Genomic DNA, 67,522 nt, shown 5'->3' on the forward strand with positions numbered 1-67,522 from the left:
GTTTTCTGCTCTGCTTGTCTGCATCAGCGAATGCGCTGATCCTGCTGCTGTTTCCTGCTCTGCTCGTCGCCGTCGGCGACTGCACTGGTCCTGCTGTTGTTTTCTGCTCTGATCGTCGCCGTCGGCGACTGCGCATCTCCTGCTGTTGTTTTCGCCTCTGCTCGTCGGCGACTGCGCTGGTCCTGCTGTTGTTTTCGCCTCTGCTCGTTGGCGTCTGCAACTGCGCTGGTCCTGCTGCTGTTTTCTGCTCTGCTCGTCGGCGACTGTGCTGATCCTGCTGCTGTTTTCTGCTCTGCTCGTAGGCGTCGGCGACTGCGCTGGTCCTGCTGCTGTTTTCTGCACTGCTCATCGGCGTCTGCGACTGCGCTGGTCCTGCTGCTGTTTTCTGCTCTGCTCGTCGGCGACTGCGCTGGTCCTGTTGCTGTTTTCTGCACTGCTCATCGTCGTCGGCGACTACGTTGATCCTGCTGCTGTTTTCTGCTCTGCTCGTCGGCGTCAGCGACTGCGCTGGTCCTGCTGCTGTTTTCTGCTCTGCTCGTCGGCATCAGCGACTGCGCTGATGCTGTTTTCTGCTCTGCTCGTCCAGGTCAGCAACTGCGCTGATCCTGCTGCTGTTTTCTGTTCTGCTCGTCGGCGTCAGCAACTGCGCTGATCCTGCTGCTGTTTTCTGCTCTGTTCGTCGCCATCGGCTACTGCGCTCGTCCTGCTGTTGTTTTCTGCTCTGATCGTCGGCGACTGCGCTGGTCCTGCTGCTGTTTTCTGCTCTGCTCATCGGCGTCGGCTACTGTGCTGATCCTGCTGCTATTTTCTGCTCTGCTCATCGGCGTCAGCGAATGCGCTGATCCTGCTGCTGTTTTCTGCTCTGCTCGTCGCCGTCAGCGCTGATCCTGCTGCTGTTTCCTGGTCTGCTCGTCGCCGTCAGCGACTGTGCTGGTCCTGCTGTTTTTTTCTTCTCTGCTCGTCGGCGTCTGCTCTGCTCGTCGGCGTCTTCTCTGCTAGTCGGCGTCTGCGACTACGCTGGTCCTGCTGCTGTTTTCTGCTCTGCTCATCGGCGTCGGCTACTGTGTTGATCCTGCTGCTGTTTTCTGCTCTGCTTGTCTGCGTCAGCGAATGCGATGATCCTGCTGCTGTTTTCTGCTCTGCTCGTCGGCGTCTGCGACTGCGCATCTCCTGCTGTTGTTTTTTGCTCTGCTCGTCGGCGACTGTGCTGGTCCTGCTGCTGTTTTCTGCTCTGCTCATCGGCGTTGGCTACTGCGCTGATCCTGCTGCTGTATTCTGGTCTGCTTGTCTGCGTCAGCGAATGCGCTGATCCTGTTTCTGTATCCTTCTCTGCTCGTTGCCATCGGCTACTGCGCTGGTCTTGCTGTTGTTTTCTGCTGTGATCGTCGGGGTCGGCAACTGCGCTGGTCCTGCTGCTGTTTTCTTCTCTGCTCGTCGGTGTCTGCTCTGCTCGTCGGCGTCTGCGACTGCGCTGGTCCTGCTGCTGTTTGCTGCTCTGCTCATCGGGCGGCTGCACTGGTCCTGCTGGTGTTTTCTGAACTGCTCATCGGCGTCGGCGACTGCACTGGTCCTGCTGTTTTTTTCGCCTCTGCTCGTCGGTGTCTGCGACTGCGCTGGTCCTGCTGCTGTTTTCTGCTCTGCTCGTCGGCGACTGTGCTGATCCTGCTGCTGTTTTCTGCTCTGCTCATAGGCGTCGGCAACTGTGCTGGTCCTGCTGCTGTTTTCTGCACTGCTCATCGGCGTCTGCAACTGCGCTGGTCCTGCTGCTGTTTTCTGCTCTGCTCGTCGGCGACTGCGCTGGTCCTGCTGATGTTTTCTGCACTGCTCATCGGCGTCGGCGACTACGTTGATCCTGCTGCTGTTTTCTGCTCTGCTCATTAGCGTCTGCGACTGCGCATCTCCTGCTGCTTTTTTCTGCTCTGCTCGTCGGCGTCAGCGACTGCGCTGACCCTGCTGCTGTTTTCTGCTCTGATCGTCTGCGACTGCACATCTCCTGCTGCTGTTTTTTGCTCTGCTCGTCGGCGTCAGCGACTGCGCTGATCCTGCTGCTGTTTTCTGCTCTGCTCATCGGCGTCTGCGCATCTCTTGCTGCTGTTTTTAGCTCTGCTCGTCGGCGACTGCGCTGGTCCTGCTGCTGTTTTCTGCTCTGCTCATCGCCGTCGGCTACTGCGCTGATCCTGCTGCTGTTTTCTGCTCTGCTTGTCTGCGTCAGCGAATGCGCTGATCCTGCTGCTGATTCCTGCTCTGCTCGTCGCCGTCGGCGACTGCACTGGTCCTGCTGTTGTTCTCTGCTCTGATCGTCGCCGTCGGCGACTGCGTTGGTCCTGCTGCTGTATTCTTCTCTGCTCGTCGGCGTCTGCTCTGCTCGTCGGCGTCTGCGACTGCGCTGGTCCTGCTGCTGTTTTCTGCGCTGCTCATCGGCGACTGCGCTGGTACTGCTGGTGTTTTCTGCACTGCTCATTGGCATCGGCGACTGCGCTGGTCCTGCTGTTGTTGTCGCCTCTGCTCGTCGGCGTCTGTGACTGCGCTGATCCTGCTGCTGTTTTCTGCTCTGCTTGTCTGCATCAGCGAATGCGCTGATCCTGCTGCTGTTTCCTGCTCTGCTCGTCGCCGTCGGCGACTGCACTGGTCCTGCTGTTGTTTTCTGCTCTGATCGTCGCCGTCGGCGACTGCGCATCTCCTGCTGTTGTTTTCGCCTCTGCTCGTCGGCGACTGCGCTGGTCCTGCTGTTGTTTTCGCCTCTGCTCGTTGGCGTCTGCAACTGCGCTGGTCCTGCTGCTGTTTTCTGCTCTGCTCGTCGGCGACTGTGCTGATCCTGCTGCTGTTTTCTGCTCTGCTCGTAGGCGTCGGCGACTGCGCTGGTCCTGCTGCTGTTTTCTGCACTGCTCATCGGCGTCTGCGACTGCGCTGGTCCTGCTGCTGTTTTCTGCTCTGCTCGTCGGCGACTGCGCTGGTCCTGTTGCTGTTTTCTGCACTGCTCATCGTCGTCGGCGACTACGTTGATCCTGCTGCTGTTTTCTGCTCTGCTCGTCGGCGTCAGCGACTGCGCTGGTCCTGCTGCTGTTTTCTGCTCTGCTCGTCGGCATCAGCGACTGCGCTGATGCTGTTTTCTGCTCTGCTCGTCCAGGTCAGCAACTGCGCTGATCCTGCTGCTGTTTTCTGTTCTGCTCGTCGGCGTCAGCAACTGCGCTGATCCTGCTGCTGTTTTCTGCTCTGTTCGTCGCCATCGGCTACTGCGCTCGTCCTGCTGTTGTTTTCTGCTCTGATCGTCGGCGTCGGCGACTGCGCTGGTCCTGCTGCTGTTTTCTGCTCTGCTCATCGGCGTCGGCTACTGTGCTGATCCTGCTGCTATTTTCTGCTCTGCTCATCGGCGTCAGCGAATGCGCTGATCCTGCTGCTGTTTTCTGCTCTGCTCGTCGCCGTCAGCGCTGATCCTGCTGCTGTTTCCTGGTCTGCTCGTCGCCGTCAGCGACTGTGCTGGTCCTGCTGTTTTTTTCTTCTCTGCTCGTCGGCGTCTGCTCTGCTCGTCGGCGTCTTCTCTGCTAGTCGGCGTCTGCGACTACGCTGGTCCTGCTGCTGTTTTCTGCTCTGCTCGTCGGTGACTGCGCTGGTCCTGCTGCTGTTTTCTGCACTGCTCATCGGCGTCGGCGACTGCGCTGGTCCTGCTGCTGTTTTCTGCACTGCTAATTGGCATCGGCGACTGCGCTGATCCTGCTGTTGTTTTCTTCTCTGCTCGTCGGCGTCTGCTCTGCTCGTTGGCGTCTGCTCTGCTCGTAGGCGTCTGCGACTACGCTGGTCCTGCTGCTGTTTTCTGCTCTGCTCGTCGGTGACTGCGCTGGTCCTGCTGCTGTTTTCTGCACTGCTCATCGGCGTCGGTGACTGCGCTGGTCCTGCAGTTGTTTTCGCCTCTGCTCGTCGGCGTCTGCGACTGCGCAGGTCCTGCTGCTGTTTTCTGCTCTGCTTGTCGGCGAATGCGCTGGTCCTGCTGCTGTTTTCTGTACTGCTCATCGGCGTCGGCAACCGCGTTGATCCTTCTGCTGTTTTCTGCTCTGCTCATTGGCGTCTGCGACTGCGCATCTCCTGCTGCTTTTTTCTGCTCTGCTCGTCTGCGTCAGCGAATGCGCTGATCCTGCTGCTGTTTTCTTCTCTGCTCGTCAGCGTCTGCTCTGCTCGTCGGCGTCTGTGACTGCGCTGGTCCTGTTGCTGTTTTCTGCTCTGCTCGTCGGTGACTGCGCTGGTCCTGCTAGTGTTTTCTGCACTGCTCATCGGCGTCGGCGACTGCGCTGATCCTGCTGCTGTTTTCTGCTCTGCTCATCGGCGTCAGCGACTGGGCTGATCCTGCTGCTGTTATCTGCTCTGCTCCTCTGCGTCAGCGAATGCGCTGATCCTGCTGCTGTTTCCTGCTCTGCTCGTTGCCGTCGGCGACCTCGCTGGTCCTGCTGTTGTTTTCTGCTCTGATCGCCGGCGTCGGCGACTGCGCTGGTCCTGCTGCTGTTTTATTCTCTGCTCGTCGGCGTCTGCTCTGCTCGTCGGCGTCTGCGCTGGTCCTGCTGCTGTTTTCTGCTCTGCTTGTCGGCGACTGCGCTGGTCCTGCTGTTTTTTTTGCCTCTGCTCATCAGCGGCCTCTCTGCTCATCGGCGTCTGCGACTACGCATCTCCTGCTGCTTTTTTCTGCTCTGATCATCGGCGTCAGCGACTGCGCTGACCCTGCTGCTGTTTTCTGCTCTGATCGTCTGCGACTGCGCATCTCCTGCTGCTGTTTTCTGCTCTGCTCGTCTGCGTCTGTGACTGCGCATCTCCTGCTGCCATTTTTTTGCTCTGCTCGTCGGCGATTGCGCTTGTCCTGCTGCTGTTTTCTGCTCTGCTCATCGGCGTCGGCTACTGCGCTGATCCTGCTGCTGTTTTCTGCTCTGCTCGTCTGCGTCAGCGAATGTGCTGATCCTGCTGCTGTTTCCTGCGCTGCTCGTCCCCGTCGTCGACTGCGCTGGTCCTGCTGTTGTTTTCTGCTCTGATCGTCGGCGTCGGCGACTGCGCTGGTCCTGCTGCTGTTTTCTTCTCTGCTCGTCGGCGTCTGCTCTGCTCGTCGGCGTCTGCGACTGCGCTGGTCCTGCTGCTGTTTTCTGCTCTGCTCGTCGGCGACTGCGCTGGTCCTGCTGGTGTTTTCTGCACTGCTCATCGGTGTCGGCGACTGCGCTGGTCCTGCTGTTGTTTTCGCCTCTGCTCGTCAGCGTCTGAGACTGCGCTGGTCCTGCTGCTGTTTTCTGCACTGCTCATCGGCGTCGGCGACTGTGCTGATCCTGCTGCTGTTTTCTGCTCTGCTCGTAGGCGTCGGCGACTGCGCTGGTCCTGCTGCTGTTTTCTGCACTGCTCATCGGCGTCGGCGACTGCGCTGATCCTGCTGCTGTTTTCTGCTCTGCTCGTCGGCGACTGCGCTGGTCCTGCTGCTGTTTTCTGCACTGCTCATCGGCGTCGGCGACTGCGTTGATCCTGCTGCTGTTTTCTGCTCTACTCGTTGGCGTCTGCGACTGCGCATGTCCTGCTGCTGTTTTTTGCTCTGCTCGTCGTGCTCGGCGACTGCACTGATCCTGCTGCTGTTTTCTGCTCTGCTCATCGGCGTCAGCGACTGGGCTGATCCTGCTGCTGTTTTCTGCTCTGCTCGTCTGTGTCAGCAAATGCGCTGATCCTGCTGCTGTTTCCTGCTCTGCTCGTCGCCGTCGGCGACTTCGCTGGTCCTGCTGTTGTTTTCTGCTCTGATCGCCGGCGTCGGTGTCTGCGCTGGTCCTGCTGCTGTTTTCTGCTCTGCTCGTCGGCGACTGCGCTAGTCCTGCTGTTGTTTTTGCCTCTGCTCGTCGGCGTCTGCTCTGCTCATCGGCGTCTGTGACTGCGCTGGTCCTGCTGCTGTTTTCTGCTCTGCTCGTTGCCGACTGTGCTGGTCCTGCTGCTGTTTTCTGCACTGCTCATCGGCGTCGGCGAATGCGCTGATCCTGCTGCAGTTTTCTGCTCTGCTCGTAGGAGTTGGTGACTGCGCTGGTCCTGCTGCTGTTTTCTGCACTGCTCATCGGCGTTGGCGACTGCGCTGATCCTGCTGCTGTTTTCTGCTCTGCTCGTCGGCGTCTGCGACTGCGCTGGTCCTGCTGCTGTTTTCTGCTCTGCTCGTCGGCGACTGTGCTGATCCTGCTGCTGTTTTCTGCTCGGCTCGTAGGTGTCGGCGACTGCGCTGGTCCTGCTGCTGTTTTCTGCACTGCTCATCGGCGTCGGCGACTGCGCTGATCCTGCTGCTGTTTTCTGCTTTGTTCGTAGGCGTCGCCGACTGCGCTGATCCTGCTGCTGTTTTCTGCTCTGCTCGTCGGCGACTGCGCTGATCCTGCTGCTGTTTTCTGCTCTGCTCATAGGCGTTGGCGACTGCGCTGGTCCTGCTGCTGTTTTCTGCACTGCTCATCAGCGTCGGCGACTGCGCTGATCCTGCTGCTGTTTTCTGCTCTGCTCGTCGGCGTCTACGACTGCTCTGGTCCTGCTGCTGTTTTCTGCTCTGCTCGTCGGCGACTGCGCTGATCCTGCTGCTGTTTTCTGTTCTGCTCGTAGGTGTCGGCGACTGCGGTGGTCCTGCTGCTGCTGCTGTGTTCTGCTCTGCTCGTTGTCGTCTGCGACTGCGCATCTCCTGCCGCTTTTTTCTGCTCTGCTCGTCGGCGTCAGCGACTGCGCTGATCCTGCTGCTGTTTTCTGCTCTGCTCGTCGGCGACTGCGCTGATCCTGCTGCTGTTTTCTGCTCTGCTCGTCGGCGTCTACGACTGCGCTGGTCCTGCTGCTGTTTTCTGCTCTGCTCGTCGGCGACTGCGCTGATACTGCTGCTGTTTTCTGTTCTGCTCGTAGGTGTCGGCAACTGCGCTGGTCCTGCTGCTTTTTTCTGCACTGCTCATCGGCGTCGGTGACTGTGCTGATCCTGCTGCTGTTTTCTGCTCTGCTCGTTGGCGTCTGCGACTGCGCATCTCCTGCCGCTTTTTTCTGCTCTGCTCGTCTGCGTCAGCGACTGCGCTGATCCTGCTGCTGTTTTCTGCTCTGCTCGTCGGCGTCTGCGACTGCGCATGTCCTGCTGCTGTTTTTTGCTCTGCTCGTCGGCGTCGGCGACTGCGCTGATCCTGCTGCTGTTTTCTGCTCTGCTCATCGGCGTCAGCGACTGGGCTGATCCTGCTGCTGTTTTCTGCACTGCTCTTCTGTGTCAGTGAATGCGGTGATCCTGCTGCTGTTTCCTGCTCTGCTCGTCGCCGTCGGCGACTTCGCTGGTCCTGCTGTTGTTTTCTGCTCTGATCGCCGGCGTCGGTGTCTGCGCTGGTCCTGCTTCTGTTTTCTGCTCTGCTCGTCGGCGACTGCGCTGGTCCTGCTGTTGTTTTCGCCTCTGCTCGTCGGCGTCTGCTCTGCTCATCGGCGTCTGTGACTGCGCTGGTCTTGCTGCTGTTTTCTGCTCTGCTCGTTGGCAACTGCGCTGGTCCTGCTGCTGTTTTCTGCACTGCTCATCGGCGTCGGCGACTGCGCTGATCCTGCTGCTGTTTTCTGCTTTGCTCGTATGTGTCGGCGACTGCGCTGGTCCTGCTGCTGTTTTCTGCACTGCTCATCGGCGTCGGTGACTGCGCTGATCCTGCTGCTGTTTTCTGCTCTGCTCGTTGGCGTCTGCGACTGCGCATCTCCTGCCGCTTTTTTCTGCTCTGCTCGTCGGCGTCAGCGACTGCGCTGATCCTGCTGCTGTTTTCTGCTCTGCTCGTCGGCGTCTGCGACTGCGCATCTCCTGCTGCTGCTTATTGCTCTGCTCGTTGGCGTCGACGACTGCGCTGATCCTGCTGCTGTTTTCTGCTCTGCTCATCGGCGTCAGCGACTGGGCTGATCCTGCTGCTGTTTTCTGCTCTGCTCGTCTGCATCAGCGAATGCCCTGATCCTGCTGCTGTTTCCTGCTCTGCTCATCGCCGTCGGTGACTTCGCTGGTCCTGCTGTTGTTTTCTGCTCTGATCGCCGGCGTCGGCGACTGCGCTGGTCCTGCTGCTGTTTTCTTCTCTGCTCGTCGGCGTCTGCTCTGCTAGTCGGAGTCTGCGCTGGTCCTGCTGCTGTTTTCTGCTCTGCTCGTTGGCGACTGCGCTTGTCCTGCTGTTGTTTTTGCCTCTGCTCGTCGGCGTCCTCTCTGCTCATCGGCGTCTGCGACTGCGCTGGTCCTGCTGCTGTTTTCTGCTCTGCTCTTTGGCGTCTGCGACTGCGCATCTCCTGCTGCTTTTTTCTGCTCTGATCGTCGGCGTCAGCGACTGCGCTGACCCTGCTGCTGTTTTCTGCTCTGATCGTCTGCGACTGCGCATCTCCTGCTGCTGTTTTCTGCTCTGCTCGTCTGCGTCTGTGACTGCGCTGATCCTGCGGCTGTTTTCTGCTCTGCTCATCGGCGTAGGCTACTGCGCTGATCCTGCTGCTGTTTTCTGCTCTGCTCGTCTGCGTTAGCGAATGCACTGATCCTGCTTCTGTTTCCTGCTCTGCTCGTCCCCGTCTTCGACTGCGCTGGTCCTGCTGTTGTTTTCTGCTCTGCTCGTCGGCGTCTGCTCTGCTCGTCGGCGTCTGCGACTGTGCTGGTCCTGCTGCTGTTTTCTGCTCTGCTCGTCGGCGACTGCGTTGGTCCTGCTGGTGTTTTCTGCACTGCTCATCGGCGTCGGCAACTGCGCTGGCCCTGCTGTTGTTTTCGCCTCTGCTCGTCGGCGTCTGCGACTGCGCTGGTCCTGCTGCTGTTTTCTGCACTGCTCATCGGCGTCGGCGACTGTGCTGATCCTGCTGCTGTTTTCTGCTCTGCTCGTAGGCGTCGGCGACTGCGCTGGTCCTGCTGCTGTTTTCTGCACTGCTCATCGGCGTCAGCGACTGCGCTGATCCTGCTGCTGTTTTCTGCTCTGCTCGTCGGCGACTGCGCTGGTGCTGCTGCTGTTTTCTGCACTGCTCATTGGCGTCGGCGACTGCGTTGATCCTGCTGCTGTTTTCTGCTCTGATCGTCTGCGACTGCGCATCTCCTGCTGCTGTTTTTTGCTCTGCTCGTCGGCGTCAGCGACTGCGCATCTCCTGCTGCTGTTTTTTGCTCTGCTCGTTGGCGACTGCACTGGTCCTGCTGCTGTTTTCTGCTCTGCTCATCGGCGTCGGCTACTGTGTTGATCCTGCTGCTGTTTTCTGCATTGCTTGTCTGCGTCAGCGAATGCGATGATCCTGCTGCTGTTTTCTGCTCTGCTCGTCGGCGTCTGCGACTGCGCATCTCCTGCTGTTGTTTTTTGCTCTGCTCGTCGGCGACTGCGCTGGTCCTGCTGCTGTTTTCTGCTCTGCTCATCGGCGTTGGCTACTGCGCTGATCCTGCTGCTGTATTCTGGTCTGCTTGTCTGCGTCAGCGAATGCGCTGATCCTGTTTCTGTATCCTTCTCTGCTCGTTGCCATCGGCTACTGCGCTGGTCTTGCTGTTGTTTTCTGCTGTGATCGTCGGGGTCGGCAACTCCGCTGGTCCTGCTGCTGTTTTCTTCTCTGCTCGTCAGTGTCTGCTCTGCTCGTCGGCGTCTGCGACTGCGCTGGTCCTGCTGCTGTTTGCTGCTCTGCTCATCGGGCGGCTGCACTGGTCCTGCTGGTGTTTTCTGAACTGCTCATCGGCGTCGGCGACTGCACTGGTCCTGCTGTTGTTTTCGCCTCTGCTCGTCGGTGTCTGCGACTGCGCTGGTCCTGCTGCTGTTTTCTGCTCTGCTCGTCGGCGACTGTGCTGATCCTGCTGCTGTTTTCTGCTCTGCTCATAGGCGTCGGCAACTGTGCTGGTCCTGCTGCTGTTTTCTGCACTGCTCATCGGCGTCTGCAACTGCGCTGGTCCTGCTGCTGTTTTCTGCTCTGCTCGTCGGCGACTGCGCTGGTCCTGCTGATGTTTTCTGCACTGCTCATCGGCGTCGGCGACTACGTTGATCCTGCTGCTGTTTTCTGCTCTGCTCATTAGCGTCTGCGACTGCGCATCTCCTGCTGCTTTTTTCTGCTCTGCTCGTCGGCGTCAGCGACTGCGCTGACCCTGCTGCTGTTTTCTGCTCTGATCGTCTGCGACTGCACATCTCCTGCTGCTGTTTTTTGCTCTGCTCGTCGGCGTCAGCGACTGCGCTGATCCTGCTGCTGTTTTCTGCTCTGCTCATCGGCGTCTGCGCATCTCTTGCTGCTGTTTTTAGCTCTGCTCGTCGGCGACTGCGCTGGTCCTGCTGCTGTTTTCTGCTCTGCTCATCGCCGTCGGCTACTGCGCTGATCCTGCTGCTGTTTTCTGCTTTGCTTGTCTGCGTCAGCGAATGCGCTGATCCTGCTGCTGATTCCTGCTCTGCTCGTCGCCGTCGGCGACTGCACTGGTCCTGCTGTTGTTCTCTGCTCTGATCGTCGCCGTCGGCGACTGCGTTGGTCCTGCTGCTGTATTCTTCTCTGCTCGTCGGCGTCTGCTCTGCTCGTCGGCGTCTGCGACTGCGCTGGTCCTGCTGCTGTTTTCTGCGCTGCTCATCGGCGACTGCGCTGGTACTGCTGGTGTTTTCTGCACTGCTCATTGGCATCGGCGACTGCGCTGGTCCTGCTGTTGTTGTCGCCTCTGCTCGTCGGCGTCTGCGACTGCGCTGATCCTGCTGCTGTTTTCTGCTCTGCTTGTCTGCATCAGCGAATGCGCTGATCCTGCTGCTGTTTCCTGCTCTGCTCGTCGCCGTCGGCGACTGCACTGGTCCTGCTGTTGTTTTCTGCTCTGATCGTCGCCGTCGGCGACTGCGCATCTCCTGCTGTTGTTTTCGCCTCTGCTCGTCGGCGACTGCGCTGGTCCTGCTGTTGTTTTCGCCTCTGCTCGTTGGCGTCTGCAACTGCGCTGGTCCTGCTGCTGTTTTCTGCTCTGCTCGTCGGCGACTGTGCTGATCCTGCTGCTGTTTTCTGCTCTGCTCGTAGGCGTCGGCGACTGCGCTGGTCCTGCTGCTGTTTTCTGCACTGCTCATTGGCGTCTGCGACTGCGCTGGTCCTGCTGCTGTTTTCTGCTCTGCTCGTCGGCGACTGCGCTGGTCCTGTTGCTGTTTTCTGCACTGCTCATCGTCGTCGGCGACTACGTTGATCCTGCTGCTGTTTTCTGCTCTGCTCATTGGCGTCTGCGACTGCGCATCTCCTGCTGCTTTTCTCTGCTCTGCTCTTCAGCGTCAGCGACTGCACTGACCCTGCTGCTGTTTTCTGCTCTGATCGTCTGCGACTGCGCATCTCCTGCTGCTGTTTTTTGCTCTGCTCGTCGGCGTCAGCGACTGCGCTGATCCTGCTGCTGTTTTCTGCTCTGCTCATCGGCGTCTGCGACTGCGCATCTCCTGCTGCTGTTTTTTGCTCTGCTCTTTGGCGACTGCACTGGTCCTGCTGCTGTTTTCTGCTCTGCTCATCGGCGTCGGCTACTGCGCTGATCTTGCTGCTGTTTTCTGCTCTGCTTGTCTGCGTCAGCGAATGCGATGATCCTGCTGCTGTTTTCTGCCCTTCTCGTCGGCGTCTGCGACTGCGCATCTCCTGCTGTTGTTCTTTGCTCTGCTCGTCGGCGACTGCGCTGGTCCTGCTGTTGTTTTCTGCACTACTCATCGGCGTCGGCGACTGTGCTGGTCCTGCTGTTGTTTTCGCCTCTGCTCGTCGGCGTCTGCGACTGCGCTGGTCCTGCTGCTGTTTTCTGCTCTGCTCGTCGGCGACTCTGCTGATCCTGCTGCTGTTTTCTGCTCTGCTCGTAGGCGTCGGCGACTGCGCTGGTCCTGCTGCTGTTTTCTGCACTGCTCATCGGCGTCTGCGACTGTGCTGGTCCTGCTGCTGTTTTCTGCTCTGCTCGTCGGCGACTGCGCTGGTCCTGCTGCTGTTTCCTGCACTGCTCATCGTCGTCAGCGACTACGTTGATCCTGCTGCTGTTTTCTGCTCTGCTCATTGGCGTCTGCGACTGCGCATCTCCTGCTGCTTTTTTCTGCTCTGCTCGTCGGCGTCAGTGACTGCGCTGACCCTGCTGCTGTTTTTTGCTCTGCTCGTCGGCGTCAGCGACTGCGCTTATCCTGCTGCTGTTTTCTGCTCTGCTCATCGGCGTCTGCGACTGCGCATGTCCTGCTGCTGTTTTTTGCCCTGCTCGTTGGCGACTGCACTGGTCCTGCTGCTGTTTTCTGCTCTGTTCATCGGCGTCGGCTACTGCGTTGATCCTGCTGCTGTTTTCTGCTCTGCTTGTCTGCGTCAGCGAATGCGATGATCCTGCTGATGTTTTCTGGTCTGCTCGTCGGCGTCTGCGACTGCGCATCTCCTGCTGTTGTTTTTTGCCCGGCTCGTCGGCGACTGCGCTGGTCCTGCTGCTGTTTTCTGCTCTGCTCATTGGCGTTGGCTACTGCGCTGATCCTGCTGCTGTTTTCTGCTCTGCTTGTCTGCGTCAGCGAATGCGCTGATCCTGCTGCTGTTTCCTGCTCTGCTCGTTGCCGTCGGCTACTGCACTGGTCCTGCTGTTGTTTTCTGCTCTGATCGTCGGCAACTGCGCTGGTCCTGCTGCTGTTTTCTTCTCTGCTCCTCGGCGTCTGCTCTGCTCGTCGGCGTCTGCGACTGCGCTGGTCCTGCTGCTGTTTGCTGCTCTGCTCATCGGCGACTGCGCTGGTCCTGCTGGTGTTTTCTGCACTGCTCATCGGCGTCGGCGACTGCGCTGGTCCTGCAGTTGTTTTCGCCTCTGCTCATCGGTGTCTGTGACTGCGCTGGTCCTGCTGCTGTTTTCTGCTCTGCTCGTCGGCGACTGTGCTGATCCTGCTGCTGTTTTCTGCTCTGCTCATAGGTGTCGGCGACTGCGCTTGTCCTGCTGCTGTTTTCTGCACTGCTCATTGGCGTCTGCAACTGCGCTGTTCCTGCTGCTGTTTTCTGCTCTGCTCGTCGGCGACTGCGCTGGTCCTGCTGCTGTTTTCTGCACTGCTCATCGGCGTCGGCGACTACGTTGAACCTGCTGCTGTTTTCTGCTCTGCTCATTGGCGTCTGCGACTGCGCATCTCCTGCTGCTTTTTTCTGCTCTGCTCGTCGGCGTCAGCGACTGCGCTGACCCTGCTGCTGTTTTCTGCTCTGATCGTCTGCGACTGCGCATCTCCTGCTGCTGTTTTTTGCTCTGCTCGTCGGCGTCAGCGACTGCGCTGATCCTGCTGCTGTTTTCTGCTCTGCTCATTAACGTCTGCACATCTCCTGCTGCTGTTTTTTGCTCTGCTCGTCTGCGATTTTGCTGGTCCTGCTGCTGTTTTCTGCTCTGCTCATTGCCGTCGGATACTGCGCTGATCCTGCTGCTGTTTTCTGCCCTGCTTGTCTGCGTCAGCGAATGCGCTGATCCTGCTGCTGTTTCCTGCTCTGCTCGTCGCCGTCGGCGACTGCACTGGTCCTGCTGTTGTCTTCTGCTCTGATCATCGCCGTCGGCGACTGCGCTGGTCCTGCTGCTGTTTTCTTCTCTGCTCGTCGGCGTCTGCTCTGCTCGTCGGCGCCTGCGACTGCGCTGGTCCTGCTGCTGTTTTCTGCGCTGCTCATCGGCGACTGCGCTGGTCCTGCTGGTGTTTTCTGCACTGCTCATCGGCGTCGGCGACTGCGCTGGTCCTGCTATTGTTGTCGCCTCTGCTCGTCGCCGTCTGCGACTGCGCTGATCCTGCTGCTGTTTTCTGCTCTGCTTGTCTGCGTCAGCGAATGGGCTGATCCTGCTGCTGTTTCCTGCTCTGCTCGTCGCCGTCGGCGACTGCACTGGTCCTGCTGTTGTTTTCTGCTCTGATCGTCGCCGTCGGCGACTGCACTGGTCCTGCTGCTGTTTTCTTCTCTGCTCGTCAGCGTCTGCTCTGCTCGTCGGCGTCTGCGACTGCGCTGGTCCTGCTGCTGTTTTCTGCGCTGCTCATCGGCGACTGTGCTGGTCCTGCTGGTGTTTTCTGCACTGCTCATTGGCGTCGGCGACTGCGCTGGTCCTGCTGCTTTTTCTGCTCTGCTCGTCGGCGTCGGAGACTGTGCTGATCCTGCTGCTGTTTTCTGCCCTGCTCGTAGGCGTCGGCGACTGCGCTGGTCCTGCTGCTGTTTTCTGCACTGCTCATCGGCGTCGGTGACTGCGTTGATCCTGCTGCTGTTTTCTGCTCTGTTCGTTGGCGTCTGCGACTTCTCATCTCCTGCCGCTTTTTTCTGCTCTGCTCGTCGGCGTCGGCGACTGCGCTGATCCTGCTCCTGTTTTCTGCTCTGCTCATCGGCGTCAGCGACTGGGCTGATCCTGCTGCTGTTTTCTGCTCTGCTCGTCTGCGTCACGGAATGCGCTGATCCTGCTGCTGTTTCCTGCTCTGCTTGTCGCCGTCGGCAACTTCGCTGGTCCTGCTGTTGTTTTCTGCTCTGATCGCCGGCGACTGCGCTGGTCCTGCTGCTGTTTTCTTCTCTGCTCGTCGGCGTCTGCTCTTCTCATCGGCGTCTGCGCTGGTCCTGCTGCTGTTTTCTGCTCTGCTCGTCGGCGACTGCGCTGGTCCTGCTGTTGTTTTCGCCTCTGCTCGTCGGCCTCTGCTCTGCTCATCGGCGTCTGCGACTGCGCTGGTCCTGCTGCTGTTTTATGCTCTGCTCATTGGCGTCTGCGACTGCGCATCTCCTGCTGCTTTTTTCTGCTCTGCTCGTCGGCGTCAGCGACTGCGCTGACCCTGCTGATGTTTTCTGCTCTGATCATCTGCGACTGCGCATCTCCTGCTGCTGTTTTTTGCTCTGCTCGTCGGCGTCAGCGACTGCGCTGATCCTGCTGCTTTTTTCTGCTCTGCTCGTCGGCGTCTGCTCTGCTCGTTGGCGTCTGCGCTGGTCCTGCTGCTGTTTTCTGCTCTGCTCGTCGGCGACTGCGCTGGTCCTGCTGTTGTTTTCGCCTCTGCTCGTCGGCGTCTGTTCTGCTCATCGGCGTCTGCGACTGCGATGGTCCTGCTGCTGTTTTCTGCTCTGCTCATTGGCGTCTGCGACTGCGCATCTCCTGCTGCTGTTTTCTGCTCTGATCGTCTGCGACTGCGCATCTCCTGCTGCTGTTTTTTGCTCTGCTCGTCGGCGTCAGCGACTGCGCTGATGCTGCTGCTGTTTTCTGCTCTGCTCATCGGCGTCTGTGACTGCGCATCTCCTGCTGCTGTTTTCTGCACTGCTCATCGGCATTGGCGACTGCGCTGTCCTGCTGTTGTTTTCGCCTCTGCTCGTCGGCGTCTGCGACTTCGCTGGTCCTGCTGCTTTTTTCTGCTCTGCTCGTCGGCGTCAGCGACTGCGCTGGTCCTGCTACTGTTTTCTGCTCTGCTCGCCGGCGACTGTGCTGATCCTGCTGCTGTTTTTTGCTCTGCTCGTCTGCGACTTCGCTGTTCCTGCTGCTGTTTTCTGCTCTGCTCATCGGCGTCGGCTACTGCGCTGATCCTGCTGCTGTTTTCTGCTCTGCTTGTCTGCGTCAGCGAATGCGCTGATCCTGCTGCTGTTTCCTGCTCTGCTCGTCGCCGTCGGCGACTGCGCTGGTCCTGCTGTTGTTTTCTGCTCTGATCGTCGGCGTCGGCGACTGCGCATCTCCTGCTGCTGTTTTCTGCACTGCTCATCGGCATTGGCGACTGCGCTGTCCTGCTGTTGTTTTCGCCTCTGCTCGTCGGCGTCTGCGACTTCGCTGGTCCTGCTGCTTTTTTCTGCTCTGCTCGTCGGCGTCAGCGACTGCGCTGGTCCTGCTACTGTTTTCTGCTCTGCTCGCCGGCGACTGTGCTGATCCTGCTGCTGTTTTTTGCTCTGCTCGTCTGCGACTTCGCTGTTCCTGCTGCTGTTTTCTGCTCTGCTCATCGGCGTCGGCTACTGCGCTGATCCTGCTGCTGTTTTCTGCTCTGCTTGTCTGCGTCAGCGAATGCGCTGATCCTGCTGCTGTTTCCTGCTCTGCTCGTCGCCGTCGGCGACTGCGCTGGTCCTGCTGTTGTTTTCTGCTCTGATCGTCGGCGTCGGCGACTGCGCTGTTCCTGCTGCTGTTTTCTTCTCTGCTCGTCGGCGTCTGCTCTGCTCGTCGGCGTCTGCGACTGCGCTGGTCCTGCTGCTGTTTTCTGCTCTGCTCGTCGGCGACTGCGCAGGTCCTGCTGCTGTTTTCTGCTCTGCTCATCGGCGTCTGCGACTTCGCTGGTCCTGCTGCTGTTTTCTGCTCTGCTCGTCGGCGACTGCGCTGGTCCTGCTGCTGTTTTCTGCTCTGCTCGTCGGCGACTGCGCATGTCCTGCTGCTGTTTTCTGCTCTGCTCATTGGCCTCTGCGACTGCGCATCTCCTGCTCCTTTTTTCTGCTCTGCTCGTTGGCGTCAGCGACTGCGCTGATCCTGCTGCTGTTTTGTGCTCTGATCGTCTGCGACTGCGCATCTCCTGCTGCTGTTTTTTGCTCTGCTCGTCGGCGTCAGCGACTGCGATGATCCTGCTGCTGTTTTCTGCTCTGCTCGTCGGCGTCTGCGGCTGCGCATCTCCTGCTGCTGTTTTTTATTCTGCTCGTCGGCGACTGCGCTGGTCCTGCTGCTGTTTTCTGCTCTGCTCATCGGCATCGGCTACTGCGCTGATCCTGCTGCTGTTTTCTGCTCTGCTTGTCTGCATCAGCGAATGCGCTGATCCTGCTTCTGTTTCCTGCTCTGCTCGTTGCCGTCGGCTACTGCGCTGGTCCTGCTGTTGTTTTCTGCTCTGATCTTCAGCGTCGGCGACTGCGCTGGTCCTGCTGCTGTTTTCTTCTCTGCTCGTCGGCTTCTGCTCTGCTCGTCGGCGTCTGCGACTGCGCTGGTTCTGCTGCTGTTTTCTGCTCTGCTCATCGGCGACTGCGCTGGTCCTGCTGGTGTTTTCTGCACTGCTCGTCGGCGTCAGCGACTGCAATGATCCTGCTGCTGTTTTCTGCTCTGCTCGTCGGCGTCTGCGACTGCGCATCTCCTGCTGCTGTTTTTTGCTCTGCTCGTCGGCGACTGCACTGGTCCTGCTGCTGTTTTCTGCTCTGATCATCGGCGTCGGCTACTGCGCTGATCCTGCTACTGTTTTCTGCTCTGCTTGTCTTCGTCAGCGAATGCGCTGATCCTGCAGCTGTTTCCTGCTCTGCTCGTCGCCGTCGGTGACTGCGCTGGTCCTGCTGTTGTTTTCTGCTCTGATCGTCGGCGTTGGCGACTGCGCAGGTCCTGCTGCTGTTTTCTTCTCTGCTCGTCGGCGTCTGCTCTGCTCGTCGGCGTCTGCGACTGCGCTGGTCCTGCTGCTGTTTTCTGCTCTGCTCATCGGCGACTGCGCTGGTCCTGCTGGTGTTTTCTGCAATGCTCATCGGCGTTGGCGACTGCGCTGGTCCTGCTGTTGTTTTCGCCTCTGCTCGTCGGCTTCTGCGACTTCGCTGGACCTGCTGCTGTTTTCTGCTCTGCTCATTGGCGCAGCGACTGCGCATCTCCTGCTGCTTTTTCTGCTCTGCTCGTCGGCGTCAGCGACTGCGCTGACCCTGCTGCTGTTTTCTGCTCTGATCGTCTGCAACTGCGCATGTCCTGCTGCTGTTTTTTGCTCTGCTCGTCGGCGTCAGCGTCAGCGACTGCGCTGATCCTGCTGCTGTTTTTTGCTCTGCCGTTCGGCGACTGCGCTGGTCCTGCTGCTGTTTTCTGCTCTGCTCATCGCCGTCGGCGACTGCGCTGGTCCTGCTGCTGTTTTCTTCTCTCCTCGTTGGCGTCTGCTCTGCTCGTCGGCGTCTGCAACTGCGCTGTCCTGCTGCTGTTTTCTGCTCTGCTCATCGGCGACTGCGCAGGTCCTGCTGCTTTGTCCTGCTCTGCTCATCGGCGTCGGCGACTGCGCTGGTCCTGCTGTTGTTTTTGCCTCTGGTCGTCGGCGTCTGTGACTTCGCTGGTCCTGCTGCTGTTTTCTGCTCTGCTCGTCGGCGACTGCGCTGGTCCTGCTGCTGTTTTCTGCACTGCTCATCGGCGTCGGCGACTGTGCTGATCCTGCTGCTGTTTTCTGCTCTGCTCGTAGGCGTCTGCGACTGCGCTGGTCCTGCTGCTGTTTTCTGCTCTGCTCGTCGGCGACTGCGCTGGTCCTGCTGCTATTTTCTGCACTGTCCATCGGCGTCGGCGACTGCGTTGATCCTGCTGCTTTTTTCTGCTCTGCTCATTGGCGTCTGCGACTGCGCATCTCCTGCTGCTTTTTTCTGCTCTGCTTGTCGGCGTCAGCGACTGCGCCGATCCTGCTGCTGTTTTCTGCTCTGATCGTCTGCGACTGCGCATCTCCTGCTGCTGTTTTTTGCTCTGCTCGTCGGCGTCAGCGACTGCGATGATCCTGCTGCTGTTTTCTGCTCTGCTCGTCGGCGTCTGCGACTGCGCATCTACTGCTGCTCTTTTTTGCTCTGCTCGTCTGCGACTGCGCTGGTCCTGCTGCTGTTTTCCGCTCTGCTCATCGGCGTCGGCTACTGCGCTGATCCTGCTGCTGTTTTCTGCTCTGCTTGTCTGCGTCAGCGAATGCGCTGATCCTGCTGCTGTTTCCTGCTCTGCTCATTGCCGTCGGCTATTGCGCTGGTCCTGCTGTTGTTTTCTGCTCTGATCGTCGGCGTCGGCGACTGCGCTGGTCCTGCTGCAGTTTTCTTGTCTGCTCGTCGGCGTCTGCTCTGCTCGTCGGCGTCTGCGACTGCGCTGGTCCTGCTGCTGTTTTCTGCTCTGCTCATCGGCGACTGCACTGGTCCTGCTGGTGTTTTCTGCACTGCTCATCGGCGTCGGCGACTGCGCTGGTCCTGCTGTTTTTTTTGCCTCTGCTCATCGGCGTCTGCGACTGCTCTGGTCCTTCTGCTGTTTTCTGCTCTGCTCGTCGGCGACTGTGCTGATCCTGCTGCTGTTTTCTGCTCTGCTCGTAGGCGTCGGCGACTGCGCTGGTCCTGCTGCTGTTTTCTGCACTGCTCATCGGCGTCTGCAACTGCGCTGGTCCTGCTGCTGTTTTCTGCTCTGCTCATCGGCGTCGGCGACTACGTTGATCCTGCTGCTGTTTTCTGCTCTGCTCATTGGCGTCTGCGACTGCGCATCTCCTGCTGCTTTTTTCTGCTCTGCTCGTCGGCGTCAGCGACTGCGCTGACCCTGCTGCTGTTTTCTGCTCTGATCATCTGCGACTGCGCATCTCCTGCTGCTGTTTTTTGCTCTGCTCGTCGGCGTCAGCGACTGCGCTGATCCTGCTGCTGTTTTCTGCTCTGGTTGTCGGCGTCTGCGACTGCGCATCTCCTGCTTCTGTTTTTTGCTCTGCTCGTCGGCGACTGCGCTGGTCCTGCTGCTGTTTTCTGCTCTGCTCATCGGCATCAGCTACTGCGCTGATCCTGCTGCTGTTTACTGCTCTGCTTGTCTGCGTCAGCGAATGCACTGATCCTGCTGTTGTCGTCTGCTCTGATCGTCGCCGTCGGCGACTGCACTGGTCCTGCTGCTGTTTTCTTCTCTGCTCGTCGGCGTCTGCTCTGCTCGTCGGCGTCTGCGACTGCGCTGGTCCTGCTGCTGTTTTCTGCTCTGCTCATCGGCTACTGCGCTGGTCCTGCTGGCGTTTTCTGCACTGCTCATCGGCGACTGCGCTGGTCCTGCTGTTGTTTTCGCCTCTGCTCGTCGGCGTCTGCGACTGCGCTGGTCCTGCTGCTGTTTTCTTCTCTGCTCGTCGGCGACTGCGCTGGTCCTGCTGCTGTTTTCTGCACTGCTCATCGGCGTCGGCGACTGCACTGATCCTGCTGCTGTTTTCTGCTCTGCTCGTAGTCGTCGGCGACTGCGCTGGTCCTGCTGCTGTTTTCTGCACTGCTCATCGGCGTCGGCGACTGCGCTGATCCTTCTGCTGATTTCTGCTCTGCTTGTAGGCGTCGCCGACTGCGCTGGTCCTGCTGTTGTTTTCGCCTCTGCTCGTCTGCGTCTGCTCTGCTCGTAGGCGTCTGCGACTGCTCTGGTCCTGCTGTTGTTTTCGCCTCTGCTCGTCTGCGTCTGCTCTGCTCGTTGGCGTCTGTGACTGCGCTGGTCCTGCTGCTGTTTTCTGCTTTGCTCGTTGGCGTCGCCGACTGCGCTGGTCCTGCTGCTGTTTTCTGCTCTGCTCGTCGGCGACTTCGCTGGTCCTGCTGCTGTTTTCTGCTCTGTTCGTCGGCGTCCGCGAATGCGCTGGTCCTGCTGCTGTTTTCTTCTCTGCTGATCGGCGTCAGCGACTGGGCTGATCCTGCTGCTGTTTTCTGCTCTGCTCGTCGGCGTCTGCGACTACTCTGGTCCTGCTGCTGTTTTCTGCTCTGCTTGTCGGTGACTGCGCTGGTCCTGCTGCTGTTTTCTGCTCTGCTCGTCGGCGTCTGCGCTGGTCCTGCTGCTGTTTTCTGCTCTGCTCATCGGCGTCGGCTACTGCGCGGATCCTGCTGCTGTTTTCTGCTCTGCTTGTCTGCGTCAGCGAATGCGCTGATCCTGCTGCTGTTTCCTGCTCTGCTCGTCGCCGTCGGTTACTGCGCTGGTCCTGCTGTTGTTTTCTGCTCTGATCGTTGGCGTCGGCGACTGTGCTGGTCCTGCTGCTGTTTTCTTCTCTGCTCGTCGGCATCTGCTCTGCTCGTCGGCGTCTGCGACTGCGCTGGTCCTGCTGCTGTTTTCTGCTCTGCTCGTCGGCGACTGCGCTGGTCCTGCTGCTGTTTTCTGCACTGCACATCGGCGTCGGTGACTGTGCTGATCCTGCTGCTGTTTTCTGCTCTGCTCGTAGGCGTCGGCGACTGCGCTGGTCCTGCTGCTGTTTTCTGCAATGCTCATCGGCGTCGGCGACTACGTTGATCCTGCTGCTGTTTTCTGCTCTGCTCATTGGCGTCTGTGACTGCGCATCTCCTGCTGCTTTTTTCTGCTCTGCTTGTCGGCGTCAGCGACTGCGCTGACCCTGCTGCTGTTTTCTGCTATGATCGTAGGCGTCGATGACTGCGCTGGTCCTGCTGCTGTTTTCTGCACTGCTCATCGGCGTCTGTGTTGATCCTGCTGCTGTTTTCTGCTCTGCTCGTTGGCTTCTGCGACTGCACATCTCCTGCTGCTTTTTTCTGCTCTGCTCGTCGGAGTCTGCGACTGCGCATCTCCTGCTCTTGTTATTTGCTCTGCTCGTCGGCGATTGCGCTTGTCCTGCTGCTGTTTTCTGCTCTGCTCATCGGGGTCGGCTACTGCGCTGATCCTGGTGCTGTTTTCTGCTCTGCTCGTCTGCGTCAGCGAATGCGCTGATCCTGCTGCTGTTTTCTGCTCTGCTCGTCTGCGTCAGCGAATCCGCTGATCCTGCTGCTGTTTCCTGCTCTGCTAGTCGCCGTCGGCGACTTCGCTGGTCCTGCTGTTGTTTTCTGCTCTGATCGTCGGCGTCGGCGACTGCGCTGGTCCTGCTGCTGTTTTCTGCTCTGCTCGTCGGCTACTGCGCTGGTCCTGCTGCTGTTTTCTGCTCTGCTCGTCGGCAACTGCGCTGGTCCTGCTGCTGTTTTCTGCTCTGCTCGTTGGCGACTGCGCTGGTCCTGCTGTTGCTTTTGCCTCTTCTCGTCGGCGTCTGCTCTGCTCATCGCCGTCGGCGACTGCGCTGGTCCTGCTGTTGTTTTCTGCTCTGATCGTCGGCATCGGCGACTGCGCTGGTCCTGCTGCTGTTTTCTGCTCTGCTCGTCGGCTACTGCGCTGGTCCTGCTGCTGTTTTCTGCTCTGCTCGTCGGCAACTGCGCTGGTCCTGCTGCTGTTTTCTGCTCTGCTCGTTGGCGACTGCGCTGGTCCTGCTGTTGCTTTCGCCTCTTCTCGTCGGCGTCTGCTCTGCTCATCGCCGTCGGCGACTGCGCTGGTCCTGCTGTTGTTTTATGCTCTGATCGTCGGCATCGGCGACTGCGCTGGTCCTGCTGTTGCTTTCGCCTCTGCTCGTCGGCGTCTGCTCTGCTCATCGGCGTCTGCGACTGCGCTGGTCCTGCTGCTGTTTTCTGCTCTGCTCATTGGCATCTGCGACTGCGCATCGCCTGCTGCTTTTTTCTGCTCTGCTCGTCGGCGTCAGCGACTGCGCTGAGCCTGCTGCTGTTTTCTGCTCTGATCGTCTGCGACTGCGCATCTCCTGCTGCTGTTTTTTGCTCTGCTCGTCGGCGATTGCGCTTGTCCTGCTGCTGTTTTCTGCACTGCTCATCGGCGTCGGCGACTGCGCTGGTCCTGCTGCTGTTTTCTGCACTGCTCGTAGGCGTCGGCGACTGCGCTGATCCTGCTGCTGTTTTCTGCTCTGCTCGTCGGCGACTGCGCTGATCCTGCTGCTGTTTTCTGCTCTGCTCGTCGGCGACTGCGTTGATTCTGCTGCTGTTTTCTGCTCTGCTCGTTGGTGTCTGCGACTGCGCATCTCCTGCCGCTTTTTTCTGCTCTGCTCGTCGGCGTCAGCGACTGCGCTGATCCTGCTGCTGTTTTTTGCTCTGCTCGTCGGCGTCTGCTCTGCTCGTCGGCATCTGCGACTGCGCTGGTCCTGCTGCTGTTTTCTGCTCTGCTTGTCGGCAACTGCGCTGGTCCTGCTGGTGTTTTCTGCACTGCACATCGGCGTCGGCGACTGCGCTGGTCCTGGTGTTGTTTTCGCCTCTGCTCGTCGGCGTCTGCGACTGCGCTGGTCATGCTGCTGTTTTCTGCTCAGCTCGTCGGCGACTACGCTGGTCCTGCTGCTGTTTTCTGCACTGCTCATTGGCGTCGGCGACTGTGCTGATCCTGCTGCTGTTTTCTGCTCTGCTCGTAGGCGTCGGCGACTGCGCATCTCCTGCTGCTGTTTTTTGCTCTGCTCGTCGGCGTTGGCGACTGCGCTGATCCTGCTGCTGTTTTCTGCTCTGCTGATCGGCGTCAGCGACTGGGCTGATCCTGCTGCTGTTTTCTGCTCTGCTCGTCTGCGTCAGCGAATGCGCTGATCCTGCTGCTGTTTCCTGCTCTGCTCGTCGCCGTCGGCGACTTCGCTGGTCCTGCTGTTGTTTTCTGCTCCGATTGCCGGCGTCGGCGACTGCGCTGGTCCTGCTGCTGTTTTCTGCTCTGCTCGTCGGCGTCTGCGCTGGTCCTGCTGCTGTTTTCTGCTCTGCTCATCGGCGTCGGCTACTGCGCGGATCCTGCTGCTCTTTTCTGCTCTGCTTGTCTGCGTCAGCGAATGCGCTGATCCTGCTGCTGTTTCCTGCTCTGCTCGTCGCCGTCGGTTACTGCGCTGGTCCTGCTGTTGTTTTCTGCTCTGATCGTCGGCGTCGGCGACTGTGCTGTTCCTGCTGCTGTTTTCTTCTCTGCTCGTCGGCATCTGCTCTGCTCGTCGGCGTCTGCGACTGCGCTGGTCCTGCTGCTGTTTTCTGCTCTGCTCGTCGGCGACTGCGCTGGTCCTGCTGCTGTTTTCTGCACTGCACATCGGCGTCGGTGACTGTGCTGATCCTGCTGCTGTTTTCTGCTCTGCTCGTAGGCGTCGGCGACTGCGCTGGTCCTGCTGCTGTTTTCTGCAATGCTCATCGGCGTCGGCGACTACGTTGATCCTGCTGCTGTTTTCTGCTCTGCTCATTGGCGTCTGCGACTGCGCATCTCCTGCTGCTTTTTTCTGCTCTGCTTGTCGGCGTCAGCGACTGCGCTGACCCTGCTGCTGTTTTCTGCTATGATCGTAGGCGTCGACGACTGCGCTGGTCCTGCTGCTGTTTTCTGCACTGCTCATCGGCGTCTGTGTTGATCCTGCTGCTGTTTTCTGCTCTGCTCGTTGGCTTCTGCGACTGCACATCTCCTGCTGCTTTTTTCTGCTCTGCTCGTCGGAGTCTGCGACTGCGCATCTCCTGCTCTTGTTATTTGCTCTGCTCGTCGGCGATTGCGCTTGTCCTGCTGCTGTTTTCTGCTCTGCTCATCGGGGTCGGCTACTGCGCTGATCCTGGTGCTGTTTTCTGCTCTGCTCGTCTGCGTCAGCGAATGCGCTGATCCTGCTGCTGTTTTCTGCTCTGCTCGTCTGCGTCAGCGAATCCGCTGATCCTGCTGCTGTTTCCTGCTCTGCTAGTCGCCGTCGGCGACTTCGCTGGTCCTGCTGTTGTTTTCTGCTCTGATCGTCGGCATCGGCGACTGCGCTGGTCCTGCTGCTGTTTTCTGCTCTGCTCATCGGCGTCGGCTACTGCGCGGATCCTGCTGCTCTTTTCTGCTCTGCTTGTCTGCGTCAGCGAATGCGCTGATCCTGCTGCTGTTTCCTGCTCTGCTCGTCGCCGTCGGTTACTGCGCTGGTCCTGCTGTTGTTTTCTGCTCTGATCGTCGGCGTCGGCGACTGTGCTGGTCCTGCTGCTGTTTTCTTCTCTGCTCGTCGGCATCTGCTCTGCTCGTCGGCGTCTGCGACTGCGCTGGTCCTGCTGCTGTTTTCTGCTCTGCTCGTCGGCGACTGCGCTGGTCCTGCTGCTGTTTTCTGCACTGCACATCGGCGTCGGTGACTGTGCTGATCCTGCTGCTGTTTTCTGCTCTGCTCGTAGGCGTCGGCGACTGCGCTGGTCCTGCTGCTGTTTTCTGCAATGCTCATCGGCGTCGGCGACTACGTTGATCCTGCTGCTGTTTTCTGCTCTGCTCATTGGCGTCTGCGACTGCGCATCTCCTGCTGCTTTTTTCTGCTCTGCTTGTCGGCGTCAGCGACTGCGCTGACCCTGCTGCTGTTTTCTGCTATGATCGTAGGCGTCGACGACTGCGCTGGTCCTGCTGCTGTTTTCTGCACTGCTCATCGGCGTCTGTGTTGATCCTGCTGCTGTTTTCTGCTCTGCTCGTTGGCTTCTGCGACTGCACATCTCCTGCTGCTTTTTTCTGCTCTGCTCGTCGGAGTCTGCGACTGCGCATCTCCTGCTCTTGTTATTTGCTCTGCTCGTCGGCGATTGCGCTTGTCCTGCTGCTGTTTTCTGCTCTGCTCATCGGGGTCGGCTACTGCGCTGATCCTGGTGCTGTTTTCTGCTCTGCTCGTCTGCGTCAGCGAATGCGCTGATCCTGCTGCTGTTTTCTGCTCTGCTCGTCTGCGTCAGCGAATCCGCTGATCCTGCTGCTGTTTCCTGCTCTGCTAGTCGCCGTCGGCGACTTCGCTGGTCCTGCTGTTGTTTTCTGCTCTGATCGTCGGCATCGGCGACTGCGCTGGTCCTGCTGCTGTTTTCTGCTCTGCTCGTCGGCTACTGCGCTGGTCCTGCTGCTGTTTTCTGCTCTGCTCGTCGGCAACTGCGCTGGTCCTGCTGCTGTTTTCTGCTCTGCTCGTTGGCGACTGCGCTGGTCCTGCTGTTGCTTTCGCCTCTTCTCGTCGGCGTCTGCTCTGCTCATCGCCATCGGCGACTGCGCTGGTCCTGCTGTTGTTTTCTGCTCTGATCGTCGGCATCGGCGACTGCGCTGGTCCTGCTGCTGTTTTCTGCTCTGCTCATCGGCGACTGCGCTGGTCCTGCTGGTGTTTTCTGCACTGCTCATCAGTGTCGGCGACTGCGCTGGTCCTGCTGTTGTTTTCTGCTCTGATCGTCGGCATCGGCGACTGCGCTGGTCCTGCTGCTGTTTTCTGCTCTGCTCATCGGCGACTGCGCTGGTCCTGCTGGTGTTTTCTGCACTGCTCATCAGTGGCGGCGACTGCGCTGGTCCTGCTGTTGTTTTCGCCTCTGCTCATCGGCGTCTGCGACTGCCCTGGTCCTGCTGCTGTTTTCTGCTCTGCTCGTCGGCGACTGCGCTGGTCCTGCTGCTGTTTTCTGCACTGCTCATTGGCGTCGGCGACTGTGCTGATCCTGCTGCTGTTTTCTGCTCTGCTCGTAGGCGTCTGTGACTGCGCTGGTCCTGCTGCTTTTTTCTTCACTGCTCATCGGCGACTGCGACTGCGCTGGTCCTGCTGCTGTTTTCTGCTCTGCTCGTCGGCGACTGCGCAGGTCCTGCTGCTGTTTTCTGCACTGCTCATCGGCGTCGGCGACTGCGTTGATCCTACTGCTGTTTTCTGCTCTGCTCATTGGCGTCTGCGACTGCGCATCTCCTGCTGCTGTTTTCTGCTCTGATCGTCTGCGACTGCGCATCTCCTACTTATGTTTTTTGCTCTGCTCGTCGGCGTCAGCGACTGCGCTGATCCTGCTGCTGTTTTCTGCTCTGCTCGTCGGCGTCTGCGACTGCGCATCTCCTGCTGCTGTTTTTTGCTCTGCTCGTCGGCGACTGCGCTGGTCCTGCTGCTGTTTTCTGCTCTGCTCATCGGCGTCGGCTACTACGCTGATCCTGCTGTTGTTTCCTGCTCTGCTCGTCACCGTCGGCGACTGCGCTGGTCCTTCTGTTGTTTTCTGCTCTGATCATCGGCGCCGGCGACTGCGCTGGTCCTGCTGCTGTTTTCTTCTCTGCTCGTCGGCGTCTGCTCTGCTCGACTTCGTCTGTGACTGCACTGGTCCTGCTGCTGTTTCCTGCTCTGCTCATCGGCCACTGCGCTGGTCCTGCTGGTGTTTTCTGCACTGTTCATCGGCGTCGGCGACTGCGCTGGTCCTGCTGCTGTTTTCTGCTCTGCTCGTCGGCGACTGCGCTGGTCCTGCTGCTGTTTTCTGCACTGCTCATCGGCGTCGGCGACTGTGCTGATCCTGCTGCTGTTTTCTGCTCTGCTCGTAGGCGTCGGCGACTACGCTGGTCCTGCTGCTGTTTTCTGCACTGCTCATCGGCGTCTGTGACTGCGCTGGTCCTGCTGCTGTTTTCTGCTCTGCTCGTCGGCGACTGCTCTGGTCCTGCTGCTGTTTTCTGCACTGCTCATCGGCGTCGGCGACTGCGTTGATCCTGCTGCTGTTTTCTGCTCTGCCCATTGGCGTCTGAGACTGCGCATCTCCTGCTGCTTTTTTCTGCTCTGCTCGTCGGCGTCAGCGACTGCGCTGACCCTGCTGCTGTTTTCTGCTCTGATCGTCTGCGACTGCACATTTCCTGCCGCTGTTTTTTGCTCTGCTCGTCGGCGTCAGCGACTGCGCTGATCCTGCTGCTGTTTTCTGCTCTGCTCGTCGGCGTCTGCGTCTGCGCATCTCCTGCTGCTGTTTTTTGCTCTGCTCGTCGGCGACTGCGCTGGTCCTGCTGCTGTTTTCTGCTCTGCTCATCGGCATCGGCTACTGCGCGGATCCTGCTGCTGTTTTCTGCTCTGCTTGTCTGCGTCAGCGAATGCGCTGATCCTGCTGCTGTTTCCTGCTATGCTCGTCGCCGTCGGCTACTGCGCTGGTCCTGCTGTTGTTTTCTGCTCTGATCGTCGGCGTCGGCGACTGTGCTGGTCCTGCTGCTGTTTTCTTCTCTGCTCGTCGGCGTCTGCTCTGCTCGTCGGCGTCTGCGACTGCGCTGGTCCTGCTGCTGTTTTCTGCTCTGCTCATCGGCGACTGCGCTGGTCCTGCTGGTGTTTTCTGCACTGCTCATCGTCGTCAGCGACTGCGCTGGTCCTGCTGTTGTTTTCGCCTCTGCTCGTCGGCGTCTGCGACTCCGCTGGTCCTGCTGCTGTTTCATGTTCTGCTCGTCGGCGACTGTGCTGGTCCTGCTGCTGTTTTCTGCACTGCTCATCGGCGTCGGTGACTGTGCTGATCCTGCTGCTGTTTTCTGCTCTGCTCGTAGGCGTCGGCGACTGCGCTGGTCCTGCTGCTGTGTTCTGCAATGCTCATCGGCGTCGGCGACTACGTTGATCCTGCTACTGTTTTCTGCTCTGCTCATTGGCTTCTGCGACTGCGCATCTCCTGCTGCTTTTTTTTGCTCTGCTCGTCAGCGTCAGCGACTGCGCTGACCCTGCTGCTGTTTTCTGCTCTGATCGTAGGCGTCGACGACTGCGCTGGTCCTGCTGCTGTTTTCTGCACTGCTCATCGGCGTCGGCGACTGCGCTAATCCTGCTGCTTTTTTCTGCTCTGCTCGTCGGCCACTGCGCTGATCCTGCTGCTGTTTTCTGCTCTGCTCGTCGGCGACTGTGTTGATCCTGCTGCTGTTTTCTGCTCTGCCCGTTGGCTTCTGCGACTGCGCATCTCCTGCCGCTTTTTTCTGCTCTGCTCGTCGGCGTCAGCGACTGCGCTGACCCTGCTGCTGTTTTCTGCTCCCCTCGTCGGCGTCTGTGACTGCGCATCTCCTGCTCTTGTTATTTGCTCTGCTCGTCGGCGATTGCGCTTGTCCTGCTGCTGTTTTCTGCTCTGCTCATCGGGGTCGGCTACTGCGCTGATCCTGCTGCTGTTTTCTGCTCTGCTCGTCTGTGTCAGCGAATGCGCTGATCCTGCTGCTGTTTTCTGCTCTGCTCATCTGCGTCAGCGAATGCGGTGATCCTGCTGCTGTTTCCTGCTCTGCTAGTCGCCGTCGGCGACTTTGCTGGTCCTGCTGTTGTTTTCTGCTCTGATCGCCGGCGTCGGCGACTGCGCTGGTCCTGCTGCTGTTTTCTGCTCTGCTCGTCGGCGACTGCGCTGGTCCTGCTGCTGTTTTCTGCTCTCCTCGTCGGCGACTGCGCTGGTCCTGCTGCTGTTTTCTGCTCTGCTCGTTGGCGACTGCGCTGGTCCTGCTGTTGCTTTTGCCTCTTCTCGTCGGCGTCTGCTCTGCTCATCGGCGTCTGCGACTGCGCTGGTCCTGCTGCTGTTTTCTGCTCTGCTCATTGGCGTCTGCGACTGCACATCTCCTGCTGCTTTTTTCTGCTCTGCTCGTCGGCGTCAGCGACTGCGCTGACCCTGCTGCTGTTTTCTGCTCTGATCATCTGCGACTGCGCATCTCCTGCTGCTGTTTTTTGCTCTGCTCGTCAGCGTCAGCGACTGCGCTGATCCTGCTGGTGTTTTCTGCTCTCCTCGTCTGCGTCTGTGACTGCGCATCTCCTGCTGCTGTTTTTTGCTCTGCTCATCGGCAATTGCGCTTGTCCTGCTGCTGTTTTTTTTGCTCTGCTCATCGGGGTCGGCTACTACGCTGATCCTGCTGCTGTTTCCTGCTCTGCTCGTCCCCGTCGGCGACTGCACTGGTCCTGCTGTTGTTTTCTGCTCTGATCGTCGGCGTCGGCGACTGCGCTGGTCCTGCTGCTGTTTTCTTCTCTGCTCGTCGGCGTCTGCTCTGCTCGTCGGCGTCTGCGACTGCGCTGGTCCTGCTGCTGTTTTCTACTCTGCTCATCGGCGACTGCGCTGGTCCTGCTGGTGTTTTCTGCACTGCACATCGGCCTCGGCGACTGCGCTGGTCCTGCTGTTGTTTTCGCCTCTGCTCGTCGGCGTCTGCGACTGCGCTGGTCCTGCTGCTGTTTTCTGCTCTGCTTGTCGGCGACTACGCTGGTCCTGCTGCTGTTTTCTGCACTGCTCATCGGCGTCGGCGACTGTGCTGATCCTGCTGCTGTTTTCTGCTCTGCTCGTAGGCGTCGGCGACTGCGCTGGTCCTGCTGCTGTTTTCTGCACTGCTCATCGGCGTCGGCGACTGCGCTGATCATGCTGCTGTTTTCTGCTCTGCTCGTCGGCGACTGCGCTGGACCTGCTGCTGTTTTCTGCACTGCTCATCGGCGTTGGCGACTGCGTTGATCCTGCTGCTGTTTTCTGCTCTGCTCGTTGACGTCTGCGACTGTGCATCTCCTGCTGCTTTTTTCTGCAATGCTCATCGGCGTCGGCGACTACGTTGATCCTGCAGCTGTTTTCTGCCCTGCTCGTAGGCGTCGACGACTGCGCTGGTCCTGCTGCTGTTTTCTGCTCTGATCGTCTGCGACTGCGCATCTCCTGCTGCTGTTTTCTGCTCTGCTCATTGGCGTCTGCGACTGTGCATCTCCTGCTGCTTTTTTCTGCTCTGCTCGTCGGCGTCAGCGACTGCGCTGACCCTGCTGCTGTTTTCTGCTCTGATCGTCTGCGACTGCGCATCTCCTGCTGCTGTTTTCTGCACTGCTCATCGGCGTCAGCGACTGTGCTGATCCTGCAGCTGTTTTCTGCCCTGCTCGTAGGCATCGACGACAGCGCTGGTCCTGCTGCTGTTTTCTGCTCTGCTCATCGGCGTCAGCGACTGCGCTGATCCTGCTGCTGTTTTCTGCTCTGCTCGTCGGCGACTGCGCTGATCCTGCTGCTGTTTTCTGTTCTGCTCGTTGGCGACTGCGTGGATCCTGCTGCTGTTTTCTGTTCTGCTCGTTGGCGTCTGCGACTGCGCATCTCCTGCCTCTTTTTTCTGCTCTGCTCGTCCGCGTCAGCGACTGTGCTGATCCTGCTGCTGTTTTCTGCTCTGCTCGTCGGCGTCTGCGACTGCACATCTCCTGCTGCAGTTTTTTGCTCTGCTCGTTGGCGTCGGCGACTGCGCTGATCCTGCTGCTGTTTTCTGCTCTCATCATCGGCATCAGCGACTGGGCTTATCCTGCTGCTGTTTTCTGCTCTGCTCGTCTGCGTCAGCGAATGCGCTGATTCTGCTGCTGTTTCCTGCTCTGCTCGTCGCCGTCGGCGACTGCGCTGGTCCTGCTGCTGTTTTCTGCTCTGCTCATTGGCATCTGCGACTGCGCATCGCCTGCTGCTTTTTTCTGCTTTGCTCGTCGGCGTCAGCGACTGCGCTGAGCCTGCTGCTGTTTTCTGCTCTGATCGTCTGCGACTGCGCATCTCCTGCTGCTGTTTTTTGCTCTGCTCGTCGGCGATTGCGCTTGTCCTGCTGCTGTTTTCTGCACTGCTCATCGGCGTCGGCGACTGCGCTGGTCCTGCTGTTGTTTTCGCCTCTGCTCGTCGGCGTCTGCGACTCCGCTGGTCCTGCTGCTGTTTTCTGTTCTGCTCGTTGGAGACTGCGCTGGTCCTGCTGCTGTTTTCTGCACTGCTCGTAGGCGTCGGCGACTGCGCTGATCCTGCTGCTGTTTTCTGCTCTGCTCGTCGGCGACTGCGCTGATCCTGCTGCTGTTTTCTGCTCTGCTCGTCGGCGACTGCGTTGATTCTGCTGCTGTTTTCTGCTCTGCTCGTTGGTGTCTGCGACTGCGCATCTCCTGCCGCTTTTTTCTGCTCTGCTCGTCGGCAACTGCGCTGGTCCTGCTGGTGTTTTCTGCACTGCACATCGGCGTCGGCGACTGCGCTGGTCCTGGTGTTGTTTTCGCCTCTGCTCGTCGGCGTCTGCGACTGCGCTGGTCATGCTGCTGTTTTCTGCTCTGCTCGTCGGCGACTACGCTGGTCCTGCTGCTGTTTTCTGCACTGCTCATTGGCGTCGGCGACTGTGCTGATCCTGCTGCTGTTTTCTGCTCTGCTCGTAGGCGTCGGCGACTGCGCATCTCCTGCTGCTGTTTTTTGCTCTGCTCGTCGGCGTTGGCGACTGCGCTGGTCCTGCTGCTGTTTTCTGCACTGCTCATTGGCGTCGGCGACTGGGCTGATCCTGCTGCTGTTTTCTGCTCTGCTCGTCTGCGTCAGCGAATGCGCTGATCCTGCTGCTGTTTCCTGCTCTGCTCGTCGCCGTCGGCGACTTCGCTGGTCCTGCTGTTGTTTTCTGCTCCGATTGCCGGCGTCGGCGACTGCGCTGGTCCTGCTGCTGTTTTCTGCTCTGCTCGTCGGCGTCTGCGCTGGTCCTGCTGCTGTTTTCTGCTCTGCTCATCGGCGTCGGCTACTGCGCGGATCCTGCTGCTGTTTTCTGCTCTGCTTGTCTGCGCCAGCGAATGCGCTGATCCTGCTGCTGTTTCCTGCTCTGCTCGTCGCCGTCGGTTACTGCGCTGGTCCTGCTGTTGTTTTCTGCTCTGATCGTCGGCGTCGGCGACTGTGCTGGTCCTGCTGCTGTTTTCTTCTCTGCTCGTCGGCATCTGCTCTGCTCGTCGGCGTCTGCGACTGTGCTGATCCTGCAGCTGTTTTCTGCCCTGCTCGTAGGCATCGACGACTGCGCTGGTCCTGCTGCTGTTTTCTGCTCTGCTCATCGGCGTCAGCGACTGAGCTGATCCTGCTGCTGTTTTCTGCTCTGCTCGTCGGCGACTGCGCTGATCCTGCTGCTGTTTTCTGTTCTGCTCGTTGGCGACTGCGTGGATCCTGCTGCTGTTTTCTGTTCTGCTCGTTGGCGTCTGCGACTGCGCATCTCCTGCCTCTTTTTTCTGCTCTGCTCGTCCGCGTCAGCGACTGTGCTGATCCTGCTGCTGTTTTCTGCTCTGCTCGTCGGCGTCTGCGACTGCACATCTCCTGCTGCAGTTTTTTGCTCTGCTCGTCGGCGTCGGCGACTGCGCTGATCCTGCTGCTGTTTTCTGCTCTCATCATCGGCATCAGCGACTGGGCTTATCCTGCTGCTGTTTTCTGCTCTGCTCGTCTGCGTCAGCGAATGCACTGATTCTGCTGCTGTTTCCTGCTCTGCTCGTCGCCGTCGGCGACTGCGCTGGTCCTGCTGCTGTTTTCTGCTCTGATCGCCGGCGTCGGCGACTGCGCTGGTCCTGCTGCTGTTTTCTGCTCTGCTCGTCGGCGACTGCGCTGTTCCTGCTGCTGTTTTCTGCTCTGGTCGTCGGCGCCTGCGCTGGTCCTGCTGCTGTTTTCTGCTCTGCTCGTTGGCGACTGCGCTGGTCCTGCTGTTGCTTTCGCCTCTGCTCATCGGCGTCTGCTCTGCTCATCGGCGTCTGCAACTGCGCTGGTCCTGCTGCTGTTTTCTGCTCTGCTCATTGGCATCTGCGACTGCGCATCGCCTGCTGCTTTTTTCTGCTCTGCTCGTCGGCGTCAGCGACTGCGCTGAGCCTGCTGCTGTTTTCTGCTCTGATCGTCTGCGACTGCGCATCTCCTGCTGCTGTTTTTTGCTCTGCTCGTCGGCGATTGCGCTTGTCCTGCTGCTGTTTTCTGCACTGCTCATCGGCGTCGGCGACTCCGCTGGTCCTGCTGCTGTTTTCTGTTCTGCTCGTTGGAGACTGCGCTGGTCCTGCTGCTGTTTTCTGCACTGCTCGTAGGCGTCGGCGACTGCGCTGATCCTGCTGCTGTTTTCTGCTCTGCTCGTCGGCGACTGCGCTGATCCTGCTGCTGTTTTCTGCTCTGCTCGTCGGCGACTGCGTTGATTCTGCTGCTGTTTTCTGCTCTGCTCGTTGGTGTCTGCGACTGCGCATCTCCTGCCGCTTTTTTCTGCTCTGCTCGTCGGCAACTGCGCTGGTCCTGCTGGTGTTTTCTGCACTGCACATCGGCGTCGGCGACTGCGCTGGTCCTGGTGTTGTTTTCGCCTCTGCTCGTCGGCGTCTGCGACTGCGCTGGTCATGCTGCTGTTTTCTGCTTTGCTCGTCGGCGACTACGCTGGTCCTGCTGCTGTTTTCTGCACTGCTCATTGGCGTCGGCGACTGTGCTGATCCTGCTGCTGTTTTCTGCTCTGCTCGTAGGCGTCGGCGACTGCGCATCTCCTGCTGCTGTTTTTTGCTCTGCTCGTCGGCGTTGGCGACTGCGCTGGTCCTGCTGCTGTTTTCTGCACTGCTCATTGGCGTCGGCGACTGGGCTGATCCTGCTGCTGTTTTCTGCTCTGCTCGTCTGCGTCAGCGAATGCGCTGATCCTGCTGCTGTTTCCTGCTCTGCTCGTCGCCGTCGGCGACTTCGCTGGTCCTGCTGTTGTTTTCTGCTCCGATTGCCGGCGTCGGCGACTGCGCTGGTCCTGCTGCTGTTTTCTGCTCTGCTCGTCGGTGTCTGCGCTGGTCCTGCTGCTGTTTTCTGCTCTGCTCATCGGCGTCAGCTACTGCGCGGATCCTGCTGCTGTTTTCTGCTCTGCTTGTCTGCGTCAGCGAATGCGCTGATCCTGCTGCTGTTTCCTGCTCTGCTCGTCGCCGTCGGTTACTGCGCTGGTCCTGCTGTTGTTTTCTGCTCTGATCGTCGGCGTCGGCGACTGTGCTGGTCCTGCTGCTGTTTTCTTCTCTGCTCGTCGGCATCTGCTCTGCTCGTCGGCGTCTGCGACTGCGCTGGTCCTGCTGCTGTTTTCTGCTCTGCTCGTCGGCGACTGCGCTGGTCCTGCTGCTGTTTTCTGCACTGCACATCGGCGTCGGTGACTGTGCTGATCCTGCTGCTGTTTTCTGCTCTGCTCGTAGGTGTCGGCGACTGCGCTGGTCCCGCTGCTGTTTTCTGCAATGCTCATCGGCGTCGGCGACTACGTTGATCCTGCTGCTGTTTTCTGCTCTGCTCATTGGCGTCTGCGACTGCGCATCTCCTGCTGCTTTTTTCTGCTCTGCTTGTCGGCGTCAGCGACTGCGCTGACCCTGCTGCTGTTTTCTGCTATGATCGTAGGCGTCGACAACTGCGCTGGTCCTGCTGCTGTTTTCTGCTCTGCTCATCGGGGTCGGCTACTGCGCTGATCCTGGTGCTGTTTTCTGCTCTGCTCGTCTGCGTCAGCGAATGCGCTGATCCTGCTGCTGTTTTCTGCTCTGCTCGTCTGCGTCAGCGAATCCGCTGATCCTGCTGCTGTTTCCTGCTCTGCTAGTCGCCGTCGGCGACTTCGCTGGTCCTGCTGTTGTTTTCTGCTCTGATCGTCGGTGTCGGCGACTGCGCTGGTCCTGCTGCTGTTTTCTGCTCTGCTCGTCGGCTACTGCGCTGGTCCTGCTGCTGTTTTCTGCTCTGCTCGTCGGCAACTGCGCTGGTCCTGCTGCTGTTTTCTGCTCTGCTCGTTGGTGTCTGCGACTGCGCATCTCCTGCCGCTTTTTTCTGCTCTGCTCGTCGGCAACTGCGCTGGTCCTGCTGGTGTTTTCTGCACTGCACATCGGCGTCGGCGACTGCGCTGGTCCTGGTGTTGTTTTCGCCTCTGCTCGTCGGCGTCTGCGACTGCGCTGGTCATGCTGCTGTTTTCTGCTTTGCTCGTCGGCGACTACGCTGGTCCTGCTGCTGTTTTCTGCACTGCTCATTGGCGTCGGCGACTGTGCTGATCCTGCTGCTGTTTTCTGCTCTGCTCGTAGGCGTCGGCGACTGCGCATCTCCTGCTGCTGTTTTTTGCTCTGCTCGTCGGCGTTGGCGACTGCGCTGGTCCTGCTGCTGTTTTCTGCACTGCTCATTGGCGTCGGCGACTGGGCTGATCCTGCTGCTGTTTTCTGCTCTGCTCGTCTGCGTCAGCGAATGCGCTGATCCTGCTGCTGTTTCCTGCTCTGCTCGTCGCCGTCGGCGACTTCGCTGGTCCTGCTGTTGTTTTCTGCTCCGATTGCCGGCGTCGGCGACTGCGCTGGTCCTGCTGCTGTTTTCTGCTCTGCTCGTCGGTGTCTGCGCTGGTCCTGCTGCTGTTTTCTGCTCTGCTCATCGGCGTCGGCTACTGCGCGGATCCTGCTGCTGTTTTCTGCTCTGCTTGTCTGCGTCAGCGAATGCGCTGATCCTGCTGCTGTTTCCTGCTCTGCTCGTCGCCGTCGGTTACTGCGCTGGTCCTGCTGTTGTTTTCTGCTCTGATCGTCGGCGTCGGCGACTGTGCTGGTCCTGCTGCTGTTTTCTTCTCTGCTCGTCGGCATCTGCTCTGCTCGTCGGCGTCTGCGACTGCGCTGGTCCTGCTGCTGTTTTCTGCTCTGCTCGTCGGTGACTGCGCTGGTCCTGCTGCTGTTTTCTGCACTGCACATCGGCGTCGGTGACTGTGCTGATCCTGCTGCTGTTTTCTGCTCTGCTCGTAGGTGTCGGCGACTGCGCTGGTCCTGCTGCTGTTTTCTGCAATGCTCATCGGCGTCGGCGACTACGTTGATCCTGCTGCTGTTTTCTGCTCTGCTCATTGGCGTCTGCGACTGCGCATCTCCTGCTGCTTTTTTCTGCTCTGCTTGTCGGCGTCAGCGACTGCGCTGACCCTGCTGCTGTTTTCTGCTATGATCGTAGGCGTCGACAACTGCGCTGGTCCTGCTGCTGTTTTCTGCTCTGCTCATCGGGGTCGGCTACTGCGCTGATCCTGGTGCTGTTTTCTGCTCTGCTCGTCTGCGTCAGCGAATGCGCTGATCCTGCTGCTGTTTTCTGCTCTGCTCGTCTGCGTCAGCGAATCCGCTGATCCTGCTGCTGTTTCCTGCTCTGCTAGTCGCCGTCGGCGACTTCGCTGGTCCTGCTGTTGTTTTCTGCTCTGATCGTCGGTGTCGGCGACTGCGCTGGTCCTGCTGCTGTTTTCTGCTCTGCTCGTCGGCTACTGCGCTGGTCCTGCTGCTGTTTTCTGCTCTGCTCGTCGGCAACTGCGCTGGTCCTGCTGCTGTTTTCTGCTCTGCTCGTGGGCGACTGCGCTGGTCCTGCTGTTGCTTTCGCCTCTTCTCGTCGGCGTCTGCTCTGCTCATCGGCGTCTGCGACTGCGCTGGTCCTGCTGCTGTTTTCTGCTCTGCTCATCGGCGTCGGCTACTGCGCGGATCCTGCTGCTGTTTTCTGCTCTGCTTGTCTGCGTCAGCGAATGCGCTGATCCTGCTGCTGTTTCCTGCTCTGCTCGTCGCCGTCGGTTACTGCGCTGGTCCTGCTGTTGTTTTCTGCTCTGATCGTCGGCGTCGGCGACTGTGCTGGTCCTGCTGCTGTTTTCTTCTCTGCTCGTCGGCATCTGCTCTGCTCGTCGGCGTCTGCGACTGCGCTGGTCCTGCTGCTGTTTTCTGCTCTGCTCGTTGGCGACTGCGCTGGTCCTGCTGCTGTTTTCTGCACTGCACATCGGCGTCGGTGACTGTGCTGATCCTGCTGCTGTTTTCTGCTCTGCTCGTAGGCGTCGGCGACTGCGCTGGTCCTGCTGCTGTTTTCTGCAATGCTCATCGGCGTCGGCGACTACGTTGATCCTGCTGCTGTTTTCTGCTCTGCTCATTGGCGTCTGCGACTGCGCATCTCCTGCTGCTTTTTTCTGCTCTGCTTGTCGGCGTCAGCGACTGCGCTGACCCTGCTGCTGTTTTCTGCTATGATCATAGGCGTCGACGACTGCGCTGGTCCTGCTGCTGTTTTCTGCACTGCTCATCGGCGTCTGTGTTGATCCTGCTGCTGTTTTCTGCTCTGCTCGTTGGCTTCTGCGACTGCGCATCTCCTGCTGCTTTTTTCTGCTCTGCTCGTCGGAGTCTGCGACTGCGCATCTCCTGCTCTTGTTATTTGCTCTGCTCGTCGGCGATTGCGCTTGTCCTGCTGCTGTTTTCTGCTCTGCTCAACGGGGTCGGCTACTGCGCTGATCCTGGTGCTGTTTTCTGCTCTGCTCGTCTGCGTCAGCGAATGCGCTGATCCTGCTGCTGTTTTCTGCTCTGCTCGTCTGCGTCAGCGAATCCGCTGATCCTGCTGCTGTTTCCTGCTCTGCTAGTCGCCGTCGGCGACTTCGCTGGTCCTGCTGTTGTTTTCTGCTCTGATCGTCGGCGTCGGCGACTGCGCTGGTCCTGCTGCTGTTTTCTGCTCTGCTCGTCGGCTACTGCGCTGGTCCTGCTGCTGTTTTCTGCTCTGCTCGTCGGCAACTGCGCTGGTCCTGCTGCTGTTTTCTGCTCTGCTCGTTGGCGACTGCGCTGGTCCTGCTGTTGCTTTCGCCTCTTCTCGTCGCGTCTGCTCTGCTCATCTGCGTCTGCTACTGCGCTGGTCCTGCTGCTGTTTTCTGCTCTGCTCATTGGCGACTACGCATCTCCTGCTGCTTTTTTCTGCTCTGCTCGTCGGCGTCAGCGACTGCGCTGACCCTGCTGCTGTTTTCTGCTCTGATCGTCTGCGACTGCGCATCTCCTGCTGCTGTTTTTTGCTCTGCTCGTCGGCGTCAGCGACTGCGCTGATCCTGCTGCTGTTTTCTGCTCTCCTCGTCGGCGTCTGTGACTGCGCATCTCCTGCTGCTGTTTTTTGCTCTGCTCGTCGGCGATTGTGCTTGTCCTGCTACTGTTTTCTGCTCTGCTCAACGGTGTCGGCTACTGCGCTGATCCTGCTGCTGTTTTCTGCTCTGCTCGTCTGCGTCAGCGAATGCGCTGATCCTGCTGCTGTTTCCTGCTCTGCACGTCCCCGTCGGCGACTGCACTGGTCCTGCTGTTGTTTTCTGCTCTGATCGTCGGCGTCGGCGACTGCGCTGGTCCTGCTGCTGTTTTCTTCTTTGCTCGTCGGCGTCTGCTCTGCTCGTCGGCGTCTGCGACTGCGCTGGTCCTGCTGCTGTTTTCTACTCTGCTCATCGGCGACTGCGCTGGTCCTGCTGGTGTTTTCTGCACTGCACATCGGCCTCGGCGACTGCGCTGGTCCTGCTGTTGTTTTCGCCTCTGCTCGTCGGCGTCTGCGACTGCGCTGGTCCTGCTGCTGTTTTCTGCTCTGCTCGTCGGCGACTGCGCTGGTCCTGCTGCTGTTTTCTGCACTGCTCATCGGCGTCGGCGACTCTGCTGATCCTGCTGCTGTTTTCTGCTCTGCTCGTAGGCGTCGGCGACAGCGCTGGTCCTGCTGCTGTTTTCTGCACTGCTCATCGGCGTCGGCGACTGCGCTGATCCTGCTGAAGGTTCTCTGCTCTGCTCGTCGGCGACTGCGCTGGACCTGCTGCTGTTTTCTGCACTGCTCATCGGCGTCGGCGACTGCGTTGATCCTGCTGCTGTTTTCTGTTCTGCTCGTTGGCGTCTGCTACTGCGCATCTCCTGCTGCTGCTTTCTGCACTGCTCATCGGCGTCAGCGACTGTGCTGATCCTGCTGCTGTTTTCTGCCCTGCTCGTAGGCGTCGACGACTGCACTGGTCCTGCTGCTGTTTTCTGCACTGCTCATCGGCGTCAGCGACTGCGCTGATCCTGCTGCTGTTTTCTGCTCTGCTCGTCGGCGACTGCGCTGATCCTGCTGCTGTTTTCTGCTCTGCTCGTCGGCGACTGCGTTGATCCTGCTGCTGTTTTCTGTTCTGCTCGTTGGCGTCTGCGACTGCGCATCTCCTGCCACTTTTTTCTGCTCTGCTCGTCGGCGTTGGCGACTGCGCTGATCCTGGTGCTGTTTTCTGCTCTCATCATCGGCGTCAGCGACTGGGCTTATCCTGCTGCTGTTTTCTGCTCTGCTCGTCTGCGTCAGCGACTTCGCTGGTCCTGCTGTTGTTTTCTGCTCTGATCGTCGGCGACTGCACAGGTCCTGCTGCTGTTTTCTGCTCTGCTCGTCGGCGACTGCGCTGGTCCTTCTGCTGTTTTCTGCTCTGCTCGTCAGCGTCTGCTCTGCTCATCGGCGTCTGCGACTGCGCTGGTCCTGCTGCTGTTTTCTGCTCTGCTCATTGGCGTCTGCGACTGCGCATCTCCTGCTGCTGTTTTTTGCTCTGCTCGTCGGCGTCAGCGACTGCGCTGATCCTGCTGCTGTTTTCTGCTCTCCTCGTCGGCGTCTGTGACTGCGCATCTCCTGCTGCTGTTTTTTGCTCTGCTCGTCGGCGATTGTGCTTGTCCTGCTACTGTTTTCTGCTCTGCTCAACGGTGTCGGCTACTGCGCTGATCCTGCTGCTGTTTTCTGCTCTGCTCGTCTGCGTCAGCGAATGCGCTGATCCTGCTGCTGTTTCCTGCTCTGCACGTCCCCGTCGGCGACTGCACTGGTCCTGCTGTTGTTTTCTGCTCTGATCGTCGGCGTCGGCGACTGCGCTGGTCCTGCTGCTGTTTTCTTCTTTGCTCGTTGGCGTCTGCTCTGCTCGTCGGCGTCTGCGACTGCGCTGGTCCTGCTGCTGTTTTCTACTCTGCTCATCGGCGACTGCGCTGGTCCTGCTGGTGTTTTCTGCACTGCACATCGGCCTCGGCGACTGCGCTGGTCCTGCTGTTGTTTTCGCCTCTGCTCGTCGGCGTCTGCGACTGCGCTGGTCCTGCTGCTGTTTTCTGCTCTGCTCGTCGGCGACTGCGCTGGTCCTGCTGCTGTTTTCTCCACTGCTCATCGGCGTCGGCGACTCTGCTGATCCTGCTGCTGTTTTCTGCTCTGCTCGTAGGCGTCGGCGACAGCGCTGGTCCTGCTGCTGTTTTCTGCACTGCTCATCGGCGTCGGCGACTGCGCTGATCCTGCTGAAGGTTCTCTGCTCTGCTCGTCGGCGACTGCGCTGGACCTGCTGCTGTTTTCTGCACTGCTCATCGGCGTCGGCGACTGCGTTGATCCTGCTGCTGTTTTCTCTTCTGCTCGTTGGCGTCTGCTACTGCGCATCTCCTGCTGCTGCTTTCTGCACTGCTCATCGGCGTCAGCGACTGTGCTGATCCTGCTGCTGTTTTCTGCCCTGCTCGTAGGCGTCGACGACTGCACTGGTCCTGCTGCTGTTTTCTGCACTGCTCATCGGCGTCAGCGACTGCGCTGATCCTGCTGCTGTTTTCTGCTCTGCTCGTCGGCGACTGCGCTGATCCTGCTGCTGTTTTCTGCTCTGCTCGTCGGCGACTGCGTTGATCCTGCTGCTGTTTTCTGTTCTGCTCGTTGGCGTCTGCGACTGCGCATCTCCTGCCACTTTTTTCTGCTCTGCTCGTCGGCGTTGGCGACTGCGCTGATCCTGGTGCTGTTTTCTGCTCTCATCATCGGCGTCAGCGACTGGGCTTATCCTGCTGCTGTTTTCTGCTCTGCTCGTCTGCGTCAGCGAATGCGCTGATCCTGCTGCTGTTTCCTGCTCTGCTCGTCGCCGTCGGCGACTTCGCTGGTCCTGCTGTTGTTTTCTGCTCTGATCGTCGGCGACTGCACAGGTCCTGCTGCTGTTTTCTGCTCTGCTCGTCGGCGACTGCGCTGGTCCTGCTGCTGTTTTCTGCTCTGCTCGTCGGCGTCTGCTCTGCTCATCGGCGTCTGCGACTGCGCTGGTCCTGCTGCTGTTTTCTGCTCTGCTCATTGGCGTCTGCGACTGCGCATCTCCTGCTACTTTTTTCTGCTCTGCTCGTCGGCGTCAGCGACTGCGCTGACCCTGCTGCTGTTTTCTGCTCTGATCGTCTGCGACTGTGCATCTCCTGCTGCTGTTTTTTGCTCTGCTCGTCGGCGATTGCGCTTGTCCTGCTGCTTTTTTCTGCACTGCTCATCGGCGTCGGCGACTGCGCTGGTCCTGCTGTTGTTTTCGCCTCTGCTCGTCGGCGTCTGCGACTCCGCTGGTCCTGCTGCTGTTTTCTGTTCTGCTCGTCGGCGACTGCGCTGGTCCTGCTGCTGTTTTATGCACTGCTCATCAGCGTCGGTGACTGTGCTGATCCTGCTGCTGTTTTCTGCTCTGCTCGTAGGCGTCGGCGACTGCGCATCTCCTGCTAGTGTTTTTTGCTCTGCTCGTCTTCGTCTGCTCTGCTCGTCGGCATCTGCGACTGCGCTGGTCCTGCTGCTGTTTTCTGCTCTGCTCGTCGGCAACTGCGCTGGTCCTGCTGGTGTTTTCTGCACTGCACATCGGCGTCGGCGACTGCGTTGGTCCTGGTGTTGTTTTCGCCTCTGCTCGTCGGCGTCTGCGACTGCGCTGGTCCTGCTGCTGTTTTCTGCTCTGCTCGTCGGCGACTACGCTGGTCCTGCTGCTGTTTTCTGCACTGCTCATCAGCGTCGGTGACTGTGCTGATCCTGCTGCTGTTTTCTGCTCTGCTCGTAGGCGTCGGCGACTGCGCATCTCCTGCTGCTGTTTTTTGCTCTGCTTGTCCGCGTTGGCGACTGCGCTGATCCTGCTGCTGTTTTCTGCTCTGCTCATCGGCGTCAGCGACTGAGCTGATCCTGCTGCTGTTTTCTGCTCTGCTCGTCTGCGTCAGCGAATGCGCTGATCCTGCTGCTGTTTCCTGCTCTGCTCGTCGCCGTCGGCGACTTCGCTGGTCCTGCTGTTGTTTTCTGCTCTGCTCGTCGGCGACTGCGCTGGTCCTGCTGCTGTTTTCTGCTCTGCTCGCCGGCGACTGCGCTGGTCCTGCTGCTGTTTTCTCCTCTGCTCGTCAGCGACTGCGCTGGTCCTGCAGTTGCTTTCGCCTCTGCTCGTCGGCGTCTGCTCTGCTCATCGGCGTCTGCGACTGCGCTGGTCCTGCTGCTGTTTTCTGCTCTGCTCATTGGCGTCTGCGACTGTTCATCTCCTGCTGCTGTTTTTTGCTCTGCTCGTCGGCGACTGCGCTGGTCCTGCTGCTGTTTTCTGCTCTGCTCGTCGGCGACTGCGCTGGTCCTGCTGCTGTTTTCTCCACTGCTCATCGGCGTCGGCGACTCTGCTGATCCTGCTGCTGTTTTCTGCTCTGCTCGTAGGCGTCGGCGACAGCGCTGGTCCTGCTGCTGTTTTCTGCACTGCTCATCGGCGTCGGCGACTGCGCTGATCCTGCTGAAGGTTCTCTGCTCTGCTCGTCGGCGACTGCGCTGGACCTGCTGCTGTTTTCTGCACTGCTCATCGGCGTCGGCGACTGCGTTGATCCTGCTGCTGTTTTCTCTTCTGCTCGTTGGCGTCTGCTACTGCGCATCTCCTGCTGCTGCTTTCTGCACTGCTCATCGGCGTCAGCGACTGTGCTGATCCTGCTGCTGTTTTCTGCCCTGCTCGTAGGCGTCGACGACTGCACTGGTCCTGCTGCTGTTTTCTGCACTGCTCATCGGCGTCAGCGACTGCGCTGATCCTGCTGCTGTTTTCTGCTCTGCTCGTCGGCGACTGCGCTGATCCTGCTGCTGTTTTCTGCTCTGCTCGTCGGCGACTGCGTTGATCCTGCTGCTGTTTTCTGTTCTGCTCGTTGGCGTCTGCGACTGCGCATCTCCTGCCACTTTTTTCTGCTCTGCTCGTCGGCGTTGGCGACTGCGCTGATCCTGGTGCTGTTTTCTGCTCTCATCATCGGCGTCAGCGACTGGGCTTATCCTGCTGCTGTTTTCTGCTCTGCTCGTCTGCGTCAGCGAATGCGCTGATCCTGCTGCTGTTTCCTGCTCTGCTCGTCGCCGTCGGCGACTTCGCTGGTCCTGCTGTTGTTTTCTGCTCTGATCGTCGGCGACTGCACAGGTCCTGCTGCTGTTTTCTGCTCTGCTCGTCGGCGACTGCGCTGGTCCTGCTGCTGTTTTCTGCTCTGCTCGTCGGCGTCTGCTCTGCTCATCGGCGTCTGCGACTGCGCTGGTCCTGCTGCTGTTTTCTGCTCTGCTCATTGGCGTCTGCGACTGCGCATCTCCTGCTACTTTTTTCTGCTCTGCTCGTCGGCGTCAGCGACTGCGCTGACCCTGCTGCTGTTTTCTGCTCTGATCGTCTGCGACTGTGCATCTCCTGCTGCTGTTTTTTGCTCTGCTCGTCGGCGATTGCGCTTGTCCTGCTGCTTTTTTCTGCACTGCTCATCGGCGTCGGCGACTGCGCTGGTCCTGCTGTTGTTTTCGCCTCTGCTCGTCGGCGTCTGCGACTCCGCTGGTCCTGCTGCTGTTTTCTGTTCTGCTCGTCGGCGACTGCGCTGGTCCTGCTGCTGTTTTATGCACTGCTCATCAGCGTCGGTGACTGTGCTGATCCTGCTGCTGTTTTCTGCTCTGCTCGTAGGCGTCGGCGACTGCGCATCTCCTGCTAGTGTTTTTTGCTCTGCTCGTCTTCGTCTGCTCTGCTCGTCGGCATCTGCGACTGCGCTGGTCCTGCTGCTGTTTTCTGCTCTGCTCGTCGGCAACTGCGCTGGTCCTGCTGGTGTTTTCTGCACTGCACATCGGCGTCGGCGACTGCGTTGGTCCTGGTGTTGTTTTCGCCTCTGCTCGTCGGCGTCTGCGACTGCGCTGGTCCTGCTGCTGTTTTCTGCTCTGCTCGTCGGCGACTACGCTGGTCCTGCTGCTGTTTTCTGCACTGCTCATCAGCGTCGGTGACTGTGCTGATCCTGCTGCTGTTTTCTGCTCTGCTCGTAGGCGTCGGCGACTGCGCATCTCCTGCTGCTGTTTTTTGCTCTGCTTGTCCGCGTTGGCGACTGCGCTGATCCTGCTGCTGTTTTCTGCTCTGCTCATCGGCGTCAGCGACTGAGCTGATCCTGCTGCTGTTTTCTGCTCTGCTCGTCTGCGTCAGCGAATGCGCTGATCCTGCTGCTGTTTCCTGCTCTGCTCGTCGCCGTCGGCGACTTCGCTGGTCCTGCTGTTGTTTTCTGCTCTGCTCGTCGGCGACTGCGCTGGTCCTGCTGCTGTTTTCTGCTCTGCTCGCCGGCGACTGCGCTGGTCCTGCTGCTGTTTTCTCCTCTGCTCGTCAGCGACTGCGCTGGTCCTGCAGTTGCTTTCGCCTCTGCTCGTCGGCGTCTGCTCTGCTCATCGGCGTCTGCGACTGCGCTGGTCCTGCTGCTGTTTTCTGCTCTGCTCATTGGCGTCTGCGACTGTTCATCTCCTGCTGCTGTTTTTTGCTCTGCTCGTCGTCGTCAGCGACTGCGCTGATCCTGCTGCTGTTTTCTGCTCTCCTCGTCGGCATCTGTGACTGCGCATCTCCTGCTGCTGTTTTTTGCTCTGCTCGTCGGCGATTGCGCTTGTCCTGCTGCTGTTTTCTGCTCTGCTCATTGGCGTCGGCTACTGCGCTGATCCTGCTGCTGTTTTCTGCTCTGCTCAACTGCGTCAGCGAATGCAATGATCCTGCTGCTGTTTCCTGCTCTGCTCGTCCCCGTCGGCGACTGTGCTGGTCCTGCTGTTGTTTTCTGCTCAGATCATCGGCGTCGGTGACTGCGCTGGTCCTGCTCCTGTTTTCTTCCCTGCTTGTCGGCGTCTGTTTTGCTCGTCGGCGTCTGCGACTGCGCTGGTCCTGCTGCTGTTTTCTGCTCTGCTCGTCGGCGACTGCGCTGGGCCTGCTGGTGTTTTCTGCACTGCACATCGGCGTCGGCGACTGCGCTGGTCCTGCTGTTGTTTTCGCCTCTGCTCCTTGGCGTCTGCGACTGCGCATCTCCTGCTGTTTTTTTCTGCTCTGCTCGTTGGCGTCAACGAGGGCACTGATCCTGCAGCTGTTTTCTGCTCTGCTCGTCGGCGTCTGCGACTGCGCATCTCCTGCTGCTGTTTTTTGCTCTGCTCGTCGGCGACTGCGCTGGTCCTGCTGCAGTTTTCTGCTCTGCTCATCGGCGTCGGCTACTGCGCTGATCCTGCTGCTGTTTTCTGCTCTGCTTGTCTGCATCAGCGAATGCACTGATCCTGCTGCTGTTTCCTGCTCTGCTCGTCGCCATCGGCGTCTGCGCTGGTCCTGCTGTTGTTTTCTGCTCTGATCGTCAGCGTCTGCTCTGCTCGTCGGCGTCTGCGACTGCGCTGGTCCTGCTGCTGTTTTTTGCTCTGCTCGTCGGCGACTGCGCTGGTCCTGCTGCTGTTTTCTGCACTGCTCATTGGCGTCGGCGACTGTGCTGATCCTGCTGCTGTTTTCTGCTCTGCTCGTAGGCGTCGGCGACTGCGCTGATCCTGCTGCTGTTTTCTGCACTGCTCATCGGCGTCTGCGACTGCGCTGGTCCTGCTGCTGTTTTCTGCTCTGCTCGTCGGCGACTGCGCATCTCCTGCTGCTTTTTTCTGCTCTGCTCGTCGGCGTCAGCGACTGCGCTGACCCTGCTGCTGTTTTCTGCTCTGATCGTCTGAGACTGCGCATCTCCTGCTTCTGTTTTTTGCTCTGCTCGTCGGCGTCAGCGACTGCGCTGATCCTGCTGCTGTTTTCTGCTCTGCTCGTCGGCGTCTGCGACTGCGCATCTCCTGCTGCTGTTTTTTGCTCTGCTCTTCGGCGACTGCGCTGGTCCTGCTGCTGTTTTCTGCTCTGCTCATCGGTGTCGGCTACTGCGCTGATCCTGCTGTTGTTTCCTGCTCTGCTCGTCGCCGTCGGCGACTGCGCTGGTCCTGCTGTTGTTTTCTGCTCTGATCGTCGGCGCCGGCGACTGCGCTGGTCCTGCTGCTGTTTTCTTCTCTGCTCGTCGGCGTCTGCTCTGCTCGTCGGCATCTGCGACTGCGCTGGTCCTGCTGCTGTTTTCTGCTCTGCTCATCGGTGACTGCGCTGGTCCTGCTTGTGTTTTCTGCACTGCTCATCTGCGTCGGCGACTGCGCTGGTCCTGCTGTTGTTTTCTGCTCTGATCGTCGGCGTCGGCGACTGCGCTGGTCCTGCTGCTGTTTTCTTCTCTGCTCGTCGGCGTCTGCTCTGCTCATCGACGTCGGCGACTGCGCTGGTCCTGCTGTTGTTTTCGCCTCTGCTCGTCGGCGTCTGAGACTGCGCTGGTCCTGCTGCTGTTTTCTGCTCTGCTCGTCGGCGACTGCGCTTGTCCTGCTGCTGTTTTCTGCACTGCTCATCAGCGTCGGCGACTGTGCTGATCCTGCTGCTGTTTTCTGCTCTGCTCGTAGGCATCGGGGACTGCGCTGGTCCTGCTGCTGTTTTCTACACTGCTCATCTGCGTCGGCGACTGCGCTGGTCCTGCTGTTGTTTTCTGCTCTGATCGTCGGCGTCGGCGACTGCGCTGGTTCTGCTGCTGTTTTCTTCTCTGCTCGTCAGCGTCTGCTCTGCTCGTCGGCGTCTGCGACTGCGCTGGTCCTGCTGCTGTTTTCTGCTCTGCTCATCGGCGACTGCGCTGGTCCTGCTGGTGTTTTCTGCACTGCTCATCGGCTTCGGCGACTGCGCTGGTCCTGATGTTGTTTTCACCTCTGCTCATCGGCGTCTGCGACTGCGCTGGTCCTGCTGCTGTTTTCTGCTCTGATCGTCGGCGTCGGCGACTGCGCTGGTTCTGCTGCTGTTTTCTTCTCTGCTCGTCAGCGTCTGCTCTGCTCGTCGGCGTCTGCGACTGCTCTGGTCCTGCTGCTGTTTTCTGCTCTGCTCATCGGCGACTGCGCTGGTCCTGCTGGGGTTTTCTGCACTGCTCATCGGCTTCGGCGACTGCGCTGGTCCTGCTGTTGTTTTCACCTCTGCTCATCGGCGTCTGCGACTGCGCTGGTCCTGCTGCTGTTTTCTGCTCTGCTCGTCGGCGTCTGCGACTGCGCTGGTCCTGCTGCTGTTTTCTGCTCTGCTCATCGGCGACTGCGCTGGTCCTGCTGGTGTTTTCTGCACTGCTCATCGGCTTCGGCGACTGCGCTGGTCCTGCTGTTGTTTTCACCTCTGCTCATCGGCGTCTGCGACTGCGCTGGTCCTGCTGCTGTTTTCTGCTCTGCTCGTCGGCGTCTGTGACTGCGCATCTCCTGCTGCTGTCTTTTGCTCTGCTCGTCGGCGACTGCGCTTGTCCTGCTGCTGTTTTCTGCTCTGCTCATCGGCGTCGGCTACTGCGCTGATCCTGCTGCTGTTTTCTGCTGTGCACGTTGAAGTCTGCGACTGCGCATCTCCTGCAGCTTTTTTCTGCTCTGCTCGTTGGCGTCAGCGACTGCGCTGATCCTGCAGCTGTTTTCTGCTCTGCTCGTTGCCGTCTGCGACTGTGCTGGTCCTGTTGCTGTTTTCTGCTCTGCTCGTCGGCGACTGCGCTGGTCCTGCTGTTGTTTTCTGCACTGCTCATTGGCGTCGGCGACTGCGTTGATCCTGCTGTTGTTTTCTGCTATGCTCATTTGCGTCTGCGACTGCGCATCTCCTTTCTGCTTTTTTCTGCTCTGCTCGTCGGCGTCAGCGACTGCGCTGACCCTGCTGCTGTTTTCTGCTCTGATCGTCTGCGACTGCGCATCTCCTGCTGCTGTTTTTTGCTCTGCTCGTCGGCATCAGCGACTGTGCTGATCCTGCTGCTGTTTTCTGCTCTGCTCATCGGAGTCTGTGACTGCGCATCTCCTGCTGCTGTTTTTTGCTCTGCTCGTCGGCGACTGCGCTGGTCCTGCTGCTGTTTTCTGCTCTGCTCATCGGCGTCGGCTACTGCGCTGATCCTGCTGCTGTTTTCTGCTCTGCTTGTCTGCATCAGCGAATGCACTGATCCTGCTTCTGTTTCCTGCTCTGCTCGTCGCCATCGGCGACTGCGATGGTCCTGCTGTTGTTTTCTGCTCTGATCGTCAGGGTCGGCGACTGCGCTGGTCCTGCTGCTGTTTTATTCTCTGCTCGTCGGCGTCTGCTCTGCTCGTTGGCGTCTGCGCTGGTCCTGCTGCTGTTTTTTGCTCTGCTCGTCGGCGACTGCGCTGGTCCTGCTGCTGTTTTCTGCACTGCTCATTGGCGTCGGATACTGTGCTGATCCTGCTGCTGTTTTCTGCTCTGCTCGTAGGCGTCGGCGACTGCGCTGATCCTGCTGCTGTTTTCTGCACTGCTCATCGGCGTCTGCGACTGCGCTGGTCCTGCTGCTGTTTTCTGCTCTGCTCGTCAGCGACTGCGCATCTCCTGCTGCTTTTTTCTGCTCTGCTCGTCGGCGTCAGCGACTGCGCTGACCCTGCTGCTGTTTTCTGCTCTGATCGTCTGCGACTGCGCATCTCCTGCTTCTGTTTTTTGCTCTGCTCGTCGGCGTCAGCGACTGCGCTGATCCTGCTGCTGTTTTCTGCTCTGCTCGTCGGCGTCTGTGACTGCGCATCTCCTGCTGCTGTTTTTTGCTCTGCTCTTTGGCGACTGCGCTGGTCCTGCTGCTGTTTTCTGCTCTGCTCATCGGTGTCGGCTACTGCGCTGATCCTGCTGTTGTTTCCTGCTCTGCTCGTCGCCGTCGGCGACTGCGCTGGTCCTGCTGTTGTTTTCTGCTCTGCTCGTCGGCGTCTGCGACTGCGCTGGTCCTGCTGCTGTTTTCTGCTCTGCTCATCGGTGACTGCGCTGGTCCTGCTTGTGTTTTCTGCACTGCTCATCTGCGTCGGCGACTGCGCTGGTCCTGCTGTTGTTTTCTGCTCTGCTCGTCGGCGTCTGCGACTGCGCTGGTCCTGCTGCTGTTTTCTGCTCTGCTCATCGGCGACTGCGCTGGTCCTGCTGGTGTTTTCTGCATTGCTCATCGACGTCGGCGACTGCGCTGGTCCTGCTGTTGTTTTCTGCTCTGCTCGTCAGCGTCTGAGACTGTGCTGGTCCTGCTGCTGTTTTCTGCTCTGCTCGTCGGCGACTGTGCTTGTCCTGCTGCTGTTTTCTGCACTGCTCATCAGCGTCGGCGACTGTGCTGATCCTGCTGCTGTTTTCTGCTCTGCTCGTAGGCATCGGCGACTGCGCTGGTCCTGCTGCTGTTTTCTACACTGCTCATCGGCGTCGGCGACTGCGCTGGTCCTGCTGTTGTTTTCTGCTCTGATCGTCGGCGTCGGCGATTGCGCTGGTTCTGCTGCTGTTTTCTTCTCTGCTCGTCAGCGTCTGCTCTGCTCGTCGGCGTCTGCGACTGCGCTGGTCCTGCTGCTGTTTTCTGCTCTGCTCATCGGCGACTGCGCTGGTCCTGCTGGTGTTTTCTGCACTGCTCATCGGCTTCGGCGACTGCGCTGGTCCTGCTGTTGTTTTCACCTCTGCTCATCGGCGTCTGCGACTGCGCTGGTCCTGCTGCTGTTTTCTGCTCTGCTCGTCGGCGTCTGCGACTGCGCTGGTCCTGCTGCTGTTTTCTGCTCTGCTCATCGGCGACTGCGCTGGTCCTGCTGGTGTTTTCTGCACTGCTCATCGGCTTCGGCGACTGCGCTGGTCCTGCTGTTGTTTTCACATCTGCTCATCGGCGTCTGCGACTGCGCTGGTCCTGCTGCTGTTTTCTGCTCTGCTCGTCGGCATCTGTGACTGCGCATCTCCTGCTGCTGTCTTTTGCTCTGCTCGTCGGCGACTGCGCTTGTCCTGCTGCTGTTTTCTGCTCTGCTCATCGGCGTCGGCTACTGCGCTGATCCTGCTGCTGTTTTCTGCTGTGCTCGTTGAAGTCTGCGACTGCGCATCTCCTGCAGCTTTTTTCTGCTCTGCTCGTTGGCGTCAGCGACTGCGCTGATCCTGCAGCTGTTTTCTGCTCTGCTCGTTGCCGTCTGCGACTGTGCTGGTCCTGTTGCTGTTTTCTGCTCTGCTCGTCGGCGACTGCGCTGGTCCTGCTGTTGTTTTCTGCACTGCTCATTGGCGTCGGCGACTGCGTTGATCCTGCTGTTGTTTTCTGCTATGCTCATTTGCGTCTGCGACTGCGCATCTCCTTTCTGCTTTTTTCTGCTCTGCTCGTCGGCGTCAGCGACTGCGCTGACCCTGCTGCTGTTTTCTGCTCTGATCGTCTGCGACTGCGCATCTCCTGCTGCTGTTTTTTGCTCTGCTCGTCGGCGTCAGCGACTGTGCTGATCCTGCTGCTGTTTTCTGCTCTGCTCATCGGAGTCTGCGACTGCGCATCTCCTGCTGCTGTTTTTTGCTCTGCTCGTCGGCGACTGCGCTGGTCCTGCTGCTGTTTTCTGCTCTGCTCATCGGCGTCGGCTAATGCGCTGATCCTGCTGCTGTTTTCTGCTCTGCTTGTCTGCATCAGCGAATGCACTGATCCTGCTTCTGTTTCCTGCTCTGCTCGTCGCCATCGGCGACTGCGATGGTCCTGCTGTTGTTTTCTGCTCTGATCGTCAGGGTCGGCGACTGCGCTGGTCCTGCTGCTGTTTTATTCTCTGCTCGTCGGCGTCTGCTCTGCTCGTTGGCGTCTGCGCTGGTCCTGCTGCTGTTTTTTGCTCTGCTCGTCGGCGACTGCGCTGGTCCTGCTGCTGTTTTCTGCACTGCTCATTGGCGTCGGATACTGTGCTGATCCTGCTGCTGTTTTCTGCTCTGCTCATCGGTGTCGGCTACTGCGCTGATCCTGCTGCTGTTTTCTGCTCTGCTCATCGGTGACTGCGCTGGTCCTGCTTGTGTTTTCTGCACTGCTCATCTGCGTCGGCGACTGCGCTGGTCCTGCTGTTGTTTTCTGCTCTGATCGTCGGCGTCGGCAACTGCGCTGGTCCTGCTGCTGTTTTCTTCTCTGCTCGTCGGCGTCTGCTCTGCTCGTCGGCGTCTGCGACTGCGCTGGTCCTGCTGCTGTTTTCTGCTCTGCTCATCGGCGACTGCGCTGGTCCTGCTGGTGTTTTCTGCATTGCTCATCGACGTCGGCGACTGCGCTGGTCCTGCTGTTGTTTTCTGCACTGCTCGTCGGCGTCTGAGACTGTGCTGGTCCTGCTGCTGTTTTCTGCTCTGCTCGTCGGCGACTGTGCTTGTCCTGCTGCTGTTTTCTGCACTGCTCATCAGCGTCGGCGACTGTGCTGATCCTGCTGCTGTTTTCTGCTCTGCTCGTAGGCATCGGCGACTGCGCTGGTCCTGCTGCTGTTTTCTACACTGCTCATCGGCGTCGGCGACTGCGCTGGTCCTGCTGTTGTTTTCTGCTCTGATCGTCGGCGTCGGCGATTGCGCTGTTTCTGCTGCTGTTTTCTTCTCTGCTCGTCAGCGTCTGCTCTGCTCGTCGGCGTCTGCGACTGCGCTGGTCCTGCTGCTGTTTTCTGCTCTGCTCATCGGCGACTGCGCTGGTCCTGCTGGTGTTTTCTGCACTGCTCATCGGCTTCGGCGACTGCGCTGGTCCTGCTGTTGTTTTCACCTCTGCTCATCGGCGTCTGCGACTGTGCTGGTCCTGCTGCTGTTTTCTGCTCTGCCCGCCGGCGTCTGTGACTGCGCATCTCCTGCTGCTGTTTTTTGCTCTGCTCATCGGCGACTGCGCTTGTCCTGCTGCTGTTTTCTGCTCTGCTCATCGGCGTCGGCTACTGCGCTGATCCTGCTGCTGTTTTCTGCTCTGCTCGTTGGCGTCTGCGACTGCGCATCTCCTGCAGCTGTTTTCTGCTCTGCTCATCGCCGTCTGCGACTGTGCTGGTCCTGTTGCTGTTTTCTGCTCTGCTCGTCGGCGACTGCGCTGGTCCTGCTGCTGTTTTCTGCACTGCTCATTGGCGTCGGCGACTGCGTTGATCCTGCTGTTGTTTTCTGCTCTGCTCATTTGCGTCTGCGACTGCGCATCTCCTTTCTGCTTTTTTCTGCTCTGCTCGTCGGCGTCAGCGACTGCGCTGACCCTGCTGCTGTTTTCTGCTCTGATCGTCTGCAACTGCGCATCTCCTGCTGCTGTTTTTTGCTCTGCTCCTCGGCGTCAGCGACTGCGCTGTTCCTGCTGCTGTTTTCTGCTCTGCTCGTCGGAGTCTGCGACTGCGCATCTCCTGCTGCTGTTTTTTGCTCTGCTCGTCGGCGACTGCGCTGGTCCTGCTGCTGTTTTCTGCTCTGCTCATCGGCGTCGGCTACTGCGCTGATCCTGCTGCTGTTTTCTGCTCTGCTTGTCTGCATCAGCGAATGCACTGATCCTGCTGCTGTTTCCTGCTCTGCTCGTCGCCATCGGCGACTGCGCTGGTCCTGCTGTTGTTTTCTGATCTGATCGTCAGCGTCGGCGACTGCGCTGGTCCTGCTGCAGTTTTATTCTCTGCTCGTCGGCGTCTGCTCTGCTCGTCGGCGTCTGCGACTGCGCTGGTCCTGCTGTTGTTTTTTGCTCTGCTCGTCGGCGACTGCGCTGGTCCTGCTGCTGTTTTCTGCACTGCTCATTGGCGTCGGCGACTGTGCTGATCCTGCTGCTGTTTTCTGCTCTGCTCGTAGGCGTCGGCGACTGCGCTGATCCTGCTGTTGTTTGTTGCACTGCTCATCGGCGTCTGCGACTGCGCTGGTCGTGCTGCTGTTTTCTGCTCTGCTCGTCGGCGACTGCGCATCTCCTGCTGCTTTTTTCTGCTCTGCTCGTCGGCGTCAGCGACTGCGCTGACCCTGCTGCTGTTTTCTGCTCTGATCGTCTGCGACTGCGCATCTCCTGCTTCTGTTTTTTGCTCTGCTCGTCGGCGTCAGCGACTGCGCTGATCCTGCTGCTGTTTTCTGCTCTGCTCGTCGGCGTCTGCGACTGCGCATCTCCTGCTGCTGTTTTTTGCTCTGCTCTTCGGCGACTGCGCTGGTCCTGCTGCTGTTTTCTGCTCTGCTCATCGGTGTCGGCTACTGCGCTGATCCTGCTGTTGTTTCCTGCTCTGCTCGTCGCCGTCGGCGACTGCGCTGGTCCTGCTGTTGTTTTCTGCTCTGATCGTCGGCGCCGGCGACTGCGCTGGTCCTGCAGCTGTTTTCTTCTCTGCTCGTCGGCGTCTGCTCTGCTCGTCGGCGTCTGCGACTGCGCTGGTACTGCTGCTGTTTTCTGCTCTGCTCATCGGTGACTGCGCTGGTCCTGCTTGTGTTTTCTGCACTGCTCATCTGCGTCGGCGACTGCGCTGGTCCTGCTGTTGTTTTCTGCTCTGATCGTCGGCGTCGGCGACTGCGCTGGTCCTGCTGCTGTTTTCTTCTCTGCTCGTCGGCGTCTGCTCTGCTCGTCGGCGTCTGCGACTGCGCTGGTCCTGCTGCTGTTTTCTGCTCTGCTCATCGGCGACTGCGCTGGTCCTGCTGGTGTTTTCTGCATTGCTCATCGACGTCGGCGACTGCGCTGGTCCTGCTGTTGTTTTCGCCTCTGCTCGTCGGCGTCTGAGACTGCGCTGGTCCTGCTGCTGTTTTCTGCTCTGCTCGTCGGCGACTGCGCTTGTCCTGCTGCTGTTTTCTGCACTGCTCATCAGCGTCGGCAACTGTGCTGATCCTGCTGCTGTTTTCTGCTCTGCTCGTAGGCATCGGCGACTGCGCTGGTCCTGCTGCTGTTTTCTACACTGCTCATCGGCGTCAGCGAATGCGCTGATCCTGCTGCTGTTTCCTGCTCTGCTCGTCGCCGTCGGCGACTATGCTGGTCCTGCTGTTGTTTTCTGCTCTGATCGTCGACGACTGCGCTGGTTCTGCTGCTGTTTTCTTCTCTGCTCGTCGGCGTCTGCTCTGTTCGTCGGCGTCTGCGACTGCGCTGGTCCTGCTGCTGTTTTCTGCTCTGCTCATCGGCGACTGCGCTGGTCCTGCTGGTGTTTTCTGCACTGCTCATCGGCATCGGCGACTGCGCTGGTCCTGCTGTTGTTTTCGCCTCTGCTCATCGGCGTCTGCGACTGCGCTGGTCCTGCTGCTGTTTTCTGCTCTGCTCGTCGGCGTCTGCGACTGCGCTGGTCCTCTGCTGTTTTCTCTACTGCTCATTGGAGTCGGTGACTGTGCTGATCCTGCTGCTGTTTTCTGCTCTGCTCGTAGGCGTCGGCGACTGCGCTGGTCCTGCTGCTGTTTTCTTCACTGCTCATCGGCGACTGCGCTGGTCCTGCTGCTGTTTTCTGCTCTGCTCGTCGGCGACTGCGCAGGTCCTGCTGCTGTTTTCTGCACTGCTCATCGGCGTCGGCGACTGCGTTGATCCTGCTGCTGTTTTCTGCTCTGCTCATTGGCGTCTGCGACTGCACATCTCCTGCTGCTTTTTTCTGCTCTGCTCGTCGGCGTCAGCGACTGCACTGACCCTGCTGCTGTTTTCTGCTCTGATCGTCTGCGACTGCGCATCTCCTGCTTCTGTTTTTTGCTCTGCTTGTCGGCGTCAGCGACTGCGCTGATCCTGCTGCTGTTTTCTGCTCTGCTCATCGGCGTCTGCGACTGCGCATCTCCTGCTGCTGTTTTCTGCTCTGCTCATCGGAGTCGGCTACTGCGCGGATCCTGCTGCTTTTTTCTGCTCTGCTTGTCTGCGTCAGCGAATGCGCTGATCCAACTGCTGTTTCCTGCTCTGCTCGTCGCCGTCGGCTACTGCGCTGGTCCTGCTGTTGTTTTCTGCTCTGATCGTCGGCTTCGGCGACTGTGCTTGTCCTGCTTCTGTTTACTGCTCTGCTCGTCGGCGTCAGCGACTGCGCTGATCCTGCAGCTGTTTTCTGCTCTGCTCGTCGCCGTCTGTGACTGTGCTGGTCCTGTTGCTGTTTTCTGCTCTGCTCGTCGGCGACTGCCCTGGTCCTGCTGCTGTTTTCTGCACTGCTCATTGGAGTCGGCGACTGTGCTGATCCTGCTGCTGTTTTCTGCTCTGCTCGTAGGCGTCGGCGACTGCGCTGGTCCTGCTGCTGTTTTCTGCTCTGCTCGTCGGCGACTGCGCAGGTCCTGCTGCTGTTTTCTGCACTGCTCATCGGCGTCGTCGACTGCGTTGATCCTGCTGCTATTTTCTGCTCTGCTCATTGGCGTCTGCGACTGCACATCTCCTGCTGCTTTTTTCTGCTCTGCTCGTCGGCGTCAGCGACTGCACTGACCCTGCTGCTGTTTTCTGCTCTGATCGTCTGCGACTGCGCATCTCCTGCTTCTGTTTTTTGCTCTGCTCGTCGGCGTCAGCGACTGCGCTGATCCTGCTGCTGTTTTCTGCTCTGCTCGTCGGCGTCTGCGACTGCGCATCTCCTCCTGCTGTTTTCTGCTCTGCTCATCGGAGTCGGCTACTGCGCGGATCCTGCTGCTGTTTTCTGCTCTGCTCGTAGGCGTCGGCGACTGCGCTGGTCCTGCTGCTGTTTTCTTCACTGCTCATCGGCGACTGCGCTGGTCCTGCTGCTGTTTTCTGCTCTGCTCGTCGGCGACTGCGCAGGTCCTGCTGCTGTTTTCTGCACTGCTCATCGGCGTCGGCGACTGCGTTGATCCTGCTGCTGTTTTCTGCTCTGCTCATTGGCGTCTGCGACTGCACATCTCCTGCTGCTTTTTTCTGCTCTGCTCGTCGGCGTCAGCGACTGCACTGACCCTGCTGCTGTTTTCTGCTCTGATCGTCTGCGACTGCGCATCTCCTGCTTCTGTTTTTTGCTCTGCTTGTCGGCGTCAGCGACTGCGCTGATCCTGCTGCTGTTTTCTGCTCTGCTCATCGGCGTCTGCGACTGCGCATCTCCTGCTGCTGTTTTCTGCTCTGCTCATCGGAGTCGGCTACTGCGCGGATCCTGCTGCTTTTTTCTGCTCTGCTTGTCTGCGTCAGCGAATGCGCTGATCCAACTGCTGTTTCCTGCTCTGCTCGTCGCCGTCGGCTACTGCGCTGGTCCTGCTGTTGTTTTCTGCTCTGATCGTCGGCTTCGGCGACTGTGCTTGTCCTGCTTCTGTTTACTGCTCTGCTCGTCGGCGTCAGCGACTGCGCTGATCCTGCAGCTGTTTTCTGCTCTGCTCGTCGCCGTCTGTGACTGTGCTGGTCCTGTTGCTGTTTTCTGCTCTGCTCGTCGGCGACTGCCCTGGTCCTGCTGCTGTTTTCTGCACTGCTCATTGGAGTCGGCGACTGTGCTGATCCTGCTGCTGTTTTCTGCTCTGCTCGTAGGCGTCGGCGACTGCGCTGGTCCTGCTGCTGTTTTCTGCTCTGCTCGTCGGCGACTGCGCAGGTCCTGCTGCTGTTTTCTGCACTGCTCATCGGCGTCGTCGACTGCGTTGATCCTGCTGCTATTTTCTGCTCTGCTCATTGGCGTCTGCGACTGCACATCTCCTGCTGCTTTTTTCTGCTCTGCTCGTCGGCGTCAGCGACTGCACTGACCCTGCTGCTGTTTTCTGCTCTGATCGTCTGCGACTGCGCATCTCCTGCTTCTGTTTTTTGCTCTGCTCGTCGGCGTCAGCGACTGCGCTGATCCTGCTGCTGTTTTCTGCTCTGCTCGTCGGCGTCTGCGACTGCGCATCTCCTCCTGCTGTTTTCTGCTCTGCTCATCGGAGTCGGCTACTGCGCGGATCCTGCTGCTGTTTTCTGCTCTGCTCGTTGGCGTCTGCGACTGCGCATCTCCTGCTGCTTTTTTCTGCTCTGCTCGTCGGCGTCAGCGACTGCGCTGATCCTGCAGCTGTTTTCTGCTCTGCTCGTCGCCGTCTGTGACTGTGCTGGTCCTGTTGCTGTTTTCTGCTCTGCTCGTCGGGGACTGCGCTTGTCCTGCTGCTGTTTTCTGCACTGCTCATTGGCGTCGGCGACTGCGTTGATCCTGCTGCTGTTTTCTGCTCTGCTCATTTGCGTCTGCGACTGCGCATCTCCTGCTGCTTTTTTCTGCTCTGCTCGTCGGCGTCAGCGACTGCGCTGACCCTGCTGCTGTTTTCTGATCTGATCGTCTGCGACTGCGCATCTCCTGCTGCTGTTTTTTGCTCTGCTCGTCGGCGTCAGCGACTGCTCTGATCCTGCTGCTGTTTTCTGCTCTGCTCGTCGGCGTCGGCTACTGCGCTGATCCTGCTGCTGTTTTCTGCTCTGCTTGTCTGCATCAGCAAATGCGCTGATCCTGCTGCTGTTTCCTGCTCTGCTCGACGCCGTCGGCGCCTGCGCTGGTCCTGTTGTTGTTTTCTGCTCTGATCGTCGACCTTGGCGACTGCGCTGGTCCTGCTGCTGTTTTCTTCTCTGCTCGTCGGCGTCTGCTCTGCTCGTCGGCGTCTGCGACTGCGATGGTCCTGCTGCTGTTTTCTGCTCTGCTCATCGGCGACTGCGCTGGTTCTGCTGGTGTTTTCTGCACTGCTCATCGGCGTCTGCGACTGCGCTGGTCCTGCTGCTGTTTTCTGCACTGCTCATTGGCGTCGGCGACTGTGCTGATCCTGCTGCTGTTTTCTGCTCTGCTCGTAGGCATCGGCGACTGCGCTGGTCCTGCTGCTGTTTTCTTCACTGCTCATCGGCGACTGTGACTGCACATCTCCTGCTGCTTTTTTCTGCTCTGCTCGTCGGCGTCAGCGACTGCACTGACCCTGCTGCTGTTTTCTGCTCTGATCGTCTGCGACTGCGCATCTCCTGCTTCTGTTTTTTGCTCTGCTCGTCGGCGTCAGCGACTGCGCTGATCCTGCTGCTGTTTTCTGCTCTGCTCATCGGCGTCGGCTACTGCGCGGATCCTGCTGCTGTTTTCTGCTCTGCTTGTCTGCGTCAGCGAATGCGCTGATCCTGCTGCTGTTTCCTGCTCTGCTCGTCGCCGTCGGCTACTGCGCTGGTCCTGCTGTTGTTTTCTGCTCTGATCGTCGGCGTCGGCGACTGTGCTGGTCCTGCTGCTGTTTTCTGCTCTGCTCGTTGGCGTCTGCGACTGCGCATCTCCTGCTGCTTTTTTCTGCTCTGCTCGTCGGCGTCAGTAACTGCTCTGACCCTGCTGCTGTTTTCTGCTCTGATCGTCTGCGACTGCGCATCTCCTGCTGCTGTTTTTTGCTCTGCTCGTCGGCGTCAGCGACTGCTCTGATCCTGCTGCTGTTTTCTGCTCTGCTCGTCGGATTCTGCGACTGCGCATCTCCTGCTGCTGTTTTTTGCTCTGCTCGTCGGCGACTGCGCTGGTCCTGCTGCTGTTTTCTGCTCTGCTCATCGGCGTCGGCTACTGCGCTGATACTGCTGCTGTTTTCTGCTCTGCTTGTCTGCGTCAGCGAATGCGCTGATCCTGCTGCTGTTTCCTGCTCTGCTCGTCGCCGTCGGCGCCTGCGCTGGTCCTGCTGTTGTTTTCTGCTCTGATCGTCGGCGTTGGCGACTGCGCTGGTCCTGCTGCTGTTTAATTCTCTGCTCGTCGGCGTCTGCTCTGCTCGTCGGCCACTGCGACTGCGCTGGTCCTGCTGGTGTTTTCTGCACTGCTCATCGGCGTCGGCGACTGCGCTGGTCCTGCTGTTGTTTTCGCCTCTGCTCGTCGGCGTCTGCGACTGCGCTGGTCCTGCTGCTGTTTTCTGCTCTGCTCGAAGGCTTCGGCGACTACGCTGGTCCTGCTGCTGTTTTCTGCACTGCTCATCGGCGTCTGCGACTGCGCTGGTCCTGCTGCTGTTTTCTGCTCTGCTCGTCGGTGACTGCGCAGGTCCTGCTGCTGTTTTCTGCACTGATCATCGGCGTCGGCGACTGCGCTGATCCTGCTGCTGTTTTCTGCTCTGCTCATTGGCGTCTGCGACTGCGCATCTCCTGCTGCTTTTTTCTGCTTTGCTCGTCGGCGTCAGCGACTGCGCTGACCCTGCTTCTGTTTTCTGCTCTGATCGTCTGCGACTGCGCATCTCCTGCTTCAGTTTTTTGCTCTGCTCGTCGGCGTCAGCGACTGCGCTGATCCTGCCGATGTTTTCTGCTCTGCTCGTTGGCGTCTGCGACTGCGCATCTCCTGCTGCTGTTTTTTGCTCTGCTCGTCGGCGTCGGCAACTGCGCTGATCCTGCTGCTGTTTCTTGCTCTGCTCATCGGCGTCAGCGACTCTGCTGATCCTGCTGCTGTTTTCTGCTCTGCTCGTCTGCGTCAGCGAATGCGCTGATCCTGCTGCTGTTTCCCGCTCTGCTCGTCGCCGTCAGCGACTTCGCTGGTCCTGCTGTTGTTTTCTGCTCTGATCGCTGGCGTCGGCGACTGCGCTGGTCCTGCTGCTTTCTTCTCTGCTCGTCGGCGTCTGCGCTGGTCCTGTTGCTGTTTTCTGCTCTGCTCGTCGGCGACTGCGCTGGTCCTGCTCTTGTTTTCGCCTCTGCTCGTCGGTGTCTGCTCTGCTCATTGGCGTCTGCGACTGCGCTGGTCCTGTGCTGTTTTCTGATCTGCTCATTGGCATCTGCGACTGTGCTTCTCCTGCTGCTTTTTTCTGCTCTGCTTGTCGGCGTCAGCGACTGCGCTGACCCTGCTGCTGTTTTCTGCTCTGATCGTCTGCGACTGTGCATCTCCTGCTGCTGTTTTTTGCTCTGCTCGTCGGCGTCAGCGACTGCGGTGATCCTGCTGCTGTTTTCTGCTCTGCTCGTCGGCGTCTGTGACTGCGCATCTCCTGCTGCTGTTTTTTGCTCTGCTCGTCGGTGACTGTGCTTGTCCTGCTGCTGTTTTCTGCTCTGCTCATCGGCGTCGGCTACTGCGCTGATCCTGCTGCTGTTTTCTGCTCTGCTCGTTGGCGTCTGCGACTGCGCATCTCCTGCTGCTTTTTTCTGCTCTGCTCGTCGGCGTCAGCGACTGCGCTGATCCTGCAGCTGTTTTCCGCTTTGCTCGTCGCCGTCTGCGACTGTGCTGGTCCTGTTGCTGTTTTCTGCTCTGCTCGTCGGCGTCTGTGACTGTGCATCTCCTGCTGCTGTTTTTTGCTCTGCTCGTCGGCGACTGCGCTTGTCCTGCTGCTGTTTTCTGCTCTGCTCATCGGCGTCGGCTACTGCACTGATCCTGCTGCTGTTTTCTGCTCTGCTCATTGGCGTCTGCGACTGCGCATCTCCTGCTGCTTTTTTCTGCTCTGCTCGTCGGCGTCAGCGACTGCACTGATCCTGCAGCTGTTTTCTGCTCTGCTCGTCGCTGTCTACGATTGCGCTGGTCCTGTTGCTGTTTTCTGCTCTGCTCGTCGGCGACTGCGCTGGTCCTGCTGCTGTTTTCTGCAATGCTCATCGGCGTCGGCGACTGCGTTGATCCTGCTGCTTTTTTCTGCTCTGCTCGTCGGTGTCAGCGACTGCGCTGACCCTGCTGCTGTATTCTGCTCTGATCGCCTGCAACTGCTCATCTCCTGCTGCTGTTTTTTGCTCTGCTCGTCGGCGTCAGCGACTGTGCTGATCCTGCTGCTGTTTTTTGCTCTGCTCGTCGGCGACTGCGCTGGTCCTGCTGCTGTTTTCTGCTCTGCTCATCGGCGTCTGCTACTGCGCTGATCCTGCTGCTGTTTTCTGCTCTGCTTGTCTGCGTCAGCGAATGCGCTGATCCTGCTGCTGTTTCCTGCTCTGCTCGTCGCCGTCGGCGACTGCGCTGGTCCTGCTGTTGTTTTATGCTCTGATCGTTGGCGTCGGCGACTGCGCTGGTCCTGCTGCTGTTTTCTTCTCTGCTCGTCGGCGTCTGCTCTGCTCGTCGGCGTCTGCGACTGCGCTCGTCCTGCTGCTGTTTTCTGCTCTGCTCATCGGTGACTGCGCTGGTCCTGCTGGTGTTTTCTGCACTGCTCATCGGCGTCGGCGACTGCGCTGGTCCTGCTGTCGTTTTCGCCTCTGCTCGTCGGCGTCTGCAACTGCGCTGGTCCCGCTGCTGTTTTCTGCTCTGCTCGTCGGCGACTGCGCTGGTCCTGCTGCTGTTTTCTGCACTGCTCATTGGCGTCGGCGACTGTGCTGATCCTGCTGCTGTTTTCTGCTCTGCTCGTAGGCGTCGGTGACTGCGCTGGTCCTGCTGCTGTTTTCTGCACTGCTCATCGGCGTGTGCGACTGCGCTGGTCCTGCTGCTGTTTTCTGCTCTGCTCGTCGGCGACTGCGCAGGTCCTGCTGCTGTTTTCTGCACTGCTCATCGGCGTCGGCGACTGCGTTGATCCTGCTGCTGTTTTCTGCTCTGCTCATTGGCGTCTGCGACTGCGCATCTCCTGCTGCTTTTTTCTGCTCTGCTCGTCGGCGTCAGCGACTGAGCTGACCCTGCTGCTGTTTTCTGCTCTGATCGTCTGCGACTGCGCATCTCCTGCTTCTGTTTTTTGCTCTGCTCGTCGGCGTCGGCGACTGCGCTGGTACTGCTGCTGTTTTGTGCTCTGCTCATCGGCGTCGGCTACTGCGCTGATCCTGCTGTTGTTTCCTGCTCTGCTCGTCGCCGTCGGCGACTGCGCTCGTCCTGCTGTTGTTTTCTGCTCTGATCGTCGGCGCCGGCGACTGCGCTGGTCCTGCTGCTGTTTTAATCTCTGCTCGTCGGCGTCTGCGACTGCGCTGATCCTGCTGCTGTTTTCTGCTCTGCTCGTCGGCGTCTGTGACTGCACATCTCCTGCTGCTGTTTTTTGCTCTGCTCGTCGGCCACTGCGCTTGTCCTGCTGCTGTTTTCTGCTCTGCTCATCGGCGTCGGCTACTGCGCTGATCCTGCTGCTGTTTTCTGCTCTGCTCATTGGCGTCTGCGACTGCGCATCTCCTGCTGCTGTTTTCTGCACTGCTCATTGGCGTCGGCGACTGCGTTGATCCTGCTGTTGTTTTCTGCTCTGCTCATTTGCGTCTGCGACTGCGCATCTCCTGCTGCTTTTTTCTGCTCTGCTCGTCGGCGTCAGTGACAGCGCTGACCCTGCTGCTGTTTTCTGCTCTGATTGTCTGCGACTGCGCATCTTCTGCTGCTGTTTTTTTGCTCTGCTCGTCGGCGTCGGCGACTGCGCTGATCCTGCTGCTGTTTTCTCCTCTGCTCGTCGGAGTCTGCGACTGTGCATCTCCTGCTGCTGTTTTTTGCTCTGCTCGTCGGCGACTGCGCTGGTCTTGCTGCTGTTTTCTGCTCTGCACATCGGCGTCGGCAACTGCGCTTATCCTGCTGCTGTTTCCTGCTCTGCTTGTCTGCGCCAGCGAATGCACTGATCCTGCTGCTGTCTCCTGCTCTGCTCGTCGCCATCGGCGACTGCGCTGGTCCTGCTGTTGTTTTCTGCTCTGATCGTCAGCGTCGGCGACTGCGCTGGTCCTGCTGCTGTTTTATTCTCTGCTCGTCGGCGTCTGCTCTGCTCGTCGGCGTCTGCGACTGCGCTGGTCCTGCTGCTGTTTTTTGCTCTGCTCGTCGGCGACTGCGCTGGTCCTGCTGCTGTTTTCTGCACTGCTCATTGGCGTCGGCAACTGTGCTGATCCTGCTGCTGTTTTCTGCTCTGCTCGTAGGCGTCGGCGACTGCGCTGATCCTGCTGCTGTTTTCTGCACTGCTCATCGGCGTCTGCGACTGCGCTGGTCCTGCTGCTGTTTTCTGCTCTGCTCGTCAGCGACTGCGCATCTCCTGCTGCTTTTTTCTGCTCTGCTTGTCGGCGTCAGCGACTGCACTGATCCTGCTGCTGTTTTCTGCTCTGCTCGTCGGCGTCTGCGACTGCGCATCTCCTGCTGCTGTTTTTTGCTCTGCTCTTCGGCGACTGCGCTGGTCCTGCTGCAGTTTTCTGCTCTGCTCATCGGTGTCGGCTACTGCGCTGATCCTGCTGTTGTTTCCTGCTCTGCTCGTCACCGTCGGCGACTGCGCTGGTCCTGCTGTTGTTTTCTGCTCTGATCCTCGGCGCCGGCGACTGCGCTTGTCCTGCTGCTGTTTTCTTCTCTGCTCGTCGGCGTCTGCGACTGCGCTGGTCCTGCTGCTGTTTTCTGCTCTGCTAATCGGTGACTGCGCTGGTCCTGCTTGTGTTTACTGCACTGCTCATCTGCGTCGGCGACTGCGCTGGTCCTGCTGTTGTTTTCTGCTCTGATCGTCGGCGTCGGCGACTGCGCTGGTCCTGCTGCTGTTTTCTTCTCTGCTTGTCGGCGTCTGCTCTGCTCGTCGGCGTCTGCGACTGCGCGGGTCCTGCTGCTGTTTTCTGCTCTGATCATCGGCGACTGCGCTGGTCCTGCTGTTGTTTTCGCCTCTGCTCGTCGGCGTCTGAGACTGCGCTGGTCCTGCTGCTGTTTTCTGCTCTGCTCGTCGGCGACTGCGCTTGTCCTGCTGCTGTTTTCTGCACTGCTCATCAGCGTCGGCGACTGTGCTGATCCTGCTGCTGTTTTCTGCTCTGCTCGTAGGCATCGGCGACTGCGCTGGTCCTGCTGCTGTTTTCTACACTGCTCATCGGCGTCAGCGAATGCGCTGATCCTGCTGCTGTTTCCTGCTCTGCTCGTCGCCGTCGGCGACTGCGCTGGTCCTGCTGTTGTTTTCTGCTCTGATCGTTTTCGTCGTCGACTGCGCTGGTTCTGCTGCTATTTTCATTTCTGCTCGTCGGCGTCTGCTCTGCTCGTCGGCGTCTGCGACTGCGCTTGTCCTGCTGCTGTTTTCTGCTCTGCTCATCGGCGACTGCGCCTGTCCTGCTGGTGTTTTCTGCACTGCTCATCGGCTTCGGCGACTGCGCTGGTCCTGCTGTTGTTTTCGCCTCTGCTCATCGGCATCTGCGACTGCGCTGGTCCTGCTGCTGTTTTCTGCTCTGCTCGTCGGCGACTGCGCTGGTCCTGCTGCTGTTTTCTGCACTGCTCATTGGCGTCGGCGACTGTGCTGATCCTGCTGCTGTTTTCTGCTCTGCTCGTAGGCGTCGGCGACTGCTCTGGTCCTGCTGCTGTTTTCTTCACTGCTCATCGGCGACTGCGACTGCGCTGGTCCTGCTGCTGTTTTCTGCTCTGCTCGTCGGCGACTGCGCAGGTCCTGCTGCTGTTTTCTGCACTGCTCATCGGCGTCGGCGACTGCGTTGATCCTGCTGCTGTTTTCTGCTCTGCTCATTTGCGTCTGCAACTGCGCATCTCCTGCTTCTTTTTTTTGCTCTGCTCGTCGGCGTCAGCGACTGCACTGACCCTGCTGCTGTTTTCTGCTCTGATCGTCTGCGACTGCACATCTCCTGCTTCTGTTTTTTGCTCTGCTCGTCGGCGTCAGCGACTGCGCTGATCCTGCTGCTGTTTTCTGCTCTGCTCGTCGGCGTCTGCGACTGCGCATCTCCTTCTGCTGTTTTCTGCTCTGCTCATCGGAGTCGGCTACTGCGCGGATCCTGCTGCTGTTTTCTGCTCTGCTTGTCTGCGTCAGCGAATGCGCTGATCCTGCTGCTGTTTCCTGCTCTGCTCGTCGCCGTCGGCTACTGCGCTGGTCCTGCTGTTGTTTTCTGCTCTGATCGTCGGCTTCGGCGACTGTGCTTGTCCTGCTGCTGTTTTCTGCTCTGCTCGTTGGCGTCTGCGACTTCGCATCTCCTGCTGCTTTTTTCTTGTCTGCTCGTCGGCGTCAGCGACTGCGCTGATCCTGCAGCTGTTTTATGCTCTGCTCGTCGCCGTCTGTGACTGTGCTGGTCCTGTTGCTGTTTCCTGCTCTGCTCGTCGGCGACTGCGCTGGTCCTGCTGCTGTTTTCTGCACTGCTCATTGGCGTCGGCGACTGCGTTGATCATGCTGCTGTTTTCTGCTCTGCTCATTTGCGTCTGCGACTGCGCATCTCCTGCTGCTTTTTTCTGCTCTGCTCGTCGGCGTCAGCGACTTCGCTGACCCTGCTGCTGTTTTCTGCTCTGATCGTCTGCGACTGCGCATCTCCTGCTGCTGTTTTTTGCTCTGCTCGTCGGGGTCAGCGACTGCTCTGATCCTGCTGCTGTTTTCTGCTCTGCTCGTCGGAGTCTGCGACTGCGCATCTCCTGCTGCTGTTTTTTACTCTGCTCGTCGGCGACTGCGCTGATCCTGCTGCTGTTTCCTGCTCTGCTCGTCGCCGTCGGCGCCTGCGCTGGTCCTGCTGTTGTTTTCTGCTCTGATCGTTGACCTTGGCGACTGCGCTGGTCCTGCTGCTGTTTTCTTCTCTGCTCGTCGGCGTCTGCTCTGCTTGTCGGCGTCTGCACCTGCATGGTCCTGCTTGTGTTTTCTGCACTGCTCATCGGCGTCTGCGACTGCGCTGGTCCTGCTGCTGTTTTCTGCTCTGCTCATCGGCGACTGCGCTGGTCCTGCTGGTGTTTTCTGCACTGCTCATCGGCATTGGCGACTGCGTTGATCCTGCTGCTGTTTTCTGCTCTGCTCATTGGCGTCTGCGACTGCGCATCTCCTGCTGCTGTTTCCTGCTCTGCTCGTCGCCGTCGGCTACTGCGCTGGTCCTGCTGTTGTTTTCTGCTCTGATCGTCGGCTTCGGCGACTGTGCTTGTCCTGCTGCTGTTTTCTGCTCTGCTCGTTGGCGTCTGCTACTTCGCATCTCCTGCTGCTTTTTTCTGCTCTGCTCGTCGGCGTCAGCGACTGCGCTGATCCTGCAGCTGTTTTCTGCTCTGCTCGTCGCCGTCTGTGACTGTGCTGGTCCTGTTGCTGTTTTCTGCTCTGCTCGTCGGCGACTGCGCTGGTCCTGCTGCTGTTTTCTGCACTGCTCATTGGCGTCGGCGACTGCGTTGATCCTGCTGCTGTTTTCTGCTCTGCTCATTTGCGTCTGCGACTGCGCATTTCCTGCTGCTGTTTTTTTGCTCTGCTCGTCGGCGTCGGCGACTGCGCTGATCCTGCTGCTTTTTTCTGCTCTGCTCGTCGGGGTCAGCGACTGCGCTGACCCTGCTGCTGTTTTCTGCTCTGATCGTCTGCTACTGCGCATCTCCTGCTGCTGTTTTTTGCTCTGCACATCGGCGTCGGCTACTGCGCTTATCCTGCTGCTGTTTCCTGCTCTGCTTGTCTGCGTCAGCGAATGCACTGATCCTGCTGCTGTCTCCTGCTCTGCTCGTCGCCATCGGCGACTACGCTGGTCCTGCTGTTGTTTTCTGCTCTGATCGTCAGCGTCGGCGACTGCGCTGGTCCTGCTGCTGTTTTATTCTCTGCTCGTCGGCGTCTGCTCTGCTCGTCGGCGTCTGCGACTGCGCTGGTCCTGCTGCTGTTTTTTGCTCTGCTGGTCGGCGACTGCGCTGGTCCTGCTGCTGTTTTCTGCACTGCTCATTGGCGTCGGCGACTGTGCTGATCCTGCTGCTGTTTTCTGCTCTGCTCGTAGGCGTTGGCGACTGATCTGATCCTGCTGCTGTTTTCTGCACTGCTTATCGGCGTCTGCGACTGCGCTGGTCCTGCTGCTGTTTTCTGCTCTGCTCGTCAGCGACTGCGCATCTCCTGCTGCTTTTTTCTGCTCTGCTCGTCGGCGTCAGCGACTGCACTGATCCTGCTGCTGTTTTCTGCTCTGCTCATCGGCGTCTGCGACTGCACATCTCCTGCTGCTGTTTTTTGCTCTGCTCTTCGGCGACTGCGCTGGTCCTGCTGCTGTTTTCTGCTCTGCTCATCGGTGTCGGCTACTGCGCTGATCCTGCTGTTGTTTCCTGCTCTGCTCGTCGCCGTCGGCGACTGCGCTGGTCCTGCTGTTGTTTTCTGCTCTGATCGTCGGCGCCGGCGACTGCGCTCTTCCTGCTGCTGTTTTCTTCTCTGCTCGTCGGCGTCTGCGACAGCGCTGGTCCTGCTGCTGTTTTCTGCTCTGCTCATCGTTGACTGCGCTGGTCCTGCTTGTGTTTTCTGCACTGCTCATCTGCGTCGGCGACTGCGCTGGTCCTGCTGTTGTTTTCTGCTCTGATCGTCGGCGTCGGCGACTGCGCTGGTCCTGCTGCTGTTTTCTTCTCTGCTTGTCGGCGTCTGCTCTGCTCGTCGGCGTCTGCGACTGCGCTGGTCCTGCTGCTGTTTTCTGCTCTGCTCATCGGCGACTGCGCTGGTCCTGCTGTTGTTTTCGCCTCTGTTCGTCAGCGTCTGAGACTGCGCTGGTCCTGCTGCTGTTTTCTGCTCTGCTCGTCGGCGACTGCGCTTGTCCTGCTGCTGTTTTCTGCACTGCTCATCAGCGTCGGCGACTGTGCTGATCCTGCTGCTGTTTTCTGCTCTGCTCGTAGGCATCGGCGACTGCGCTGGTCCTGCTGCTGTATTCTACACTGCTCATCGGCGTCAGCGAATGCGCTGATCCTGCTGCTGTTTCCTGCTCTGCTCGTCGCCGTCGGCGACTGCGCTGGTCCTGCTGTTGTTTTCTGCTCTGATCGTCGGCGTCGGCGACTGCGCTGGTTCTGCTGCTGTTTTCTTCTCTGCTCGTCGGCGTCTGCTCTGCTCGTCGGCGTCTGCGACTGCGCTGGTCCTGCTGCTGTTTTCTGCTCTGCTCATCGGCGACTGCGCTTGTCCTGCTGGTGTTTTCTGCACTGCTCATCAGCTTCGGCGACTGCGCTGGTCCTGCTGTTGTTTTCGCCTCTGCTCATCGGCGTCTGCGACTGCGCTGGTCCTGCTGCTGTTTTCTGCTCTGCTCATTGGCGTCGGCGACTGTGCTGATCCTGCAGCTGTTTTCTGCTCTGCTCGTCGCCGTCTGTGACTGCGCTGGTCCTGCTGCTGTTTTCTGCACTGCTCGTCGGCGTCGGCGACTGTGCTGATCCTGCTGCTGTTTTCTGCTCTGCTCGTAGGCGTCGGCGACTGCGCTGGTCCTGCTGCTGTTTTCTTCACTGCTCATCGGCGACTGCGACTGCGCTGGTCCTGCTGCTGTTTTCTGCTCTGCTCGTCGGCGACTGCGCAGGTCCTGCTGCTGTTTTCTACACTGCTTATCGGCGTCGGCGACTGCGTTGATCCTGCTGCTGTTTTCTGCTCTGCTCATTTGCGTCTGCAACTGCGCATCTCCTGCTTCTTTTTTCTGCTCTGCTCGTCGGCGTCAGCGACTGCACTGACCCTGCTGCTGTTTTCTGCTCTGATCGTCTGCGACTGCGCATCTCCTGCTTCTGTTTTTTGCTCTGCTCGTCGGCGTCAGCGACTGCGCTGATCCTGCTGCTGTTTTCTCCTCTGCTCGTCGGCGTCTGCGACTGCGCATCTCCTTCTGCTGTTTTCTGCTCTGCTCATCGGAGTCGGCTACTGCGCGGATCCTGCTGCTGTTTTCTGCTCTGCTTGTCTGCGTCAGCGAATGCGCTGATCCTGCTGCTGTTTCCTGCTCTGCTCGTCGCCGTCGGCTACTGTGCTGGTCCTGCTGTTGTTTTCTGCTCTGATCGTCGGCTTCGGCGACTGTGCTTGTCCTGCTGCTGTTTTCTGCTCTGCTCGTTGGAGTCTGCGACTTCGCATCTCCTGCTGCTTTTTTCTTGTCTGCTCGTCGGCGTCAGCGACTGCGCTGATCCTGCAGCTGTTTTCTGCTCT

The sequence above is a fragment of the Nothobranchius furzeri genome, chromosome 8 (assembly GCF_043380555.1).
Source record: "Nothobranchius furzeri strain GRZ-AD chromosome 8, NfurGRZ-RIMD1, whole genome shotgun sequence".
Lineage (NCBI taxonomy): Eukaryota > Metazoa > Chordata > Actinopteri > Cyprinodontiformes > Nothobranchiidae > Nothobranchius > Nothobranchius furzeri.